Source organism: Antechinus flavipes, chromosome 1 (assembly GCF_016432865.1).
Source record: "Antechinus flavipes isolate AdamAnt ecotype Samford, QLD, Australia chromosome 1, AdamAnt_v2, whole genome shotgun sequence".
Lineage (NCBI taxonomy): Eukaryota > Metazoa > Chordata > Mammalia > Dasyuromorphia > Dasyuridae > Antechinus > Antechinus flavipes.
In genome coordinates this window covers 436,138,440-436,210,528 of record NC_067398.1, presented here as the reverse complement: position 1 = coordinate 436,210,528, position 72,089 = coordinate 436,138,440, and the positions used below count along the sequence as shown (strand labels likewise).

The 72,089-nt window shown below is 33.1% G+C and overlaps 1 long non-coding RNA gene across 2 annotated transcripts; it reads left to right on the top strand.

Annotated features, from left to right (window-relative positions):
• The first annotated feature begins 40,851 nt into the window (after window positions 1-40,851).
• On the top strand, window positions 40,852-62,300 carry LOC127543717 (uncharacterized). Of its 2 annotated transcripts, none has more exons than XR_007949287.1 (4): window positions 40,852-41,116; window positions 50,052-50,188; window positions 52,388-52,492; window positions 62,113-62,300. It is a non-coding gene; the product is annotated as an uncharacterized LOC127543717 (long non-coding RNA). The 2 variants fall into 2 exon arrangements; XR_007949286.1 differs by lacking the exon at window positions 62,113-62,300 and adding an exon at window positions 56,027-56,413.
• Window positions 62,301-72,089: the final 9,789 nt, after the last annotated feature.

Sequence of the window (72,089 nt, the reverse complement as noted above, 5' to 3'; positions counted from 1 at the left end):
AGTTAATTCCACACAACTTGATTAGAGAAATGCAAATTAAAACAAATCTGAGGTACTGTAATGCCGGAGAAATTGACGCAAGATAGTGATTAGAGAGCATTTAATATTTTATTTGAAAGGAAGAGATTTACTGGGACCAAATGGATCCATGGTTTGGTTACCAGTAGATCCCAGGCCATGTCACAATTGATAATTCTTTGTGTCCAGATTGACTCAGATTGAATGTAAATAACAATTGTATCTACTTTGGCCAGAAACCCTGAGGGTCATCCTTTTCCAGAGATATATATATATATATATATATATATATATATATATATATATATATATATATATATATATACACACACAATTTATTTATTTATTTTGTGACTAGGTTAAAGAGGAAATTCTTTGTCTCAGTTACTATGCAGTCTAAATCACTGAATGGGTATGCCTCAATCAGAGTGAAACTTGTTGAAGACCTTAGCTTAAGGGCCATCTCTAGTGCTCTGATTTATATCTGGCCTATGGATCCAAATGGCTTTAGAGGAGAAAGTGAGGCAGTTTTCCCTGTACAGACCTCTCTTATTTACATGCAATTCACTTGCTTATTATGGCATCACCTCCCTGAAGCCATGATCTTTGAAAATGAAGGACAAACAACAACCTATGATGTGTGTGTGTGTGTGTGTGTGTGTGTGTGTGAATGTATATATATACACACAATATACACATTTATGTATGTATATGTACAAACACATGCATATTCACATACATATATACATTCTCATACACATATATTTATACAAAGAATGTGAGAGAGAGAAAGAGAGACTGAGGGTTGAAGAGAGATACAAGACCAGAGAGACAGAAAGTTAATTTGGTGTGATCTTTTTCTAGATGTAACTCTGTGGCTTTTAGAGAACACTGCTTTCTACTTTTACTTCCTAGAAAATATCCTTTAGTAATATTTAGAATTTAAACTCAAGTTATAGGTCTAATATTGATAGATATACCTTCTATTTTTGGAAATACGAAGCTAGATAAAATCAAAACGCTGTATTCCTATCTTGACTATCTTCCTCATTAAGAAGGAGCCCACTGAGAGAAAGAGCTTCTCAGTGAAAATAAACCCATTTTTGCCAAAAGTTGCTTGGAGACTGGGATTGAGAATTCTTTAGCAAAACCTGGGACATTGGCCTGGGTTCCCCTATCACCGTTAGGGTGTCTCACCCCTCAACAAAAGGATGTGCTATCTCTGACACACAAAGTGTGGTTTGAGAGAGAGAGACACACACAAGCAAGGTAGCAGTCCTTTTTTATTCCTAAAAAGAGAAATGGGAGCTTAGCTTCCTGCTGGATCCTTTCCCTTTAACTGGGATTTCTAAAGTGCAACTTTTTTTTTTAGTTTGTTTGTTTGTTTGTTTTTTAATTTAGTAAGTAAGCCTGAGGCTATTAAATGCTTAACAGAATAGGGTGTTTCCTACTCAATCCAGTTCCTAAGAAGCTCCTAGAGAGGTTCCATTCTAGAAAAAGAAGATAATAGTGCAAAGCTAGGAGCAAAGAGCAAAAAACTTTTCAAATCTCAGGCCACCAATCCTGATTACAAAACCCAATCTCTGCCCCTAAGGAGCTTCCACTCTTACCTTCTTTTGGGAGAGATAACCCCCAAATTAAAAAAAAAAAAAAAACCTCCAATTCAAGTCCCATTTCTCCAATTCAACTTTCACAACTGGAAACAAAAGTCCATCCATTTCTCACCTTTCTCTCCACTGAAATAAAATCAAAGTAGAATAGTTAGGGGCAAATGGGTGGTGCAGTAATAAAGCACCAGCCCCAGAGCCAGAAGGATCTGAGTTTAAATCAGGCCTCACCCATTTGACACTTACTAGCTCTAGCGTCACCAAAAAAAAAAAAAAAAAATAATAGTTATGTGATCCAGGGCAAGTCAGTTAACCCTAATTGCCTTGCTAAATAATAATAATAATGATAATAATAATAATAAAAGGTCAGTAATTGGTCTCCTCCCATTTTCCATTATTATCATGAAAAAATGACCATTACACATATAATTTTCCTCTTACTCCTAACATAGCTCCAAAGACACCTTTTGTGGTCTTTGGAATTTATTACACAATTCTGAATTTTAAATTTTTGGCATTAGTTTTTGTAGCAATGATGAGGGATAGATATGGGGTACCCAATGAAATTAGGGTTTAATTGAGGTCTAGTGGCAGGTTCAGGGTACAGGGGGTCAAATAGAGCTCCCCTGCAACCCCAAAGGATTCGGCACAAGGATACAGTATTAAATGAAATCTAGTGGTGGCATGAGTCCCCAATAAAAGTATTTATTGGCCCGAAAAGCTAGATTGATAAAAGAGGTTTATTATGGGGTTTGGAAGTAAGGAAATAGGTGAAGGTAGCGATAAGAAGGGCACCAGACAGAGGGTCCAGTGGACAGAGGATCCTGATATGGCTAGCATGTTTGGGACCTCTGCTAAGAGGGGGTCCCACCTTCTGCCCCTTTTATAATGGGAGATTTAGCTAGAGGGGCCCCTGGGTATAGCCCCAAAGTTGGCTAAGATCCTGGTGGGGGTGGGACACGTCCAGATCTTCTATTGGAATTCAATGGGACCAGGATTTGTGAATCAAAAGGTAATTACATTAACTAGGAGGCCTTAGGAATCAAAAAGAAAGGAATCTTAAAGGGACCACATCCACATCAGCATCATGAAATATTTTCTATGTGAATATATATATATATATACACACACACACACACACACACACACACACACACACACATATATATATATGCATTCCATCTGCAAAATCTAGGAAAGATGTTATAGTGTCTTTCCTTCACTATCACAAACTCTATTGTGAACTCACCACATTTCTCAAGGTTTTTATTATTCAAATTAAATAATTAATTCGTCCTTATTATTTAAAATCAGTTCCAGAAAATCAAGTCTCTTCATTCTTTCTTATATCTTCTGAAGAATGAAATTCATATTAAAGCAAGGTAAAAAAAAAAAAAATTATGCATTTCCTTGAGAGAAATTGACAGACACAGATAGAATATATGGAAAGCATGCCTGCAGATATGCAGATAGTGTAAAACACCTGCTACTACAGATCATGCCTCCATGCTGGGTTTGTAATCTATTTTCTCAATCTCATTACTCGTTTCTTCCTTCTGGGATGGTGGTTTATAATATATTACTATTTTTATTTCATTCATCAGATACCTCCTACCAAATCTTAATAATATCTATGAGATCAAACTAATCTTGCATCTTGATTCCTAGTTCACTTTGCATATCACCCATATGCTGTCCATTTTATCCAGAAGGTATGTCTTCTTGGATGTTGTCTCCTATGAATTATTAGACTTCTAAAATGATATTTTAAAATCTCATTGTTTATTTTGTTAAACATTTTCCAATTATATTTATATTTTAGCATTCATTTGTGTTCTATTTTATTTATTTATTTTTAATATACATTGCTTTATGAATCATTTTGGGAGAGAAAAATCAGAGCAAAAGGAAAAAAAAAGGAGAGATTAAAAAAAAAAAAAAACAGAAAAAAAGAAGTGAACATAACATATATTGATTTATACTCAGTCTCTTTAGTTCTTTTTCTGGATACAGATGGCATTTTCTGTCCAAAGTCTATTGGAACTACTTTGGATCATTGAACCACTGAGAAGAACCAAGTCTTTCATAGTTGATCATTGCATATTCTTGCTGTTGTGTACAATGTATTCCTGGTTTTGCTTGTTTCATTCAGTATTAGCGCTTGTAAATTTTACCAGGCCTTAATAAAATCAGCTTGTTCATCATTTTTATGGAACAATAATATTCCATTACCTTCATATATCACAACTTGTTCAGCTCTTCTCCAATAGGTGGACATTTACTCATTTTCCATTCTTTGCTACCCAAAAAGAATTACTACAAATATTTTTGCAAAGGTAGGTCCTTTTCTCTCCTATATGATTTCCTTGTCTACAACAAGTTGGGACAAGGCAGCTATTTCTCTCATAGTGATGACAAGATTCTTTCTAGAAAATTCTTAATAGGCTAATTCTTTGCTGTCAAGAGGCTCATTTACCCAGTTTCAGAAGGACCGATGAATGCTCAATATTGTGTTTGCAGCTCAACAACTGGAAGAGAAATACCAGGAATAAAATAGTTGTGTACATAACATTAATTTGACCAAAGCCTTTGAAATTATGAGTCATGAGTGTTTGTGGAAGATCACAGCAAAATTTTGTTGCATGGAGAAGATGATTTGTATTATTTCAGTTCGTTGATGGTGTGCTTGCTTGGGTTCTGGATAACAAATAATATTTTTGCATTTTCCCAGTAAGCAACAAAGTGAAGCAAGGTAGTGTGCTTGCTCCCAAGCAAAATGTTTTCAGAAATGTTATCAGATGCCTTCACCAAGGAAGAAAATGGCATCAAAGTCAGGCATTGCACTGACTTTAATATATTTAACTTGAAAAATTAGCTACAAGCTAAGACTAAAATGGAGGTAGTAAGACTAAAATACCTTCAGTGCAGCTTCTAATGCTGAGAAGTAATAAAGTATGAATCTCTTTGGTCTGATAATTAACACCAAGAATACAGAAGTTCTCCACCAGCCAGAACCTCACCATTCATACAAAAAACCATTGATTAAAATGAAGTAATGTGATTTGTGGTTTCCCTGACCTTGGGGAGCTTCTGTTCTAATAGGTCAGTGGTCCTGGGTCTTCTAACTTTAGAATCTGCCTCAAGAAACTTGCAATCTATCTTATTCTAACCACTCCTTAACCAGATAGCTTCTGGCCTCAGGAAATTCACATGGATCAAACTCCTGAAACAATAGCAGTAAGACTATTTCTTACTTCATTGCTTACTCATGATCTGGTCAGTGACAATAAAATTTTGGCTACCATCCTCAATTTATCTGGATATTACTCTCTAACCTATATCTATGATTAAAAGCTATATACACATATCTCCGTATAGTTTCTTTACTGAATCCCCTTACAATTCAGTCCACTCATCAATGACAGCACATTACTTTCAATAAAACTTTGCCCCTTGATTAGGAGATAGGTTCAAGCCTGCAAATTCTTTTGAGACACTGATCTGGGACTTTTGAGGTCCCCTCTTCCCAACCTCAACAATAACAAATGGAGACATTTTGAATTCAGTAGATAAGTTCACTTACCTTGGCAGTATGCTTTCCAGAGGTGATCATCAGTCAGTGGTTCTCAGACTTTTGTTCTCATGTTGTTAAAAAAAACTATTGAGGATCTGTTCAAAGAGTTTTTGTTCACATGGGTTATATTTATAGCTATTTACTATATTAGAAATAAAAAATAATTTTGAATTTGTAGACCCTCTGAAAGAGTTTCAGAGACCCCAACAATTCTTTGGACTACACTTTGAGGACCACTGTTAATGAGGTAGAAGCAAGCATTGCCAGAGCTGGATCAGTGTTTGAGAGACTCCAATGGAAAGTGTGGCAGACAAAAGGTATCGAGTTGTCTATCACACTGAAGCGCATAACTAAGCTGTGCCATTGACCTCGTTACCTCATGACTAGGAAACATGGACAGTATACCAGTGCCATGGCGGAATCATTTCCATTTGAATTGTCTTAGAAAGATTCTTAAGATAACCTGGCAAGATGCTAGTATTTTTCCTTCAAAATAGTTGAATTAGTTTACAACTCTTCCAGCATTGTAGTAGTGTCTTTTTTTTTTTTTTTAATACTCTCTTCTGCATATGCCATTTCACATTTCTGTTATATTATCCAATTTGAAAGATATAAGGTAGTGTTTCAGAATTTTTTAATATTTACATTTCTTTTATCAGCAGTAACTTAAAGCGTTTTAAAATGTGACTTGATATCTTTGTTTTCTTCTTGAAAACTTCTTTCTCATATCCTTTAAATAGTTATCGATTTAGGAATAGCTCTTATTAAAAAAAAAACACATTTGGCTTAATCCCTATGTGTTTTAGAAATAAAGCTTTTATCAGAGAAATCCTTCTAATTTTGGCTATATTAATTTTGTACAAAACCTTTTAAATTTCATGTAATAAATATTTTCCATTTTATTTCTGTGATTTTCTCTCTCTCTGTCTGTCTTTGTCTCTCTGTCTCTCTCTTTTGATCATACACTTTCCCCCTTTTCCTAATACACAGATCTGACAGGTATTCTCCTGTATTTTCCCATTGTATACCTCTGCTTCATTTTTCTAAATCTCCTAATTCATTTATCTAAATCATTTATCCATTTTGAACTTTTCTTACTGTATCGTGAGATCTGCTAGGCATTTAAAAAATGATTAATTCCCTTGAAATTCTTGACTTTTTGTTCTTACAGATGCATTTTCTTATCTTTTTTTTCCTAGTTCTATAAAAATAATTTTTTTTGTGGCTTCATTGGTATGGCACTGAATAAACAAATTAACAAGTAGAATTGTGTAATGTCTGGCCTAGCTTTCTGAATAAAGTCTAAAGTTTTTATTGTCTCCTCAAGTCTCCCAGTCTGAACCAATCTGCTCCACAGTTTCTTCCAGCAGTCTGCCAGTCTCCCAGTCTCCCCCATAGTGCAGGAGGCAGGAGAGCCACCAAGAGGATAGTCAAAGACAAAATATCTGTGGCTGACTTTGCCCTCACTTTAAATACCCTATTACAATTACATCAGTTGTAGAACTATTATATTACCATGCTAAGAACTAAGTATATTTAAACTAGATAACTATTGTCTCATCAATTCCACTGAGTTAACACCTTGTTTCAAGTACACTTCTTTCAAGTATACTTCTCCAAAGTTCCATGTTTTACAGAATTGTCATTTTTATTATGTTGACTTATCTTACCAATGACCAATTAATGTTTCTCTAAGTGTTTAGAACTGTCTTTGCGTAAATGTTTTATAATTGGATTGGTCTTAGTTGGTAGATTCCTAAGCATCTTATATTATGTGCAGTTATTTTAAATGAACTTTCTCTTTTTATCCCTTACTTCTGGTTTTTGTTGATAGAATAAACAAATTCTGTTGATTTATGTGCATTTGTTTTGTATCTTACAACTTTGCTGATTTGTTAATTATTTCAAATAGTTTTTAGTTGATTCTCTATGTAGTTTTGTTTCCTTATTGCCTATTTTCATTTCTTAATATTTTTCCTTGTCTGATTGCTATACTTTATATTTTGAGTACAATATTAAATAACAGTATTGATAACAGACGTTCTTGCTCCATCCCTGATCTTAATGAAAAAGCTTCAAACTTATCACTATTTCAAATAAAGCTAGCTCTTTGTTTTAGATAGATATTACTTATCTTTTTAGGGAAGGTTCTACTGATATCTAAAGTTTCTAGTGTTTTTAGTGGGAATGGTTATTGTGTTTTGTCAGACATTTTTCTGCATCTTTTAATATAATTATATTTTTTCTTGTTTTTATTATTGATATGGTCATTTATGCTGACAGTTTCCCTAATATTGAACCAACCCTGCATTCCTGGTATAAATCTAGCCTGATTACAGTGTGTGATCTTAGTGATATATTACTGTAATCTTCTTGCTAATATTTAATTTATTTTTTGTTTTTTGCATTAGCATCCAATAAGTAAATTGGTCTATAGTTTTTCTCCCTCTGTTTTTGCTCTCCCTGATTTAATTATCAAGATTCATTCTTTATTCATTTTTTTCAAATAATTTATATAATCTTATGATTACTTATCCCTTAAAAGTTTGGAAGAATTCACTTATAAATCCATCTGGTACTGAGAATTTCATTTTAGAGATTCATTAATGTTTTTTATTTCTATTTCTTAGAAAGTTATTTAAATATTTCATTTCTTCTTTTTAAATGTGAGCAGTTCATATTTTTTGCAAATATTTATATATTTCATTTAAATTATCAGTTTTATTGACAAATAATTGGGCAAAATAACTCCTGATGATTGCCTTAATTTTTTCTTCACTGTTAATGAATTTCCCATTTTCATTTTGGTTACTAACAATTTGCTTTTCTTCTTTATTTTTCATCAAATTAAGCAATCATTAATCCATTTTTTGTTTCCTCTCTCATAAAACTAGTTCCTAATTTTACATATGCTTTCCATGATTTTTTTAAACTTTCAATTTTATTAATCTCTCCTTTGATTTTAATTTTAATGTGTGATTGGAGATTTTAAATTTGTTCTTATTCTAGTTATTTTGATTGCACGCTCAGTTCATGAACCAATCTTTTTCTCTTTTATTGATGTAGTTGACACTGATCCTCAGTGCCCCCAGTATTCTGTTGCCAATGGAGTTGTTACTGGTCCTCAGAAACCCCAATCCATTGTGACTAGAAATGATATTATTTCTTAACGTCTTTGATCCCTTGAGATTAAAAAGCATTGCTCTGCCTCCCCCTTGACTGGAAATGCTCTTCTGTGTCCTTGAACTATGACATGGAAGTAGAACAATATCTGGTCCTATGGTCAGTGATTGCATAGAGGTCTCCTATAATCCTTATTTACCATATCTCTTTAACATCTCTTGCTGAAGAGCTGCTGTGGCTGTTGGTACTTCTGTTGCTACTACTTGCTTGCCACCCCTCCTGTTGTATCTGTGCAGGCTCCAGGCCATCCTATACCCCGATACAATAGTTTGTTCTTTCTGACTTTTTAAGTTATCTGATGCTGAACAAACTTTTCACTCAGTTTAACTTGGCTTCAGCAATTCAGAATTTGATCTGAGGCATTATTTTAAAGTTGTTTGGAGGGGAATATTGGGAGAGCTCAATTGAGTGTTTTCTCTATTCTGCCATCTTGACTGTACCCTCAGAAGTAATTTACTTTTTTCTTAATTTTACCTGCTATTTTGTGTTGTATCTTATGTGGCTGATATACACAAATATTTTTTTCTCTGTGTTCTTCTTTCTATCTCCATTTCTAGTTTAAAATCCTGGTTTTCAGATATGAAATTTTCTAGGTATTTTTTCCCTTATACTGCTCATTATATGTTCTCTATTCCTATCCAAAATTCCATCATTTCTAGATTTTAAATCATAGTCTAAATCTCAGTATCTTTTAAACATTCACTTCTTTCCAAAATATACCATTCCATTCTTAATCCTTTGCCTTAAGTTGCCAGCAATGACAAAAACAATTATTCAGTCCAATATCTTTGAGATGTTCATCTTCTTCATATCTCACAATCCCACTTCTTTTGATGGTATCTATTGTGTCCACATGAATTATTTCAAATGGTTGTCAGATCTGACAGAGCTCAGTATGATTTTCATTGTGTTCCCACTGCAATATTCTACAAAGAAAGCCTACTTCGCTATTATTTATGACAAGTTGATATGTCATACATCTAAAGATTTAGCATTAGGAAGAGATTTAACAACCATTTAGTCCAATTTGTACCCTAAAGGAATTGCCTCTATATTCCCTCTGGAAAAAAAAAAAAAATAAACATCAGGACCTGCCTCTTCTAATTTTGATTAATGTTGGATTCCACTTTTTCCTTACATAGTTGACCAGGGTGACAAAAATACCACCTGTACCTCAAAGCTCTTTAAGGCTTATCTAGATTCTCATAATACCAACAATGAATACATATGAGTAAGTACTTCATGAATCATCAAAACATTCAATGATGTCTTTTATCCTTTTTCTTCTCTATCTCACAGTTTTACATCTTCCAGTTCATCAATTTAGGCCTAGCATTATGTTCTGTCCCTATATCAATGATTCTTAAATTTCTTTCTCTCACTCTCTCTGTACCTCTTATCCTCTTTCTCTTTTCCCCCTCTCTCTTCCTACTCCCTTCCTCCTCTCTCCTTTCTTTCTTCCCCCCATTCTATTCTTTCTTCCTTTCTCTCTGTAATGGAACCTTTTGAAATTCTGGTAAAGCCTGTACCCTCTCAGAATAAAGTATTTTAAATAATTAGAAGAAATGTTAAATTTCTGTTAAAGATTAGTGAAAAGTAAAGATGTACTTTTCCCCATCCATGTTTATGAACTTCTTAAATCTAATCTTATATCTTTCAGGTTTACAAGGCCCAAGGTTAAGAATCTCTCCTCTGTATCTTATCTCTTTGTATTTCTCCTTTGAAGTGACAGTCAGGATTTAAGCTGAGTCTTTGGACTCTAAATCCAGCATCACATCCATCATACCATAACTCTGTCTTTAGATTTTGACATGATCTTAACTTTTCCTTAGAAAATAGTAATACTATTTATTGATCATATCTTATGATTTGCATATGATATTTTGTAATTTATATATTTATCTAGCTTAAAAACAACTCTCTTCCCAGAAATTCTAATAAATTAATCATTTATGCATCACAGAGAGCTATATACTGATATCATTTCACTTTGAAATTCTCACCATAGTAAAGTTGACTGTATTATTGAATAGTGTCTTAATTTAAAAGAAATTCATTTAAAATAAAGTAGAACTATTTAAAATGGTATTTGTATCATTTTCCCACACAATGAAAATAATATTTTCAACCATGTAAAGTATTATGGTGTCTGGATTTTTTTTTCTAAAAGTCATAATAGGTGTTACTTAAACAAGGGGTATGAGCCACTAGATAAAGAAAGTACCTCTTTTTATTGTCTAGCAACAAATCTGTTACTTGAGAGAGTTTAACACCCTATTCCTTTGAATTCATAAAAGTATGTGATATTATTTGGAAAGCATTGCTAATTATATGTGTATAAAACTATTTCCCAGGAGTCTTTGCAAGTTAGTCTATTTTGGACAGATCCAGGTCACAATTTGGGCTCAAAGCCCAACTTAGAGAAAAGGCCAGAAGCTTGAAAGCAACCACCAAATGCTGCCAAACTCTGATTTATCCTCACTGCTCCTTCTGGCCCATGCCAATACAATACATCTTTCCAAACCAAGTACGCAGTGAAAGGCTTGTTAAGGGATTAACTGTGAGCTTTGTTAAAAAGTAAATTCTCAAGGTGAATTGCTTATGCACATTTTAATTTTCCAATGTATCTGCAATCTATTTATTAACAGCAATCACAATTTAAGTAGTCCTATTATTAACCAATCAAAAAGATTCATCAATCATTTATTATTTGATAATGTTAGATGTTAATGATATAACATGAAGCAGTTGTTCTCAAGGAACTTATGTTCTAGAAGGTGATATAATGTATATGATAAAATATTTTAAGGGAAGGGACAATTTTTCTAGGAAATCACAGAGATTGTGTGAGGAGTCATTGGGAATAAATTGTTACACTATTCCAATTGACAATGAGATATTGATGTGAATTGTTTTCTTAGACCAAGGAAAAGAAAATTGGGGCAGATAGGGGTCATAACACCTCATGGAAAAGTTGTCTCATCAGGTTAAGATTTGCACTCTTGGTGGATGATTATATTAGAGAAAAGACAATCTGGAAATCTGGTGTCCTAGGGTTGCCATATTCTATCATTGCTATACAAAGTCCCTGAATATACTCAGACTTAAAAAGGATCATAAGGCAAAAGGTAAACTTATAGTACCCTGTAACAAACTCTTTTTATAGTATTTATGAATTTTGTTCTAAGTTCATCTTTCTTTTTGGTTTCAAGTGGCAATATTTAAGTAACAAATATCTTTCAAGTGTCATTAACTGTCACTTGGGTTAATTTGCCCTGAGTGTATTTATCAGCTCTCGGTTATCAGATGATAGTAGTAAATGAGAAAAAGGGAGAGAGATTGACCACTGCCATTTTTCTTATTACCCAAATTTTCCACTATCAAGTATTCTCTTCATTTCTCTTCTTTCCAACTATAATTCCAAACTTCTGGGTCATATGAGCAGTAATATGAAGAACTTGACTTTTTTTTTTCCAAGCCTCAAAATCTCTTAAATCTCTAAAAATAGTATTTTTACACAAGAGAAAGAACAATTCCGGCTGCCTCTTTTATCTAGGATACTAAGAACATATATGAGTTAATATGATAGATAAACACTAGAGAAAGCTAATCTCTAACCCCTAACTTACTCACTTAGCATCTCTTCTTTCAACACCCACTACATTTCCACATTGCTGCATAAACTGAATTACTAGCCTGCAACAAAACCCAACTCTAATTTTATCTTTATTCTTCTAGCACAATAGAAAGCAAAAGGTAGAAGAAGCTTGTCCTGCATGATATAACAACATGGCATTACTATATCAAAATAAAGCTAGAACACTGAAGACAGAGGAACATGAGGTACAACACTTGTGGGCAGCTGTATGGCATTCTTCATACAGAGAGTACAGGATATGGTGGTGTTCAGACTTATGCCCCTAGAAATTAAGGCAGATACTAAAGTCAATGAAATGTCAATTGCTCAGTATGGGAGGAGCCTGAAATGACTTAGAAGTCTGATTCCTAGGATAAACCCTATCAAGAAAGAGAAAATTAGTTTGAAAATGAGCAATAGGATAATAAAAGTGAAAGAAAATTTCTGAAATTTTCAAAATTCATCATAAGGTAAAAAACTCAATTAAAATTTTTGATTCAACATAAGCAGATAAAGGAGAAGAAATATGTCCAGGTTATCCAATACATTTTAGATGTCTATGAATAAATATTGTAAAGTAAAAGAAAATGAAGCAAACTCTGATGAGGTAGATGAATGCCCAAAAACATTCAATAAGAACTAGATGTTTAAAAATGGTTCAAAAAGATTTATAAGAACTGTGAGACCACAACTTCTAAAACAATTGGCAAAATATGAAAACAAATTTAAGTGGGCTCACTAAAAGAAAAAAAAAAGGATGATTTATTGAGAATGAAAAAACAGAAATGAAGGACAATTTAGAAGAGGAAATGAAATAGCAATAACACTAAAAGAAAATAATCTCCATACAGGAAAAAAAAAAAACAACAACATAGATATAGAAAATTGATGGAGCAGAGACTTCAACATTAATGTTCTCCCCAAAGAATAAAACAAATTAAAAAAAAAAAGTACATAAAATGCAAAAAAAAGTATACAAGAAAACTGAACAGAACTTCTGAAAGATAGAAAACAAAGTGACAACTGAAAGTATTCTTGATGAATTCCATTACCTATCCTTAAGAATCCTAGATAAGCAGCAGTTAAATTCCAGTGACAAACAACAAATTCAGCAAGTTAACAGGAGAAAAGGAAAGTCCAAAAACTTAAATTATTTTGTACTCATCAGAAGTCAAACAAGGAATGGAATAATGTATTTCTTTTTTTAAATGTTTTTTATGTTCAAAATAAATGCATAGATAGTTTTAAATATTACTCTTGCAAAACATTGAATTCCAATTTTTTTTCTCCTTTTCCTTTACTCACTCCCCTAGATGGTAATTAATCCAATATATGTTAAGACTGCAATTCTTTTAAACATAGTTGCATAATTATCAGGCTGCACAAGAAAAAATCAGATCAAAAAGAAAAAAAAATGAGAAAGAAAACAAAATGCAAGTAAACAACATAAAAAAGTGAAAATACTATATTGTGTTCCACATTCAATCCCCACAGTCTTCACTCTGGGAGGAGATGGCTCTCTCCATCACAAGACCATTGAAATTGCCTGAATCATCTTGCTGCTGAAGAGACTCATACATCAGAATTGATCATAGTATAATTTTCTTGTTGCTGTGTATAGTGTTCTCTTGGTTTCACTCACTTCACTTAGTATCATATCAGTTCATGTGAGTCTTTCCAGGCCTTACTGAAATCATTTTGGTGATTGGTTCTTAAAGAACAATAATATGGAATAATGTATTTCAAAGAGCAAAGTAGCTCAAGATACAAGACAAGATAAAATTCTCTACAAATGTAAGTGTAACCGTTAATGAACATTCCCAAAAGAAACATTTTAAGCATACCTACAAAGAAAACCAGATCTGAATAAATTACTTGCTATTCAAATGCACCAGAAAACAAGAATACAAGAAAGCTAAATAAATACAATGAACAAGAAAAACAGCAAGGAAATAATAACAGAAATAGAATTGAGAAATTTCTTTCCAAAAGACAAAAAAAAAAAAAAAAAAAAAAAAAAAAACCAGAAGGCAAACAGAAGTTGTGGTGAAAAACAAATCTGAAACATCATGGAGAAAACTTCACATTGTATATAAATGAATCGATTTTTTGTTCAATCAAATATTTATTTCATTATTTCAAATATTTCAAATATTTATGATCAATAGGAATGATCATAAAAGGAAAGAATAGAAGATGATATAGAGGATGCACACTAATCAAGTCAAAGGTTAACAATGAAGGAAAAATGATTCCTGTTGTCTTTTAGCTATGTATATGTATATGTTTACATAGTCAAGCCTCAACTTTCATGTTCTTAGAAAATGACATAGAAGTCAAAATATACAAATGTTGATACATTGAGTCTATTGGGAATAGGGATTTATGCCACCAAAAACAAAACAAAACAAAACAAACAAAAACACAAAACAGTTATTTTTTGCAAGAGATTGCTAAAAATGCAACTTTCTGCTTGAAAGTCTATATAACAAAACATTAATTCTGATAATAGGCACTTTTTTGAAGCTTAGAAAACATGCAAGAAAATTCAGAAGAGAGCAGAGATAATGACTAATGGACGAGGAGGGTTGGAGCAGTGATGTCTGAAACATCCAAGGTTAAAAAAAGAAGAAAAGTAAAGAGGAACCTTCCATCTCTAATTTCCTTTTTAGCTTTGTATTTGAATTGTTCCCCTATGAAAAGCACATGCCTTGCAATGAGTCCCTGGCTCTGAGCCCAAGCTTGGAATTCCTGCCCAGGTGAGCAGGGTAGATCATGCTGCTATGGGCCTCTCTGAATAACACTAACACTTCTCACTTGTTTTCCCTTCTTGCACATAACTGTGAATAAGCACAGTTTCTAACATGGAAGTACAAATGAGACTGCTAATAAAAGTACACGAATGCTTGGAATGCTAAGGATTGACTATATACACAAATATTTATGTATGTATATATGTATGTATATGATGTATAAACACATATACATATATACATATTCCTACACACATAGACACATATATGTGTATAATTAGAAATATTCCTTCTTACCCTACTTTTCCTCTTCCCTCCTGAACAGGAAAAAAACAAAACAAAACCTATTACAAAATATATAATCAAACAAACATATTTCTACATTGGTCATGTTAAAAATTTTTTCATTCTTTTCAATGAGTACTTTTTATTAAAATATGAATAGAATATTATATCATTAATGATCTCCTCTTCTACCTCCTCCTCTTCCTGTACTCCTTTTCCTCTTCAAGTTTCCCAAGCAATTTATTAAAACTCTAAATTGCAGAGCAGCTTCTAATTTGAATTATTGAAACATTTCTCAATCTCTCAAAATTTTCTTATGTTGATTAAAACTACAAGTCATGTAACAAACATGTAAACATATATATACCTGCATATGTATAAATATGCATATACATGTATAACTGATTACACTCATATCTAGGTAATTGGATACCCTTTATTGTTCTAATTTGCCATTAAAAAAAAAAAAAAACTCCTGAGCTATCATGCAGTAAATTAACTCTTTTTCTCAGGTTTGTGCCATCTACAAATATGGTTGTCTGACATTTTTACATTCATTGAATTGATTTATATAAATGTTACAAAGTCCAGGTTAAGATTCTTCTAAACTATTTCATTTAGTTCTGGAATGCACATTTCTGGAAGAACATTGACTAGCCAGGATAGTAAGGAAACACAACACTATGTCATAAAAGGACATAGTATTCTGAAGGAACTCAGAATGTTTGGGTAGGAAAGCAGTCATAAAGAGTCTATCCTACATGATGACTAGATTTATGTCTTACCAGATTGGCATCAAGGACTGACAAATGAACTAGCTTTGTTTTGTTTGTTACTTTGAATGTTATTGAGTATGTTTATTTTATTTTGAGGATACCACAGGGAAGAATTAGAAGCAATCAGTAAAGTCAGATTTCAATGTAAGTAAAAAATTGTTAAAATAGGAACTGTACAAAAAAGGAATGATAATGTTGCCTATTCTTGTGGCATAGATAGTAAGAGATGAAATGAACTTATTTTTGCCTCCAGTTAAACATGCTTATGGTAGTAAAAAGGAATATGGTACAATGGATAGAGAATTGGTCATAGTATCAAGAAACTGTACAAAGAGACCTGGTATTATTTACACATTACTTGTATGATTATGGCCAAGTAACTTAGTTTCTCAGAGACTCAGTTTCCTATTCTACAAAATAAGGAAAATAATACTTGTATTCCTAATCAAACTAGATTATAAGTAATAAATCATTTTTTCAGATTCAGAGTCCTGTGTTAATGTGGGTTGTTATCATTATGGCTAAACAAAAAAAATCTATATGTTAATAAAAGAGTCATAATGTGAAATTGGAGTGTAGGATGTGTTCAAGGAAGGCAAGTACTTCTGGTATGAGGGCTGCTTTGTCATTTTCAGGACTGCTTTCTCCTGATGGTGTCTATTTAATTCACTTAATTTCCCTGTGACTTCAAGAAGTTGTAATACACAAAACAGACAAACTAGTTCAGTAGACAGACTAAACCAGGTTGAGGATGAGTGAATTAGAGGGATGTCTATCCAAAGCCTGTGAAAGCTTGTGATTCCTCCTATGGAATAGGTGGATGAAAATGATTTGTTCCAATGTCCATGAAGGCAGCTGAATGAATCAGGTTCTATGGAATGCTTACAGCTTGGTAATACATTGAAGACACCGAGGTCATCTACTGTATCACAAACCATTGCCAGTTGTTTTGACTCTGTCCTGCCACTGAATTGTGATGATTTTAGAAGATGACTTTCTTCCAGAGAGAGTAAAATCAATAACTTATTGTGACATTTCCTCACTTAAATAACATTTATGCAAGCCTCAAAAGACTTTACCCATGCAGTTTTATTATTTTTATATATCTATAAGTTCTGTGGTGACAGCAAGAGATGAAAAAACAGAAGCAGATACACTGGAAGCTGTAGTTATGATCCTGCACACAGCCCAGGCCAAAGGATCATCTTTTCACTGGAAGCAGCACTGGGATTTGGCAGCCTCCTGGGTGTCTGAGCAATTTTTTAAGGATCCACTTTTCACTTCATGAGGTGAGGAAGGGCTACAAAATTACTCCAAAATTGTCTGCTTTAGAATTAGGTCTTCTCAGCAATGCAATTATCTAAGCCAATTCCAAAAAATTCATTATGGAAAATGATATGGAAAAGAAAGAACAATGGATTCTGAATGCAGATTGAAGTGCAATATTTTCACTTTTTCCCTCACTTTCTTTCCTTTCTTTTTCTTTCTCATAGTTTTTCCCTTTTGTTTCAATTCTTTCACAATATGATTACTGTGGAAATATGTTTAGTAGGTTTGTACACACATAACATAAAAAAGAAAGTGTCTGCTTAGCTAATCCTGATCTGAATACCATGACAGGTGGGGATCCCACCCTGTGTTGAAACATGAAAACACAAACAAGAATTTCTGCAAAGATGATTCCACTTCCCATCTGTACATGGAATGTGTGTGCACCTTACAGACAACAAAAAATCCGATAGAACTGAAAGACAAATAGCAAAGAGAGCTTAGCAGGTATCCCATTCAAATAGCAGCATTGACTGAAACAGGACTGGCAAATGAAGATCAGCTTACTGAACTTGGACCTGGATACATGTTTTTCTGGAATGGCTGCAGTGAAGTTAGGCAATCAAAAATAATCTAGTTAACAAGCTTGCATGCCTACCAAAAGGAGTGAATGGCATATTTGTGATAATGCAATAGCCACTTACAGGAAAATGCCATGCTTATGCTCCCAGCATGATGAATCAAGATAAGATCAAAGAATAATTTCATGAAGATATGGAGACACTGATCCTCAATGTGCAAGAAGAAGATGTGCTTATAATTTTAGCTAACTTTAATGGTAAAGTAGACTCAGAATACCAGACATGGCTAGGAGACCTTGGGAGGAATGGAGTTGGAAACAGCAACAGCAATAGTCACTTTAACTGAAAACTTGTTCATCAAATGACCTTCTCATTATCAATACTGTCTTCCACTTAACCTAAATGCAATAAGACTTCATAGATACCCCCTCACAGAAAACATTGGCATTTAATAGACTATGAGATTGTAAGGAAGAGATGTAAGGAAGAGATGAGAGTGACAAAGACAATGTGTGGGGCAGAGTACTGGATTAACCTATATACTCCAAACTACAGGTTCCATTCAACAAAAGTGGTGCCCCAATGCATAATGACAACAAAAAGAATCGATTTCAACAGATCAGAATGCTCTGGGAACCATTTGTTGCTAACTTAGAGAAAATGTTGTATAAATACCTAGTTGGCAGCAGTGTAGCAAAAAAAGAGTTGAGCAACTTTCGGAGACTTTCAGTAGAGCACTGCATTTGCTCATCTGAGTCAGAACATTTACCGACATCAAAACTGGCTTGACAAAAATGATGAGGAAATTCAGAAGCTGCTAAATGAAAAATGATAACTCCATAGGGTGGACCAGTAGGATAGTTCATCCTTCTCTAATAAGGTAACATTCATTTACATCAAAAGTAAAGTATAGGTGAACCTTAAAGAGATAGAAGATGCTTGGCTCGGGAAGAAGGCATATGAAACTCAATTTTATATTGATGGTAACAATCCAAAGTACTTTTATAAAGCTCTAAAAGATGCTCCTAGAGAGATGGGCTGAATACTTCCATAATATTCTCAACAGACCATCATCAAAGTTAAAACGCAATGATTATTTATCTCAGGTTGACATCAGACTCTCCCTTGCTAAATTTCCAACTGAAGAATACATTTTGGATGCCATTAGGTTCCTTTCATGTGACAAAGCACTTGGTGCTGACTCTATTCCAGTTGATATTTAACATGGTGTGGGATCCACTGTTCATACAAAAGATGACTAAAATTTTCTGGGTTTTATGGCAAGAAGTTCAAGAATATCTTCATTGTTTATCTCTATAAAGGTAAAGGAACCCTGGGATTTGGGGGAGGTTTTCTCTCTTAGTGCTAGAAAGATTCTTGCCAAAGTCCTCCTTAATAGGCTGATCCTTCACCTGGAAGATTGTCATCTACCTGAGAGCCAGTGTGGCTTCAGAAAGGACTGATCAATGATCAATAAGATGTTCCCTGCATGGCAATTATAGGAAGAATGCTAGAAGCAGAACACAATGTCTGTACACAATGTTTTTTGATCTGACAAAGGTATTTGATTTGATCAGTCAGAAGGATGTATGGAAAATTATGACAAAATTTGCTTACCTGGAGAAGTTCATCAGGATCATACATCAATTTCATAACAACATGATTATCCAGCTTCTGGATAACAGTCAGTGCTCTCTTGCATTTCCATTCCCCAATAGAATGAAACAAGACTCTGCTTGTGCCCATACTTTTCAGCATCATGTTTTCAGGCATGTTGTTAAATGCCTTCAATGAGGAAGGACATGACATTAAGGTCAGCTATTGCACTTATTAAACTGACTATCAAAATGAGGGTTTAAAGAGCTGGAGTGCTGACCTTATTGCTTCATGCCTGTGAAACTTATACAGTCTATCAGTACCATGTCAGGAAATAGAGTCATTTTCATTTGAATTGTTTTAGGAAGATTCAGAAGATTATCTGGCAGAATAAGATACTAAGATCCTCTCTCAGAGTGGACTGCCAAGTATTTAAACTCAACTGCAGAGAGTGCAACTCCATTGGGCTGGTCACATTTCTTGAATGCCAAATGTGCACTTGCCAACAAAGACAATTTTATGGAAAACTCACACAGAGCAGGCACTTATATGGTGGTGGAGAAAGTGATACAAGGACAGTCTCAAGATATCTCTTAAGAACTTTGGCACTCATTGTGTGATATGAGAAACACTGGCACAGGACTGACCAGCATGACATGACTTCATCAGAGAAAGTGCTGGGCCCCTTGAGCAAATTGGAATTGAAATAACCCAAAAGGAACACAAGATGAATAAATTTTGAGAATCCACATCAAATGTTTACAAGGACTATTTGTTTTCAACTTGTGGCAGAGCATTCCAAGCTCATATCGTGTTGATCAGCCACAGACACACAGACACACTAATAAATGTTATTTTTGTCTTCTACAAGAATGAAGGACGAGAACCAACTGTAATGTGAACTTATTCCCAGATTATCAGTCTCCTGCTACTTTCAGGTTTTTATAATTTTAGTTTAGAAGGAGACAGTACAGTCTAGATAGACCAAATCCCTTCATTTTTTCATATGAAGAACTGTGCCTCAGAAATATAAATTGACTTGCCCAACTTCACAAAACTGCTTTACGTCAGAGGCAAGGAGAAAACTAAAGATCTGTATCCCCATCCCATTTTAATTCCCACTATACCGTATCATATCATATACCAAGCCTTGGCTTGCCATTTTTTGTGTCTGGCAGTATGTCACATGCTGAGCCACAAGAAACTATTTCATTTGTAAAATTCAGGACAAAAGATGGTTCTTAAAATGCTTTAAATAATTATGAGATGTCCCAAGAGATCCAAAACGTCATATTGTGAGTAGAGTTGGCCCTATAAATTCACTTATAATTTCTGAATTCCCGGGGATAGTGAAAGCTGGTACTTGATTATTTGGTAAAAAGAGCTGAGTACAGATAAGACTGCTAAATCATAAGCTAAAACATGTCATCTCCGTGGAAGGGCATTCTTGTGTTATCTCACAAGTTTATTCTTTCCAAGGTTATGCCAACTGCTGCAAAGGAGAGAAAATCCAAGCTCATTAAAAAAAAAAAAAAAAAGCATCATAGAAATACAACCTCAGATGAAAGATTTCATGTTAGGGGAAAAAAATTCTGATAAATATGAATGTACTTAGTGAAGTATGGGAGGAATTTTCAGCTTGTTAATGTTGAGAATACCCCTTCAAAGCATGTCTGTCTCACCTCAGGCCATAAAATTGTGTTGCCACTATACTTTCCCCTGACCACCAACTAAGTAGTCAGGATACACAGGCAAACAACTGATGGTGTACAGCTGGCAAATGCAAAGCTGACCCTGATTGCAGGCTCATGGAGCAGAACAAAGTGCTTTACTGGTTATGCTGCTACAATAAGAATAGAGCTCTGAGATTCAGCTGCACTACTTTAAATTATTGTTAGTGAATACATGGGGTTCAGTGCTAGGCTTGGGTTATAGCAGGGCCCCTTGATCAATCTTTTTTATATTTGTTCTCTTACCTCCTACAGGAAGTAAGCTTTTGGAAAGAAAATTGCCTTAGGGAAATATGTGGAGCCACTATTCTATTTCAGGTCAATATACATAGGCAAATCTAATTCAATGAGCTGGGCTGGCCTCATTGACTTTACAAGACACAAAGTGGTGTATGTTGCTCAAACATGTCCAGTCTTACCAGCTGTTTACTTCTCCCCTTCCATTATATTATGTCTTTGAGAAAACCAAGCTCAGTTACTCATAATTAAAAATCCAAAAATTAAACTTGATAATATCAATCCCTTTCAGCTTTGATAATTTTTAGTGCTTTTTTCTTTTTTAAAAATTATTTATTTTAAAACTAACAAAAAGTAAGAAAAAAGAAACACAGAAAAAGAAAAAAAATCATGTGTCCAACAGAACATCAGAAAAGATTCAAAATATGTTAGAATAAATTTCTATTTGAAAAAAAAAAAAGGCTATGGACTAATAGAAGAGATTAAAATCATGATTGTTTCTCTTTTTGTATATATGTATATATATATATATATAAAATATATAATATAAGAAATATAAATATAAATCTCTATCTGAATAGATCTATCTATCTATATCTGGTTGTTGTCCTTCATTCTCAAAGGGGACCAAAATGATATCACTATGTTAAAGTCAAGTTACAGTATGTCTGACTGGCTGATTAGAATAACATGAGCCTGGAATGCTTTGCCAGAATTTGGACACAAATAGTCCTTTTTCTGAGCTAATTAAACTCCAATTTGCTGGTAGAGCACAGTACCTTCTTAATGAGGGTATGTCATGCTAGGCAGTCCTGTGCCAGTGTCTCTCATATCACACATGCTATTCCAAAGTTCTTGAGAGAGACTTTGAGAGTATCTTTGTATCATTTTTCTGACCAGGTGAGCACTTGCCTGATGTGAGTTTTCCATAAAACAGAGTTTTTGGCAAACATATATTTGGCATTCAAACAATGTGACTAGCCCGGTGGAGTTGTACTCTCTGCAGTAGAGCTTGAATGCTTGGCAATCCACTTCAAGAAAGGGCCTCAGTATCTGATATGTTATCCTGCCAGGTAATCTTCAGGACCTTCCTAAGACAATTCAAATGGAAATGATTCAGTTTCCTGGAATGATGCTGGTATACTGTACAGGTTTCACAAGCATATAGCAATGAGGTTAACACAATGTCTCTGTAGACCTTCAGTTTGATAGCCTCTTTTACACTCCCCCCCTTTCCCATACTTTCCTGCAGAACTTCCCAAACACTGAGGTAACTGTGGCAACCAGTGTCAACCTCCTTATCAATGTGAATACCCCCGGTAAGTATGCTGCCAAGGTAAGTGAGCATATCCATAGCATTCAAAATTTCTCCATTTGCTGTAACTGATATTTCTGCATATGAATAGTGTGGTGCTGGCTGATAGAGCACATTTGTTTTCTTAGCATTGTTAAGCCAACATTAGCACAAGCAGTAGAGAATTGATCCACACGTTGTTACATCTCAACTTCAGAGGCTGCATTGAGTGCACAATCCATTTGGAGACAGAAAATAAATACATATACCCACATACATACCAACCTACATATTTTTATTTATGCAGACAAAAATACACCTATGTGCATAAATACACACATATATGCATATGCATTTACACATAAAGTAGATGTACATCTAAAACTATATTTTTATGGCTGGTATATAAGATAGATTATTTTTGATTGAATCTTTAAGTTTGACTTTGTCTGGGATCAATGCTCATTATCCTTGCCTTTTTTCTAATAAATTGTTACTGTGTTGTATATGTCTCTTTTTTCCTATCCCTGATAACTCTTCTACTTTATTAGTAAGATAAGTTAAAGAAATAGAACTACTTACTCTTCATCCATGGATCCCTCCATTACCCCCCAGCTTTTCTCCTTTTTTATCTCTTTCCCATTAATCTCTACAACTTCTCTCATTACCATAAATTTACACACTCTTCTATATCCCATCTTTTCTTTTTCCATCCCTTTAATTTCTGTGTAGATTTTGGAAGTTACTAAATTCTTCATAGTATATATCTATATGTATGTGTTTATTTCAGTTCTTTTCTATTTAGCCCTTTCCTGATGTGACTAGGATTTCAGAACTACTAACTCTCCTCCCGCACTTAATGCCTCTGTATTGGTTCTTTCTCTGTATTTCATTTTTATAGTATAATTACTATTTTTATCTTTTCCTAAACAGTTTTGCTTTTTAGTGTCAAATCCTTTACAACCCCAATCTTTCTTTTGTGTTACCTACTTACCGATGTCATTCTTCCATATAAGATTTACATTTCCACATATAAAACATAAACAGTTCATTCTTGTTTGATGCCTTGAAATTAGTCTTTGATGTTGGCTCTTATATGTTAAATTTTCTATTGAATTAAGGTTTGGTTGAGACAAAATCCTGAAAATCTGGGAGTTTATTGAATGTTCATTTTTTTTTTTTTGGTTTAATATTATGCTTAATTTTACAGTCTTTAATTGTAGCTCCTGATAACTATACAATTCTAATCGCAACTTCAGCATATTTGAATTTTTTTTGTTTGTTTCTTATACATTTTTTCCTGAAATCTAGCAATAATGTTCCTATGCATTTTCCTTATAGACTATATCTAATCTGGTGCTAGGTAGATTTTTTTTTTTTTTCCTATTTCTACTTTCCTTTTTTGTTCTATTACTTCAGGACAATTTTCTTTGGTTATTTCTTGTATTATAGTGTCAAGATTCTATTTTTTTTTTTTTGGCCAAAGCTTTCAGATAGTACAATTTATTCTTATGTTTTCTCTATTTGATCTGTTCTCCAAGTATATTGGTTTTCTTATAAGATTTTTCATATAATCTTTTCTTGTTTTCCAATTTTTTTTTTGTCTTGTTATTTCTTGGTCTTTTATAGGTTCATTGGCTTTCTCTTGCCCAATTCTAATTTTCAAAAAGTTATTATTTTTTTCTTTAAGATTCTGGATCTCCTTTTCCAGTTGATTGATTTTCTTTTTCATAATTTTGTTTTTCTTGGATTGTTCTAATTGTTTAGTTGAGTTTAATTTTTCTTTAGACTCTCTTATTTGATTTGACCTTCTAATAAATGTTTGTATTGAAATTCTCTACAGTTGAAAACAAATGTGATTATATAAGGCCTTTATATCATAATTGAGGTGACCTTTCAGGCATATTTGTCATATATATAATGTTAAAACTTTCTTTGTGTTTCTTCTTTTTTTTACTGAATCTTTGGTCACAACCTATTAGATTAGTTAACCACAATACTTTATTGATATCTTATTAGCTTTATTCTCATTAAGATTTTCATTATTATTGACATACTTGGGAAAAAATAATTCCTAATAATTACTTTTTAAAATCTTCCTTGGTTGTGAATGAACCTTTTTTGATATTAGTAATTTGGTTTTCTTTTTTAAAAAAATCAAAACAGTAATTTATTCATGTATTACATTATTTTATTTTTAATAAAACTGTTGTGAGCTTTAGTAATTAAATTGTTATTTAAAATTTTATTAATCTTTCATTTGATTTTTATTTTGGGATTTATTTAGTAAGTGATTAATGCATTTCTAGCTTTTTAGTTGCCTGCCAAGTTTCTGATGTGATATTTCACTCTTTTATTAATGTATTTAAAGATATAAGTTTCTTCTTAAGTACTACTTTGGTTACATTCCACAAATTTATGTTATACTCTCATTGTGGTAATTTTTTCTAATGAAAATATTATTATATATTCTACTATTTATGTTTTGACCCATCACTTGTTTAAGATTAGATTACTTAATTTCCAATTAATTTTGGAAAATAACAAATAGAATGCATTGCCCTAGGTAATGTGGACTTTTTACTAGAAATGTTCAATTAACAGTTATCTATTGACTTCCAAGGGTGGAGACAAACAGTAAGGCTATATAAACATTCCTCTCCAAACAACTTTAAGATAACACCTTAAATCAAATTCTATGGTGAGACAACAAAAGGTTGTCAGACACATTTTTCCCCCTTGGCCAAAAACAAATTTGGAGGTGGGAAGAAGATGTCTATATCACAGGGTTGGGAGCTGGTACAGGTAATACATGATAACATTGGTTATGGGCCTTGAAGATGGCAAGAACAACAGCAGAAACTTCAAAAGCTCATAATTCGTACAGCACTGGAGGCAGGATAGGGAGCTGTTTGGCACCTCCATTGGTCTATATTTACTTACAGGTCACAGTTCCAGGGCAGAGAAGAATATTTACTATTCCAATGGAACAGAGGTCCTGAGAAGCAGTTTTGTTTCTGTACCATGAGATTAGGATCCTCGAGAAGCAGCATATCTTTCAGTCACAAGGGAGTGAGACTATCTTTTTCTCTAGAACACATCACTGTGGCAGTGCTTGAACAGGCCAAAACTCCGGGAATTAATTCTGAAAGTAGTCAAAAAATCCTGAAGTTATGGACAGTACTCCTCTTTCTCCTTCTTGTTCCACCCAGGGGAACGAACCTAACTTCAACATGGTCAATGTCATGAAATAGGCTTGAAAAATACAAAAAGAAGAACAAGACCACTCAATCATAAAAAAAAAGTTATTATAGTGACAAGGAATACTCAGTGATAGGGATATTCAGAAGAAGACAACAATGTCAAAAAATCTATAAGGGAAGCTCCAAAGGGAGAAAAATACAAATTTGATATAAATCCAATAAAAATGTGTGAAAAGGTTTAAGAAAATTATTTAAAAAAACAAATAAGAGTGGAAGAGAAAAAATTGAGATAAGAAATTGGAGTGAGTCAAAAAATATAAAAAGATTAGTAATAGCTTGCTTTTTAAACACAAAAATACTGAAGAAAATAACACCTTAAAATAGATTTAGCCAAAAAAAGAAAAAAATACATGGAACTTCACTAATGAATATATCACCTTAAAAAGCAGTTCCCTAAATCAAATATGAGGTACTGAAACTCATTATGAAAATAATTGCTTGAAAATTAAAATTGGGGATCTTGAAGCTAATGATTGCATGAGACAACAAGAAAACAAACTCAAAATAATGAAAAAATAAATGAAAACAATGAAAATTTTAATTGGAAAAATAAGGAAGCTGGAAAAAAAGAATTAACTTGATTTATTGAATTATCTGAAAGTCATGTTCAAACAAAAAAGTCTAGATATCATAATTCAAGAGCTTATCAAAGAACAATGTTCCTTTTTCTTAGAACAGGAGGGAAAAATATAAATTCAAAGCATCCATTGATGACCTCTTGTAAAATATCTCAAAATAAAAACTCACAGGAATATTATACTGTAATTCCAGAGCTCCCAGGTCCAAGAAAAATACTGCAAATAGTGAGAAAGAAACCATTCAGACATCATGGAGGTAAAGTCAGCATCACACAAGATTCAGTAACTACTATGTTAAAGAAGTGAAAGACTTGGAATATAACAACAATGAATGATTTACCAAGCAAAACTGAGCAGAATCATTCAAAGACAAAAAAAAAAGGCATTTAATTAAAAGAAAAGGATGCCCACTATTCCTGATGAAAAGACCAGAGCTGAACATAAAACCATACTTTCAAATACAAAAGAAACATTAAAAGATAAATATGAAAAAGAAATCATGAAGGACACAATAAAATTAAAGTTTTCACATTTCATATGAAGGGAGAATAAATATAATTACCCAAAAGTTGATTACTAACATGATAGTTATAAGGATTTTATACATAGAAATGGGATTGGAGTTGAGATTGTGTTGAGATAATCTCAGTGTTCTTTTAAATTATAGCTCTACTCATGATTTAGAGTATTTATTTCTATGAGTGCAGATGGCTTTGATCTTTTTCTTTAAAAAACATCCTGTTTATATCTTTTAACTCTTTATAAATTGGTGAATTATTTATATTCTTATACATTTGATTCATTTTATGAATTTGAGAAATGAGGACTTTATCACAGAAACTTGCTGCAAAAAATTTCCCCAATATCCTGCTTCTCTTCTATTCTTCTTCCCATTGGTTTTGTTTATGCAAAAAACTTTTAAAATTTGATTTGTGGAATTTAGCCAATATATTCTTGAGAGTTTTCAATTTGAAATCTCTTTTAGATAGTGATTAATGAATTATTTGCTTTTTATGAAATTTTACTCTCTGGTTCTAGGCAATTTCTTGAAGTATGACATCCTTTTTTATTGTTTTGTATTGTTTGTTATGTTTAGTTCATGATTTTCAAGTAGGTAAAGAATTTTAAAATTATCTTTCCTTGATCTAACTTCAAAGTCAATTATTTTCCATTGACATATTTCATATTTTCTTCTTTTGATTTTGCTTTGTTTTGTCTTTGTATTTTATATATTCATTTGCTTCCATAAGCTCAGTTGTACTTTTTAAACAATTATTTCCTTCAGTGAGTTTTTATATCTACTTTTTTCATTTGGCAAATTCTGATTTTTTAAAATATTCTTTTCTTTAATGAATTATTGTTTCTCTTTTGCCATTTGGCAAATTCTGTGTTTTAAGATATTCTCTTGAGTATGTTTTTGTTCCTCTTTTACCAAGCTGTTGACTCTTTTTCATAATTTTCTTTGATCACTTCCATTTCTTTCCCCTCTTTTTCTCTACCTCTCTTATTTTACTTTTAAAATCCTTTTTTGAGTATTTCAAGTAATTCTTTTGGGGACCTGTGATCAATTCACATTTTCCTTTGAGATTTTTCTTGTAGTTGTTTTGACACAATTGTCGTCTTCTGGGTTTGTGCCTTGATCTTCCTTGTCACTATAGTAAATTTATATGGTCAAGTTTTTTTGCTGTTGTTTACTCATTTTTGAACTTTTTTTTTTAAAAAATTAATCTTTTCTTAAAGCTTGCCTCTGCAATCAGATTTGAGGGAGCACTGTCCTAAAGTTAGCCCTTTCAGGATGTTTTTTTCAAAGTTAGATCTTTGGTTGGGTAGGTAATCTGTGTTTAAAAGGTTATAAGAAGAAATGTTGTCATTATTCTTCTGATCTATGACCTGTTCTACTCAAGATGAGATATCTTTTCCCTCTTACCACCAGGGCTAGTAACTTCCCCAGGCCCCGTAACTGTGACCAGGTCATCCTGCTGCAGTTACAATTTTTAGTGCTCACTTCCATCTTGAAACTGACATAAGGATCTCTACACTCATATAAATAATCACAATCACTTTTCTCCATCCTAGAATTATAACCAGAGACACTACTCCCCTACCTAGAAAGTGCTCTTTCCTTTTTTCCCTGAGACTGTGGCATGTTTAAGCAGAATTGCATATAGGTAATATAACAGCGTAATGATCCCACATCCTACAAAAGATTTCTTCAATTGCACTTCTGACTAATTTTTCAACCTCTTCCCCCACCTATCCATGAACTGAAAGCTCCAAAAGTTGCTGCTGCTGCTAATGTAAGTTTCAAAGCTTGTGTTGTACTCTTGAGACCTACTACTACATGGGTGAGACAGATGTTTCCTGCTGAATTCCAAAGTTGTATGGGAATGGGCAATTATTTTACCAGACCTTTTGTTCTAGACTTTAATTTGAGGTATTATTTTAGGGCTGTTGGGAGGGGAATTTGGAATAGTTTGACAATGCCTATGGTGAAAAATATTATCTACTTTCAGAGAGAGAAATGATGAACTCTGAATGCATATTGAAGCATATTCCCACTTACCCCCATTCTTTATTTCTTGCTTTATATTGTTTCTTTTTTATAACATGGCTAATATAAAACTATTTTTTGAAATTGTACAATTGAAATTATATTACTTGTGTCCTAAATGAGTGGGGGGAAAGCAGCAGGTTAGAGACAGAGAAACTGAAACACAAAATGTAAATATAATAAGTATTAAATATTTATACATACATTTAAGTTAAATGTGTGTGTGTAAATTTGATGAATGTCCAAGTATTAGCGATATTGCGGACAAAACAATTTTTCTGTTTAAGAACACACTACATAGCCTCTGTGGTACTTTCCAATTTATAAATTTAATTACTGTATGACTTTTTGAGCCAAATTACTGATTCAACTAGGGCAGCTAATGGAAATAGTCCTGGGATCAAGAAGAATTTTATCTTCCTGGGTTCAAATCTTGTCTTAGACATATACCAGTAGTTGGCACTGGGCAAGTCATTTAACTTTGTTTGCTTCATTTTTCTCATCTGTAAAATTAACTGGAGGACTACATGCTAAGCAACTCCAGCATTTTTGCCAAGAAAACAACTAAGTAGGATCATGAAGAGTCAGGTATAAATGAAAATAACTGAACCACAACAAAACTAATTTGATTTTTTTTTTTTTAATTCTCTGTTTCCCCCACTCTGGTTTCTGTCCCACGAAGTAACTTCTACTAAAGTAAAGATAGATGAAGAATACTTTTAGTAAATTTCTGTCATCTTTACAATTTTTCAAAATTACTCCTATACTATGGATAAGAATTTAAGAGTTTAAGACCACAAAGGTTAATATTCTTTTCTGCCAACTTACTTTTTATTGTTTGTTTAAGAATAAGAAATGAAGTATCCCTAACATCTGCTATATGAAAAAAACAAAAAGAAAAAAAAGAATTCCTTACTAAACAGAAATGGTTTGAAAAGACCAGTAACCAAGAACAAAACAGAATACTAATTACCAGTTACAATGCTTCAAACATGTTCTATTGTTCATTTACATATTTGAAAAATAAAAGAATTAAAGAAGCATGTGAGCTATTAAATTCCAACATTTCTTGTCCTTTCTTTCTTTTTTTGTGGTAGCAAGATAGATGATGAATGCAAAAGAGGTTTTTTTTTTTTTTCATTATATGAAAGAATTTAGAAGTTAGTTTCTTGGAACTCAAATGACATTTCATTGTAATGTGTCAAAGTAAAACCTGTAACTTTTATTTTTAGTAGTTTTTGTTTTTTCGCACATTAAAACTTATCATCATCATCATCTTTATATGGTTTTCCTACAGGGTAATTAGCTTTCTGAGGGAGATTATTATTATGCAGTAACAAAGCATATGAGAAGAAATGTGAGCTACTTTCATTAATAATGTAGCTTTTGAATAAGTAAAAATGTCCTCATTTTATTTTTGGCAGGTGCTATTAGAATAAAGATTAAAAATGTCAGTGGAAAAGAGATCTTAAATGAGGGAATGGGACACACATGTGCAAAAATGTTTGTGGCAGCCCTTTTTGTAGTGGCAAGAAACTGGAAACTGAGTAGATGCCCATCAGTTGGAGAATTCTGAATAAGTTATGGTATGTGAATGTTATGGAATATTATTCTTTTATAATTAATGATAAGCAGGATGATTTCAGAAAGGACTAGAGTGACTTGCATGAACTGATGCTGAGTGAAATGAGCAGAACCAGGAGATCATTGTACACACTAATAGCAATATTATACTATGATCATTTCTAATAGATGTGGCTCTCATCAACAATGAGATGATTCAGACCAGTTCCAATGGTCTTGTGATCAAAAGAGCCATCTATACCCAAAGATAGGACTGTGGGAATTGAGCGTGGTTCACAATATAGCATTCTCACTCTTTTTGTTGTTGTTTGCTTGCATTTTGTTTTCTTCATCCTTTTCTTTTCTGGTTTGATTTGATTTTTCTTGTGCAGCATGATAATTGTATAAATATGTATGCATATATTGAATTTAACATATATTTCTACCATGTTTAACATATATTGGATGATTTGCCATCTAGGGGAGGGGAGTGGGCGAAAAGGGGGGAACTGGAACACAAGGTTATGCAAGGGCTAATGTTGCAGAATTATCTATGCATATATTGTGAAAAATAAAAAAAAAAAGCTTTAATAAAAAAATAAAAAAAAAATGTTGGTAGAAGTGGCTTCCAACTTTAGAATTTAAATTTTTCAAAGCCAATGTGATGGATAGGACAACAAAATACAATGAAATTTCTCCAAAAAAAATCTAGACTATCCATTGGCCTAGATTTTGATAAAGATACCCAAGTAATAAAATCCAGTGTATTATATTTCTAAGTTAGATCTGCATCAGAAGTATAAAAACATTTATGGGACCTGGAAATAAAATTTAGTTAGAGGGGTGAGTATATGAGTATTTAAAGCTAAAAAAGAAGACTTAGATGATGCACCAAAGGAAGATGAGATCCCAGACTGATGAAAATTAAAGCTAATCTTGTTTGTAATGCAGGATATGCTAAGATGCTGTATGTTTTCATAAGAAGCACTGGGCTACAGATTCAGTATACACTGAGTGTGTTGTTGCCAGGTGAGAGGTATCCTGAGACCTAGATTGTGTGTTAAGCAAAGAATTGGTTCAAAAGTAAATAATACCTGAATGACTTTGGCCCCAGGAGCTGATCAAACTATTAGATAGAGCTTCTAACCTAGTCAAAAGCCTGAAGCAGAATGATGGTGGCAATAATCCTAAATAAAATGAGTCAATAGTTTAGTTATTCTTTATTGGCAGATAGTGACAGAATCCCTGGGCAATCTACTAGATTATCAATCAAAGGTAAGCAATTAACAAAATCTCAGCCCCTATTCATAGGAGTGCTCAGAACCTGGCCTTACCATAAAGTCTTAAGTCCAGAAGTTGACAGGAAATGTAGCAAACAAAAGAATAAACCAAAAATAAGGATATTTTATATTGATAAGGATATTGAAGACACAAACCCAGAAGATAGAACTAATGATGCAAAGATTGTTCAGACACTAGGAATACAAAAAAGAATTATTTCTCACACACACGTGCATGCATTTATATATGTATGTATCTATATCTATATATCTATATGTAAAACACATGACAATCTAAGTAGAAGAAATGAAATTAGCTACCTGGGTAGGTGGTTGCTTTCAACTGGTCATGCCATTGAAAGTCTTCAGAAAATGATTGAATGACCATTTCAAGAATGGTTGAGAGTAAAATCTTACCCATTTTCAGGTTAGACTTCATTGTTTTGAATATTCAACAGGAAAAGAAAATTCCAATAATAGCAAAGAGGATAAGGAAAGATATATATTAAGGGGACAAAACCCAATCCTATTTGACTGAGATAAGATATATGGATGATTATATAGATATAGATTTAGATGGATATTTAGATGCTGTAGAGATTCTTGAATGCCATGGTGGAAAATAATGACTTTAGGAAATAATTTACTTTAAAAATTCCTGGAGAAGATGAGTGATATGGCTCGATAAATGGAAATGGCTTATTAATCTGATAGCAATGTAAAGTACATGTTAGAAGCAAGGTCTCTTCCTTATCTCAATATGTAGACCTGAAATGGTGTATTCATAGTTTAAAACAATATTCCAGAAGAACCTTAATTTATTGAAAACTATCAACAAATTATTTATGTTTGTATACTAATGTATGTACTGGCGAGCAAATATAGTAATCTGCTATGCAATTGGCTTTTATTTTTTGATTTTCACCTTAATTTAATCACTAAATAAAGCCTGATTTCTCAAAGAAAGTGATAATTATCACAATAAGAAAATGATAATTTTCACAATAATGAAAATGCAAATTAGTAACATTTCTCATAAATTTTAACTGAGCTTTTAAAAAAGTTTTTATAGTGATTAAAGCTATAAAGTTTATTTTTTAACCAAGAAGTTGAAAAAAGCTTTTTTCATTATGCAAAAGTACTCATTAATTATACAAAGGAACCTAATAATTGTGAGCCTTTTATACTCTTATATCTATCTGTCTATCTATGTATCTATCTATGTGTCTGTCTGCCTATCTATTTGTCCATCTATTAGTATCACTACCCATCTATCTATCTATCTATTTATCTACCATCTATCTATCTATACCTTTAGAGAAGAATTCCTCTAGCGTTAAAAAAAAAAAAAAGCAAATTAAAACAAAATTTAAAAGATAGCTATTTGGCACAATAAATAGAATGCTATCTCTGAAGTTCAGAAAAATCTGAGTTCAAATTTGGCTTTAGATGCTGACTAACTGCGAACTTGGTCATTCCTGTTTGCCTCAGTTTTCTCATAGGAAAATGAGCATCAAATGAGATAATTATTGCAAAGCACTTATCACAGTGCCTGGCACATATTAATTGTTATTATTATTATTATTAAAGTTTTTTTTTCATACTAACCCTACATACAACATGTTCTTTACAGAAAATAAAAGAAAGAAAGGCATTTACCAGGAGCTTTAAGTAATATGACTGTATTTGAATTTATAGATAATACTGGTGATGATCAAAATTCCTGCGTCTTGGATGAAAACTTCTGTAAATTAATAAGGATTGACTGTGAAAATACCCCAATGAGAAATCATAGAAATAGCTTCAAAAGGAAAATATAATACATTAGAAGTAATAACAATAAAATATATATATATAATTTTTTGTCTTATATAAATATTTCCTATCACTTTAAATTAAAAAAAAGAAAAAATAAGTTTGTAGATCTAGCAAATAAATCATGGCTGATATTCATCATATAAATAATACTATGAATATTTGTGACAGTGTATCTGGGACATGAATTGCTCCAGAATTGAAAAAGAGGAGTAACATGAGTTACTTTTGGGAATTGAAGAAGTACTTTAATAATACTAAATACCTTATAAAAGAATTTAATTTCTAATATCAGCATTCTAGCTAGATATGGAATATAAAAATCTATAATGAATCAAAAATGATGATCACATATAAGGGGGAAGAAGAGGAAGAAAATAAAGAAGTGGGATACAGAGAGTGGACAGGGAGAAAAGAGAAAAAAGGAAAGCAGGGAGGGGAGTAACAGGGAGAGGAGAAGAACAAGAAAAGAATGAAGAACAAGAACATGAAAGAAGAGTAAGAGGTAAAAGAAAAGAAGAGGATCAGGAGGAAGGTAATTTCCACTTATGCCAAAATTTCATTTGCATATACACATGCATAAGCATACATCTATGTATGTGGGTATATGTATGTAAAAGAGACTAAATGATTTGATTTTAATATAATATTTCCTTGGTGAAAAATAATTTGACTAAAGATGTTCTCAAAGTACATATTAATATAAATTGAAAATTCTCCAGAAATACCTTTGAAATAGATACTTTATTGAGCAGAAAGACATTCACTAAAATAGCATACCTATGGAATAACTGAGGTCAAAGAATGGAATCATAAACACTTCTTTTGATTGCAAAACCTTGAACTGTGCCACTGAACTAAATCATGCAGATTTATTTATAGAAATAGGAATTGTTGCACCAAGAATGCTTACAGTAAGCTTACAAAAGATGAATTGTCAACACAGTATTTTTATTCATATAAAAAGAAGTAATTTTATCCATCTGTGTGATATTCTGCACAATAGTAAAAGATCAAGGTATTCCAAGACAATTTGTATCTGAATTTCAATAAAAAATATGAGAGAAACAACAATTATAATGACAATAACAGTAATAGCAATGATGACAATGATAAATGTGTCAAAAAAAAAAAGATACTAATGTGTTTGATCCTGAAGCAAGAATCAAATATTAACAATAGAATAAAATTGATATATATCTATATATTAACTTTTTTCTGGGCAAAGCATTCTGAATAAAATTATCAAGTTACCCCATATAGTAATGGTTGGACATATCAAGAAAATTGTTGTTCGTCCTTTGTTCTTGAAAAGGACCAATGGCATCAGGAGGCTGTCTTGAATTGCAAGTGAATTGGACTTAAATGAGGCAGGACTGTGCAAAATTATCAGTCTTATCTTCTTCAGTAGAGGATGAATGGTAATGGCCCCAGTCAAGAAATCTATTGGTTTTCTGAAATAGAAATTCAATGGGGAAAAAAATATTCTCAGAGAACCTAATACCTCTATAATAACTATCTTCAAGACAATCTTTGAATAATAAAAGGTCATCAGTTTACAAAGTGGCAATAAAAATGTAGACTGTATTAAGAAAACCTGGGGCACAACATCACAATGAAGCTATAACAAGGCAAACTCATTTCTCATTAAAAAGAAGAAAGATGATATTTACTCTCAGATTTTATGGCAAACATTAAAAATTCAGAAAAATTTCCATAACAGGCACTTCATTTAACAAGAGAAAAGGCCAATAATAGATAGACACATAGATATGCACATGATAAACTTATTAAATTAATTGATATTGATTACTAAAAGAGGAAGTCTTTGAAACTATTAATATTCAGTAATGGAAGAGATCCTCCATGATCATTTAATGTTTACTAGAAAGTATAAAATTTTTCATTCTTGAGGAACCTTGATTTGTGGACTGATAGAGATGGTGAGAAATGTGGAAAAAACCCAAATGAAAACAAAAAAACTCTGTGACATATCACTATAGGTTACAAAAAATTAGTCACTACTTTATTCTGACATACCTAGAAAGGCATGATTAAGTGACCAGAATTATAAAACAGGAGCAACCTACCTCTCATAAACTAATAGAGGATAAATCTACACATAATAAATAATTCTTCAAAAGTTGTCAATAATGCAATATATAATATTTAGGAAATAGAAAACTGTTACAGTTAGAAGAATGGTTCATATGCACAATTGAGGTATAACTAAGACTATTTTAATAGACATTATCATACCAAATACTCACAATTTCCAAAATACATGAATAGAAAATCTTCCAAAATCAATAGTTAGAGAAATATGTATTCCTTTCATCCTATGCACCACTGGAATTCTTCTAAAAATGTTTTCACTGAGTCTAGAAGATAAGCTTCTACTTCAATACTTTGATTTAGTTAAAAAAAAAATTATTTACCTGCAAAATGATTTACTGAACATTAATGCACATGCAAATAATAGCAGAACAGGGATCCTGCTCTCTTTTGTTTTAGAACATAGGTGGTCATGCCCTCCCTGACTGCTCAGGGAGGTGAGAACCCCAAAAAGGAGGTGATCATGCCCTTTCTGAAGTCTCAGGAAGGGAAATGAAAACACCAAAGGAAATGGGAAATCAAATCAGATTGACGGGTTTCTGAGGGTCTCACTTGAAACAGGTATACATAAATCCATCAACATGGGAGTTATTACATAAGTACATAGTGATATAGCACAAGCTAGTAGTGATTTAACAACATGAATCAACATGAGGAATTATATATGTCCATAAATCCTAGAAATAGTCCAATCTACCATTACTTCATGTGTCAGAGAATCCAATGATTCCTGTAAGTTTTGAAGTCCTTCAATAATCTCATTTTGCAGTAGTGAATCCAATGATTTCTGCAGATTTTGAAGTCATGCATCAGTCTTATCAATAATTTTTCATCTTAGGGAATCCAATGATTCCTGCTGGTTTTAAAGTCCTGCAACAGTCTCATTATCAGTCATGCTCTTTCAGTGTCAGATGTTTCTTAGGTCTTCTCCTTTGTTTTGAGGTTTTTCTCTTTTTCTGTCTCTCTCAAGGTGCTTGTTAGCACCCATCTGATTCCTTCATCTGTAGAAGTACAAGCAAACCCTTTCCCTCAAGCAGTTCACCTACCTAGTCCCTTCTTATTCACCACTTTCTGGATTTCTCCACATCACCTGACAATTACAATGGACATGTTCGCACTGGATATTGTTCTTCTGCTGGGTTAAAAAGCCTGTTGTTTTCCCCAAGTGTAATCCCTTTCTCCCTATCTGATTGCTTTTTGGATGCCTGATCTCCCATCTGATTGCTTCTCTGCTAATTCATCATATCAGAGTCCTGAACTTCTAAAGAGACTCTGGGTGTATGTAACCTTGGTTGCCATCATATCCCACCTGTTTTTTGTTTGAGGTTTTGGAGCTGGGCTCCACCTCTCATTTCCATGGGTCAATCTACATTCTAAGGCCTAGTGGAAGCCCTTATTGCATTTCCAACATAGGGTTTTGGGTTTTAGTCTCTCATCCTGTCTTCTCATTCAATCTCTACTCCAACACTGAGCTTTCAAATGCCCTACTTTACCACATTGAAAGCATTGAAGAGTCTCTCTGGAAATCCCTTGTCAAGAGGGACCCTGTCTTCCCATATTCTGCATCACAGCCTGGTTATAAAAGACATTTGTGCCCACTGTGGTACAGCATCTTATGATCTTCTCTAAAGGAGCATCTTTGTGGAGTCCCCATTAATTCTTCTACAAACCTCATTAGCATTTTCTTTAGTGAGTTGTCTTATTATTCCTGTAGCTGCATTTTCTCCAATCGTTTGTATGACAGCTGTTTGCAGACATCCCGCAAAATCAGCAAAAGATTCATTTAGACCTTGCTCTATTTTTGTGAAGGCTTCCTTCTATCTTGTTTTCCTGGGAGGGAGCCCCTTGCTTTTATATCAGCAGCAGCAATTTGTTCAAATGCTATCAAAGGGTAATTAATCTGTACTGAAATGTCTGCATACTAATCTTTACCTGCTAGTTGGTCAGAGGTGATTTGTATATTAACTCCTAGTTAGCCTATTTTGTTGGGCTTATATCCTACATAGTTCTCTATACTCCGAAAGCCACAAGTTTTATCCACGTTCTAAACATGTCCTTGCTATAGATTTCCAATCACTAGGGGTTAAAATTCATAAGCCAAATTCTCTAATACCATTTTAACATAAGATGATGTAGCCGAATAAAGAGTGCAACCCTTTTTCAAATCCTTGATTTTTTTCCAAATCACAAGGAGTGTATCTTTTCCTTTGTTGACCTGAAGAGTCAAACTCTTCAAAAACAGGGTATGCATTTATCAAATAAGATATAGCCTGTCCTTCTTTGTTTAGCTTTAACTAGTGCCTTTTGTAATATTGTCATAGGGGGTGGACAGAGCTCCTTCATGGGTGGTGCTGATGGTGTAACTGCCTCTCCCCCTCCTCCTTCTCCCTCCACTCATGAAGAGGTAATTGAAGGGGGTAGGTCAGGGGTTGGGGAATGCTCCTTGCTGTGAAGCATCACATTCCTTAATTTCATCAGAATTGTACTTACCTCCATTCTTGTCTAATTCTTTATCCTTTTCAACTGGTTTGTCAGTATCCTCCCCTTCCTGCATTTTCTTCTTTTTCCTTATTCTAATACTTACATAATTCCTTAAAGCCATTTAAGTTATATGTAAAAAATGTTTCTTTAGAAATTGAATCAGGACCATTATCATTGTAATATTCACATAGTTGTTCTCCTACTAATTTCTACTTGTCTAGATCTAATTCTTTTCCCTTAGAGAACCAAGGAGATGTATATTTTAATATTTCAAAGAGTTCAATGATCTGCATCCAAGTTACAATCAAACCTTGGTTTTTTATCAATCTAACCATATTTTTGACACATTTTCCTTGCGGTGGAGAAGTCTCCTTTCTAAACATTTGTCCCATTTCAGCTGAAATGCTAGTTTAACCCTTTACAAAGTTTTCTTCTTGTCTATTTTCGCACTTACCCTAATTTCTGGGTCACAGATGTAGGTTCTTAGTCCCATGGTCAGGTGCCAAAATGAATGTTTTTATTGGTTTTCTGGAGATCCCTGAGGCAGCCTTCATTTCAATTGAGTAATTACCATGAAAATAGCCAGGTATTAAAGTCCAAACCCTTTATTATCTCCTTCACAATCTAGTTTCCTTGCTTAAGGCCCTGGCCAACTTTTTTAGAGGCCTCCTGGAATCTTGGTTTCAGTGGAGAAATGCAGGAGGCCAGGCCAGCCACCATGAGGCTGATGAAGATGGAAATGAATCTCTCTCCTTGGCTCTGAGAGCTTGATTTCCTGCCTCCAGTCCTCTTGTTTTTTCTGGCTCTGTCTCCAAGCCTCTTGGTCCACCAGGAGAACCACTAAGAGCCTGACCAAAGATGGAATGAATCTCGTCCAGTCCTAGCTGACTGTTGAACAGTTTAAATGACTTTCAAAAATTAATGGGAGATATCCAATGGATGCGTCCAGTGTTAGGCTTAACTGTCAATCAATTGCAACCTTTATGTGCCATTTTAAGGAGACACAGATTCATTCCATCATCCACCTGTGTGGTGGCTGGAGACTGAAGTCAAGCCCTGGGAAGCAAAGACAGATTCATTCACTTCATCTCACATCACCGTGGTGTCTGCCCTCTTGCACTTCCCCCACTGAGACCAAGGCCAGTCTGAAAGGCTCTCCAGAAAGCTGCCCAGGCCCCAGGACTTGAGTTCCCACTTCCAGTCCACTTGTCTTCTCTGGCTCTGACTCTGGCTGAGTTTGTCCAAGCTTATATGCTCTATTATTATTACATTATCATAGGTGTGAATCTTGGAGAGCCATATTAAGTACTAAGTACATGTACTGAACTAGAGAACTATTAATCACCATGCTAAACTAGATAACCATTGTATTTATCAATTCCACTGACTTAACACCTTATAAGAATCCTTGTTTCAAGTTCAGAGTTCTGGCCCATAACACAGGAACTTGTTCTAGTACCCGTATCACATTCAAATAGGATCATATTCTTTGTAAAGCACTTACTTCATATCAGAGGTATCAGCTAGTATGATTAACTTAGTATGGAAGACCTGGGAGTGAATTATGACCTTACTCTGCTACTATTGATAAACTAATGATACAGTGGATAACGAGCTACACGTGAAGTCTGGAAGACTTGACAGCATCATTTTCCAACTCTTATGCTCAGTTTTTGCAAAATGGGAATAATCATAGTATCTACTTCAAAGGGTCATTTTATAAGAATCAAATTGGATAGCATATTTAAAACATTTTATAACCCTTTAAATGTTACATAAATGTGAGTTGTTGCTTTTATTGTTGTTGTTACCTCTCTAAAATTTAGTCAGATTCTCCCAAATTTGTTTTAAAATGAGGGGCTCCCATACCAATAATTTTGCAGATTTTTGATCGTAGTCTGCAGAGCAACCTGTACAAACTTTATTAGTCACATTTCAAGTATGAGGAAATGAGATTTATACATGTTCTGCTTTTTCCATAGTCACCCTATCAGTATGTGTTGAAGTCTGGGCTCTTGCCTTCTGCTGTTCCTAATTGTGTTGTCTTGAGAATGATCTAATGTCAGATTTGAAAGGACCATCAGAGACCATTTTTTAAAACCAGATCATTTTAAAGATAAAGAAACTGAGGTCCAGGGAGATAAAAGTGATACCTCAAACTTGGTTTTGGCAGCACTAAGAATAGAATCCATATAGTCTGACTCATGATTTAATGTTATTTCTATCTTTGAAGATGCCTCTCTTTAATGTTGATCCTTGACAGAATATATACCCAAAATAATAACATTCCCTTTGACTATAAAAGACAAGATGTACATGTTATAAGAGAAACTAGAAAGTAAGATGATTTCAGTTTTATGATCTCCCTCAGGAGACTGAAACTAACAAATTTCCTTTTGCCAAGGATAAGCTGATACATATTTGTCCTAAAGGCCAAGGGCAAAGTGTTTCAGGGAAAATTCTATAGAGCTAAAATTCCTTGCTCATTTATGGTTTGATAAAGTATGATCTTTTGTTCTCCAAGCAGCTATTTAAGACATTTACTTGGCTTTTGTATGATTGTACTCATATGCACTACTTTTTGTACATAAATTATTTTATAATAAAATTTTAATCCAGAATACCTTATATGTATCTGCTGCACTTTGAAGAAATGGAAGAAATTTTAAGTATTTATATTTGTCAGAAAGATGTGAATTTAAATTATTGAAAGCCTGAGGACTAAAAATACAAAAAAGAGAACATCATGACCAGAAGTTCATTGACGCTTATGTACTTGAACCTTTGGCGAGTTGAAAGATTACGACAAGACACTCACCCATCTTCACCCAACTCTCTCCTCAAGGAATGGGGCAACAGCAGGAAGTATAAGGGGCATGTTACCAAAAGTCTGAGCCACATCTGGGAGCAGAAGCCAGTCAGCAAGAAAGGTAATCATATTCTGGTTGCAGAACTTTCTATGGTGGGTGACTCAAACAGGTGATTACATGCTTCATTTCTTTTCTCCTTTTCCAAAAATGTCCTACCTATTCTAAAGCTTTTCTCTGTTTCTTTAAAGGCTGCTTTGTATTTCTGTTTACCTACACTCTAAATTCTAGTATTGAGGTAAAACCATGCTTATCAATTACATTATTAAGTATGTATGTGATATAATTGTTCAAATGCATTTGAGTAGGAGGTTATATACATTTATGCAGAAGGGGAGTCTTTTAATTTCTAGGATTAGAACTAGATGCTCTAGTTAATAAGAATAAATAGTGATAGAGAAATTGATATAAATATTTATATATATCACATGACTATATATATATGTACATATATATATATATGTATATATATATATATGATTATGTGTATAAAAACTTGTGTATTTATACCTAGGTATATGTGTGATTATACATATATAAATGTGCATATATAGAGAGAATAACATGGTAGTTATGTGATGCATTATATTTATACCATGTATATTATTATATTTGATATACCATACCTATATGTAAGTTTCTGGTATTTTATCATCCTCACCATCATCATCATCATCATCATCATCATCAATATCTTCCTCATTATTATTATAGAACAAGGGAAGTATGATTAAAATGCAAAATGAGCCAAGTAGTTTAGTGAAGTGTGCAACTGGGATTCCAGGTGCTCCTCAGACATTTTCACCTTTCATATTGTTCCATTTTGCAGCACTTTTAAATTAGTGAAGCACATCCTTCCTCACAAGGGGGTATGGTTCAATTCATTTACTAAGATGGCATTTAAATTGAACTTTGAAGTAACTATGTATTATTTGAAACAGAAGTGAAAAGGGAGCCCATCCTAGGGAGGAGATACAGACTGTACAAAGACATCAATATGGGAGATAATTGAGTAGAAATGGTGTTACTTTGGCAAAAGAAATTAGAATGCATGAGTAATAAATAGTTGGGCACTTGCCTTTGCAAATAATATTTATGGATACCCATTCCCACTTCCTACTGCCTATCATGTCTACCATTAACATATTGACACTTTTTTTCCTTAGGCATGTACTTAAGATGTGCTAGAGAGGCATTGTCAGTTCCTTTCATGAAGAAGCAGAATTGCTCAATGGAAAAAGCATTGAATTTGAGGTCAAGCAACCTAGATTTAAATCTTGATTCTGTCACTTATTACCTATATGCACTTGAATAAATCATTGACCTCCTTGGCTTAAGTTTCTACATAAGTTAAATAAGGGAATTGGATGACAGTCTTAATGCCCTTTTACTTCATAAATGAGTATCCTTTTTTTCTGTTTCTATCTATGCTCTCTATCCATGTATTGTGCTGTGTTTCTAGGGGCGAGTTATTCATTTTTCTATAATTCAATATAGCTTACTGCTCCTTGCAAGGAAGGGAAAAGTGGTCCCAGTTAATGCTATTACTATTAATCTTCATAGAACAAATTTTTGCAAAATATCTGTAATGTTCTTCTCTAAAATATAATGTTCTCTGGGAGCAGCTTTCTTGAGGGGCTTCTGGAGGCAGCCTTTGTTTCAGTTCATAGTGATCACCCCAAATGCAGCCGGGAGTTAAAGTCCAAATCCTTTATTTTCTCTTTCAAGTACTGTCTCCTTCCTTGGGCCCAATTAGCTTTCTCAGAGGCCTATCTCTCTCCTCAGTTCCAAGAGCTCTTGCTGCTAGTCCTTTTCCTCTGCCAGCTTCTGCCTCTAGCTCCCTCCAAATATCTCCAGCCAGCACAAAGATGGAAGAAAGAACGACTTCTGAATGTCCTGGACTGAAACCTGGTTGAGACTCCTAGCTTATATATGCTCTCTTAAAGGTGTGAATCTTGTAGAACTCTAATAAGTCCTAAGTACATTAGTGAACTAGAGAACCATTAAGTACCATGCTAAATTAGATAACTGATTTAGCACCTTGTAAGAATCTTAACAAATATCTTAGTAACCTTCCCCATATCACTTTGAAAATTTGGAAATTCTATTTTGTCATCTTCAAGAGAACTTAAATAATTTCTTTAGTAGCCTCACAAAATACTTTGATGAAATTAATAAGTATTTATTAAGTGCCTAATATGTGCCAGGTATTTATTTAAGGTCTCTCTCTCTCTCTCTTTCTCTCTCTCTCTCTTTGTTTCTCTCTCCCCCTCTCTCTCTCTCTCTCTCTCTATTTCTCTCTCCCTTCTCTCTCTCTCTCTCTCTGTTTCTCTCTCTCTCTCTCTCTCTCTCTCTCTCTCTGTCTCACTATCTCTCAACATCACATTAAATGAACTGCTAAAAATTAAACAAGGTTCTCACTACTTAAAAACTTTATTTGAGAATTTCTCTGCTTCCTTTCCTGAATCCCAATTTTAAAAGCATGTAATCAATCAACTCCCTACTACTACCATCCCTATTCTGTTTCTACTTTAATAACTATTTATTGTTTTATCTGCACATGTAAAGATATAAAGAAGTTGCTTCTGGGAATCTCAGTTATTTTTAAAATTTATTTTTATATCAACACTGATTTCTTGCCTAGTTGTCTTATAAATTCAATGAATAATTCAAAGACATAACCTATAATGCCAAGAAAGAATGTGGTTAAGACTCTGTTTTAAGAACTGCTACATACAAGTTATATAAAGGTCCATTGGGATCCCTGGTTCAAAAACTCTCTCTCTTTTTTTGTCTCTGTCTCTGTCTGTCTGCCTGCATCTGTCTGTGTCTCTCTTGTCTGTCCATCTGTTTGTCTTTCTCTGTTTGTCTTTTACTCTCTCTCTCTCTTTCTCTGCCTACTTGAAAATGCTAGTTAAGGGGGAAAATACCTATGAGTGGTTCTTTCTTTAATTATTGAAAACTATTATTAATGGAAGCCTGAGGAAACATCTAGGGAAGGCTTTAAATACTTTCAAGAATTAGAAAAAATACCCGTTTGGCTTTTTAAGAGTTTTTTTTTTTTTTTTTTCTTTTCCATAATGCAAATAGGAAGCCTCAGGGCAAGAAGAATATTTTATTAATATTTAAAGATGATGTTTGGGCTATTGTGGATTTTGGTGTAGGTTTTTATCCTGTCATTAAAGAGACAGAAGAGAAAAATCTATAAAAGAAAGAGTGGAAAGAGTAAGGGGAACTAGGCTTCTTTTGGTCCTTATATTTCTAGAAAAAATCCTTCAACATGAAATTCTTGCCCTGAAAGAAAAGTTTTTTTTTAGGAAATGTAGGTAGGAAAAATATATTTCTCAAACAGTAAAAAAGTATAACCTATAGAAGAATCTCAATTTGAGTAAAATAATAAAAGATATGTAAAATTGATAAGCACAACTATATTTTGTTATTGTTCCCCAGATCAGGGAACAAGTCTCACCAACAATGGAGAAAACTCACCATTCACTTTGGGCAACAAAAAATTTCTCTCTGTGTGTTGAGAAGTAAATGTTGGTATTTTATATGTGAGCCTAGATAAGATAGATAGATGTTTCAAGGTAAGGGATGTATACTGAAGACTCAATCCTTAAAGCATTTAAATTTTTTCTTGGAGATTTAGTGAGCCTCCTTCTAAACATGCATGATGGTATAATTCTTTTCTTCCCTACCTATTCTTTGACTATCTCTTATCAGATAATTAGCTGCATGGTGATAAAGTCTTTTAAATATCCTCTGACTCAGAACTAAGATTTACAAAGAACCCCAATTAAGAAAATCTGCCTTTGATGAAGGGAAAGGCAAGAATGATTATCTTACTTTAGGTTGCAAATAAATTGACATATTCAGAAATGACAGAATACATTTTGTGACAACAACTAAGCTTATTATCCTCCTAGTTTGGGCAATTATTTTGCATCAGTTATTGGTATAACTTCACAAATAATTCATTCATAAAAGCTAACTGATATGAGTTGGTTAAAATAAATTAGACTGATCTTAATTTTGGAGATATTAAAGAAAGACAATGGATAGGAATCTCGAAATAATAACACTTAAAAAATATATCATTTTACAACCCTTCACTTCTTCCCATCACAGTTCCGATAGCTATAAAAGATTGCTTTTAGAACATTTGGAGGAAGAGTAACTGGCTTTTTTTGTCTGGTAACTTGGCCTGTTGGTTATCCTGGGGATTGGAAGAATTAATTTAGAACTCACATACTTCATATTTATTCTAGATTATCAATATCTAAAATAACAGAGTTTCTTGTGCTCATATGCAATGATTTCTTGTTAGGATAGAAAATTATATTAGTCATACACTGAAATGGAGGAGAGAAAATGTTAGCCTGAACTGTGCATTGTAAGTATTTGTGAAGAACTGAACCAAAAGTCCAGATACATGTGTTTGTTTTAGAACAAGTTCTGCTTTGTGACCATGAGGAAATTACTTTATTACCATCATTCTCTTTCCTTTGTATAAATGTGAAAGTTAAATTAAATGGCTTACATGATTCATTATGACTTTGACATTATATGATCTTATTATTATATTACTTATCTGCTTCCTTCGTCTTAAGTAATTAGGGTCTTATTGGAGGAATAACCGCAGGGTAGATTGTTAGTCAGGGTGATGACAGCTCAGACCTAAATAACATTACCATATGAATGCTGCTTACCAGGGCTGGAAGGATGTCATACCAACTGTACTAAAATTTTCCATTTTTGTCCAGAGAGAAAGATAATTCAGTATGTTCAGTTGGAGATCAACAAAGAATCAATTGAGGGGGAGGGGGAAAGGGAAGCAACTCCAAGATATAAAACTGAATCACAAAATCAATTTCTTTGGCACATGCTGATATTGCCTACACACATATGGAGAGATATTTCCATTAGAAAAAACTGGGTAGGTGAGAATAAAAATAGCAAAACTAAATAATAGTAATTTTCTCCTATTTTGAAGCATATGAAAACAACAGCACCTTTGAATTGAATTATCAAAATAATTCCTTTACTTGTTAGCTTTGTTTCCATAAACTAAGTTCTATCAGGCAAATGCTCAATAAATGTTTCTGATGATTGTATTGTAAAGACATTTTTAAAGGCTCTTGGTTAATTCATGAGTCACTTATTGAAATCAGTTGAATAATTAGTAAAGTGTAGATTTTATAAAATTGGTAAGACTTGATGAAGATCTTAATTAGCACATTCTGTCATATGTGGTTTATCTTGGTTCTGTGTACTTAAAACATGCTTATGTAGTTATAGAAAATTTTAAAAATGCAGTAAGCATTTAAAAATCACATTTATGTGATAATTCAGATAGTTAATTTGGCATGATTTTGCTCTTATTCATTAAAACTGCAGTTTCTCTAATCAAGCAGTCAAATATCTTTGAAAAATATTTTAATTTAAAGCAGACATAAGAAAAAAATAAAACATGCTAGTTTTAGAAATTGAGTTTAAAAGTGCATATAGAAACATTATAAAATCATGTAACTGCTTAAATTAACATTTCTCTCCCAAATTATGCAGAAAACTTGAAACATTTTCTTTTACTATTCAAAGTTACTGATGAATGTAATTTGGACCTTTGAAAATGAATCCAGGAAATGTAGTTGTTACTTGAAACATTCTTTAAAAATAGTTTTGAAATCAATTAAGAATGATGGTATCTGGATTTTAGTTTTCCTTAGCATGATCTTACAGATCAAATAAATATTTTTTTTTGGGTTTAGGACAATCTATAGCATCAAAAATAATCTACAAATTAATTTCAAACTATGACCTTAGACTATAAGTCTAAGATCATCTCTACTTGAAGACTTTTATTCAAGTAGGTGGTGCATTGGATAAAGTGCTAGGTCTAGAGTCAGGAAGACTTTTTGTTTTTGTTTTTTTTTTTTTTTTTTTTTTTTTTAGAGAGATAAAATCTGACCTTAAGACACTTACTAGCTGTGTGACTCTGGCCAAGTCACTTACTCTATTTGACCTAGTTTTCCACTCCAGTATCTTTGCCAAGAAAGCACCAAAAGGGATTATGAAGTATAGGAGTTGACTGAAAAATGACTAAACAAAAACTCAAGGACTTTATGGTCATTGCTTTCTGCAATCCCATATCCTTATATATTTAGTTCCAGTGCCCATCATGTGGTCTCAAGGTATCATGAAAATGAAAAATATCTTTTCCTCCTAATAAAATCTAGGATCTAGTGAAAAAGGCTACAGCAAGAGTCTGAAGCCATATTCTCTAGCAATGGATAATAAAAATAAATTTTCTTTTAGTGTTTTTTTTTTAAGTTTTCTATAAATTTTTTTATTATTAAGTTTTATGGACAATTCTAAAAAAATATTTAAAAAAAACACTATTTTGGTTAAGGAACAGTTTTCTTAGTATATTTTTCCTATTTTCTCATGGTAGGATATAATTTCTAATATCTATTTATCCATTCATTCTTCCTTTTGTCCCTTTAATTCCATTTAAATTATATAATTGCTTACTTATGAAGCATTGCATACAACTGAAAAACAAATAAACAAACTAACCTCCCTCACCTAATTATCAGATAGAAAAAAAAAAGCTTAAATGATGATGTCCAAAATGAATTTTCCTAAGTAGGTTTTTATTTTCCTTTCCTTTTCCCCCCTGAGAATAGCTAGAAGATTTGATTAAATATCAATTCATAGAAGCAAAGAATGAAAGTTTCTTTGTGTAAGTACTTAGGATCCTCAAGAGATTTTAGTTTTGTTTGATGATTACAAAGCCAAAAGAATCTGACACTTCAGCAGAAGAGTTAAATTAATTAAGATTGCTTAGGTGAAATACTTTGAAAATTTTAAAATGTATGAATTTTAACCTTTTAATCTTTTATCATAGTGTACTATAAAGATAGCTTCAAAGAAAACCTTTATTTTTCTAAAGACATTAGTTGGAATTGTAGCCAAAGATCCTGTGAAGTGATCACCTCCTGCCTAGACTATTGTAATAGTCTCCCAGTAGGTTTACCTGCCTAATATTCCCTTGCTACATCCCTCATTAATCCACTACACAGCTACCAAAGGGATCATCTTAAAGTGCATGTCTGACATTGGTATTTGCATGTTCAATAAACAAGAGAATCCATACTATTTCTAAAACTGATATTAAATCCTGTTTGCCATTTAAAGGTAACGTTTCAAAACTTAAGTGAAATCTTTCCAGTCTTATTATATATCACTATACTCATACTCTATAGTTAAATGAAACTAACTATAACTTTTCCTCACATATGATTCTCTAATTTATATCCTTGCATCTTCACAGACTCTCCCCCTTTTTCTGAAATGCAGTCTTAGAAGTTCTGCCTCTTAGATATTCAAGTTTTCTTCAATACTCAAATCAAAGAGCATTTTTATGAAGCCTCCCTTGTACCTCCAGCTGCTAGTGCCCTCCCAATTAAAAATGTTTTGTATTTATTTTGTATATATTTTGTTACTGTATTTATTGATACTTGCTGTATTACATAACACCCTTTTTTGTTCTCTCTACTCCTCACCTTTTATGTAAGTTTTTTGGTTGCAGGGATTGCTTGATTTTGTATTTCTGTTCACAGGATCTAGCAGAATCCCTGAAAAATATTAAATTCTTAACAAATGAGGTCTGATAAATTGATAAATATGAAGTTTTATTAATCAATTATGTGGGACTACTCAAGGAAAAGCATATTACTAGTCAGCAAAGAACTTAAACTGAAACATTTACATACAAGTAGACATATATATGTGTATAACATAATACAAGAAACATATTTGTGCCAATTATTTTTATAATCGAAGTATAAGCCAATTTCAGCCACTGTTATAAATGTAGATGTTTACTTCCATTAAAACATTTTGAAAGAATTATATTACTCCTAAATATAAGATAAAAAGGCCTCTTGTGGGTTGCTAACAGTATTTATTCACATAAAAGCTAGTAAAGTGAATCAGACTTGATAGAATCTGTCTGTGTGTGTGTGTGTGTGTGTGTAGCTAGATAGATGAAAAGAACAAGAGTGAAACAATTCACTCTGAAAATTACAAAACTACAGTGAAAATTCTTGTGCCCCAAATAAAAATATAAGAAAACTTCCCCTGCTTCTTTGCAAATGTGAGGCCTTGGGTGTAGAACACTGCATATGACATAAGATTTCTTTGATATATTAGTTTTGCTGACTGTAATGGAAGCATTTGATAGAGGGATATAGTGGGAAATGTAAGTGAAGTAAAACCAAAATATATTAATGCAAATTTATTTTAAAACTTTAAAAAAGTTTTTTTATTGGCTTGTATGAATCTGCTTCTATCTTCACCTTAGGCATTTACTTTACTTTAACAGTCTAAAAAGAGACAGTTAATTTTTGATTAATGAAGAAGTTATGATCTTTTTGTCCTATTAGACTACTTATGAAACAAACACATGTATGATGTAGTAGATGCATTTTTTTCTGATTAAGCTAAGAACTTTTTTTTCTTTTTTGCTACCACTATGGCTAAAGTCCTTTTTGATTATTAATAAAGAAATTCAATTTTTCTTTCATTATAAATGGTTTTTAATAGTGGTGTTCTAGAGATCAACTTTCACTTCAAATTTATCTATTTAGACAATAGATCAGAGGTAGATGAAAGGCTATTATTATTTTTCTTTCTGGAATTCTTAGTCAGTATAGTTATTTTGTTGGTTTTATTGATTTGCAAGAAATATATGAGATAGACATCGACCATTATGTTTTGTACATTATTTGTTCTCACCATTTTAAATTTTCATGATTAAGGCAAATGTCAAAATTCTGAAATACATAATTCACTTCTCTGTGGGGAAGAATCTCATTAAAACATGGAATAAAAAGATACTATTCAGATCATTACCTTACAAAGGATAAAGACTAAATTTGTGAAAGTTTAAAAAATGAAATTACACAACTGATTTATTATTTCTAATTTTCTGCAGGAGCAAGTTCTGAAGCCTTGATCCATAACAGTAGAAGCTTTAATACCCAGGGATCTTTGATGAAAGTGGGTCACCCTGAGGCCATGACTCAATGATCTAAGAAGTTGAGAGAGAGAGAGAGTGGAGGGATCCAACAAGTAAGATAGATAAGTAAGGCAAGACAAAGAAGATGTTTAAAGGTCAAAAAGGAGAACTTTAATTCAGTTATATCCTACTTTGAAAAGTAGCTCCTGCTCATGCATAAATGCCAACATTTGCAAGTCATTAATAGAAACATCTGAGGTGGGGAAAGGGCAATAATTTACCCCTCAGAAAAAGACAGAACCTTTGGGCTAGAATGTAATAGTTTTTTCACATGTTAGAATTTGAAACCTTGATAGAGAAGGGTAAAGATGATGCTTCCATTTAACCACATATTAAATTCACTTCCATGCACAGCAGAAAAAGAGATACATTATTGATTGCCATAGAAATGATTACACTGAGAGAGGGTAGAGAAAAATATACATGGCTCAGCATTAAGTATGCTTTGGGGGGAGAATCTGTCACTTAGCTCCATGTCGACTAAGACTCTAGGTATCTTCATTGCCCATTCAATGTGAACACTCTCAAAATAACTAGGTATTACTTTGGACTAGTTAAATAAATTTGCCTTTCTATTTCAATTTTTCTCACATCAACATTTATAGAATTCCAGCTTGCCAGTGCTATTTAAATCCTAACTGTATTAGCCTAATAAAACATTTAAAGTTAAAAACTATTTAGGGTCTATTTGACCTAATTCTTTATCTATCATTGGGAAGAGAAGATCATATACATGCCTTGGGTATTCTTATCCTAATGTGGAGAAGGTGAATTTATATTGCTCAACTCGTACTTGGAAAAATTTCCTGAGAGTTAAGGATGGATAAGATTCAGATGAGATTTGTCCTGACTCTGTTCCTGGACAGATAAGGGGAATGGTATGATTGGAGACAGGACATGGTAAATAACCAGTGTAGTAATTGTTTTCCTTTTTTCCTGGCACAGGTGTTATAAATAAAAGAGACAAATATCCAATTGAAAGGCATAATTAGGCATAGGAGAAAATATAGGCAGGTTATAGGATACTTTTATCAAAATGACATTATTTCTGTATAATATTGTTTATAATGCAGATGCTAAGTATCTACACTGTATAAATCTCCACCTGAAGTTTGATAGAATTATAAAAATGAAAGAATGATAAGATTTCTTTCTCAAGGAACTAAAACATAATAGAAAAGGCAAAAGATTTATATTAATAATTATTCTAGATCAGGGATTTTTGACTTTTTGATCCCCTGTATCCCTTAGTTGGTCTGGCCTGGGGAAAATTTTTAAATGCCTAAGATAAAATACAAAAGACTAAAGAGGAATCCAATTATATATAAATAAAATTACCAAAGTAAAAAAATAAGTATTTAACACTGCAAGTTAAAAACTTTTGTACTATATAGAATCTGCTAAGTGTCATGAGCAGGACATTAGGAAAAAAATATTAAAGGAGCTCTTCCCTGCAAAATAGATCACAACCACATTGGAGCAAGGAACAAAGGAAAAAAAAGCTCATGAAAGTGTTGGTCCTTAAAGGATGAATCAATCAACCAATCCACTAATAAGCATTTATTAAATTAGATAACATATACTACAATCCACTATAATGGATATAGATCTTCTCAGCAATATATTGACCCAAGACAATTCCAAGAGACTTAGGATGGAAAAAGCCATCTGCCTTGAGATAGAGAGAACTATGGAGATTGAATGCACATTGAAACATGCTATTTTCAACTTTTTTGTTTGCTTTTTCTTTCTTCTGTTTTTTTTTTCTTTTGTTTTGATTTTTCCATCATAACATGGCTAATATAGAAATATGTTAAAAGATTAACATACATATATAACCAAAATCAGCTTGCTTTCTGTCTTGGGGTGGTGGGAGTGAGGAAAGGAAGGGAGAAAAGAAAATTTGGAACTTAAAATCTTACAAAAATGTTGAAAGCTATCTTTACATGTAATTGTATTAAAGGAAAATAAAAAAACTAAGTAATATGGTAGATTCTGAGGATACAAACATAAAAATACAATAATCCCTGCCCTCAAAAATCAAGAGATTCTATTGAAGAGACAAAGATATTTGTAAAGAATATATACAAAATAAAGAGTATTTTGGATTGGAAGTTCTAATACTTGGGAAGAGGGAAGTAATCAGGAAAGACCTACTAGACTATGTACTACTTAATGAGAGATTTGAAGCACAATTTAAGCATTTCAAAGCTGACGCATCATTTATTATACTTATTTATACTTGATCCTAGATGTAATAGGGAACCACTGGAGTTTATCCACCAAGGCATGACAGAATCAGAGATGTGCTTTACGAATATCACTTTAATACCTATGCAAAGGATACAAGGAGAAAGGTGAGTTGGAATACAAGGAAACTTACTGGGAATTGGAGTAACTGATATCTAGGGGATATTTTTCTACATTCCTCATTTTAAAAAATTCAGTTTTCTTGAAAGACATTACTGATAATGAGATGCAGTAATTCTCCTAGATCTTGATCAGAGCCCACCAATATTGTAAGGAATTTAAGATGTGGACACTATGTTCTATTGCAGCTTGGCTAGAGACAGACAGATAGATCCTTTCCTTGAGAAGAATGTATATATTGTGAGCCCAACTACCATGACTGTCTTTGGTCAAAGAGATTTGGCCAAATAACCATCCTTTTATTAATAACTTGCTGACCTTATTAATAAAATGAATAAATTACCCAGAAACTGTCTCTCAAACCTTTTCAATTATCACAGTATGCAATTTTAATAGTCTTGCTGAGAGATGATGAGGACTCAAAACATTTGTTATGATAATACAATGACGATATTGAAGGTGGATATAGATGTTATGAAAATGGGATCAAGAAGATTTGACATCTAATTGGAGAATTATAATGATGGAGATTGAGGTTTTCAGGATGATTCTGTGGTTGTTAACCTGAGTGATTGGGAGGACAGTGGTACCTTTGACAAAAGTAAGTCAATTTAGAAGAGAAGTAGATTTTAGGGAAAATAATATTTTTGTATACATTGAATTTGATGTGTTTATAGTAAATTCAATTCAAGTATGATAAATATTTTCAAAAAGTGGGGCAATGTGTAGGTGAGGTTAGATTTGGTTGGTTGTAATGAATTACAAATGGAACCAATAATATAAGAAATCAGTTAATCAGGGGACACAAAAGAGATGTAAAAACATGATCACACTTGGCTAGTTTTCATGGAATTAAATTTTGAATGAAATAATATGCATCATTTAATTTGCACCTCATATTATTATCCTTCCTTGGATTCCATTCCCTACTCCTCTTGTTTCTAAGCAAAATTTTATCTACTTTCTAAGGAACAACTCCTTTCCTCTACTACATTCTATTTCCTTTTAAAATTCACCTCACATTTATTTCTCTCTTGCTCATAGATTCAAAAAGGCATTTGACCTATGCTGCACAATTTAATATTTGGTTATATTTTTTCTCCTAATTTTTGACATGTGATAGTCTTTCTTGTCTTAGTAATAAACTGCGATTGACTTGAGGTCATTGAATTTTAGCTACATTAAACCTAATAAAATCTTTACTGATAAATCTATTTAGCATTGATTTAACTATGCCTTACATAACTTTGTAATCTCAAACATCACATAGAATGGTATTTCTAAAATAATGATAAAGTTTTCTTAATAAAAACCTTAAAATATCTACATCCAATGAGTGCAAAGTTAATGTCTGAGCTTATTGATGTATTCCATTGATATTATCACATTCAGAAGAATTCCATAATTCATTTTGAAATTGTTTCTCAAGAAAAGTAAGTAAAAAGAGACACATAAGAAACAGTCTCATTACTTCATAGTCAGACTTGTCTTGTAGCCTCAGATAATCTTATATATTTAATGATCTTTCTGTTTCATGATTGATTCTGAATGATTTGACTGTTTCCAATAAGTTAGATTGAGGATTATAGACTACCACTGTGAGATCATTTCATCCTTTTTACATAGCTTATCCGTGACTAGGTGATACAATAGATACAAATCTAGGCTTGAGTTTAGAATAGATCTGAGTTCAAATCTAGCCTCAGACACTTACCAGCAGTGTATGACACTGGGTGAATCACTTAATCTCTCTCTGTCTCATATTCCTCAATAATCAAAGGAAAGAAATAATAGCACCTACCTCATAGGTTTGCTGTGAGGATCAAATGAATTAATATTTATAAATTGCTCAGCATCAAATATGGCTACTTAAATTTAGATTCTACTTTATTGACCATTTATAGTTTCTGTTTAAGATGCATGTGCAAATGGAATAATCTGTGTTTTTTTTTTCTATTCAATTGAGTGTTATAATCCTTATAATAAATATCCTTTATCTTTTCTATGTGGCTATTCATGTCAAATTTTTTAGAATTACAGATTTTTTTATAAAGTTGTGAAATATTCCAGGTATATATTATTCTAATGCCCTTTGTAAACAGGATTATCATGCGTCCCCTTCCCATCCATTAAGAGTTATTCATTTGGTATATAGATTCCATTTGTTGGAATTTTTTATGGAATATGGCTTTTATTATATTCCCCTGCTCGGAATTGATAATATGTGTTTTTTGGTCTTATTTATGAGTTAAGTCAAGTGATAAGAATTTATTATATGCTTAACATGTATCAGGTATAGAACTAAGTACTGCGAACATAGATGCAAGCAAATAGAAAAAAGATGCCTGCAAAAAGCTTATGTTCTGGGGCGGGGGGTAGGGGGGAGGGAAGATTATACATAAAAGGTAGTTGAAAGAGTGGGAATACAGGGTGAAGGTGTCAGAGTGTGAGATGTAGGGCCTGGAAAGGAATGATGAGATGAATGACCTAAGTATTTTCTTTAAAATGGAGGTCCATGAACACTGAAATATTAGATACAAATTTATCATGAAGAGATGTTTTTCATTGTCTTTGGATTCTCAATAAAATCTTCTTTTTTATTTATCATTTCTAAGAGAATAAGCCATCATTTGGAATTTACCCCCAAATGAAAATAAGCTTTTGGATGTAAGGAAGGCCTATTTTTTTTTTTTTTTTTTTTTGCTGGGGAAATTGGGGTTAAATGACTTGTTCAGGGTCACACAGCTAGGAAGTGTTAAGTTTCTGAGGCCAGATTTGAACCCAGGTCCTCCTGACTTAAGGATTATTAATATATCCACTGTGCCACCTAGTTGCTCTGGAATTCTTTTTTTTTTTTTAACATCAGCACCTCATATAGTTTCTTGAACATAGTAGTCACCTAGCAAATTTAGTTGAATCCAATTGGTTTTCCCCTCTTTGTAATAACCTGAATATCAACCCCCATTGCCTGTAAAAGGATATAGCTTCTTCATAGTTTTGTTTTAATTTTTTCTTTTTGAATGAAAAAATAATCAAGTGTTCATTATATACCAAACAGTATCCTCTACTCTGGAGATATAAATAGAAGGAATAGATATCCTTGCTCTCCATCACTTATATTCTAAAAGGAGAAGGCAATGCACATATTTCTGTGTAGATACATAAACAACACCTATGCATCTATATGATTTGGCCCAAGTATTCTTCCCAAATTTATCTCTTTAAAGTAATTTTTTCTGTTTGCGTGTGAATAGCACTTATTTTAGATTTAGTAGAATTTACGTGTAGGAGTTTTATTGTCCTCAGTGATAAAAATGGATCATAGAAATGCTGAGAGTGTTGTTTCATATCACACTTGTCATCAACAAATAATTCTAGTTTCATAAACAAATATTGCAGTTACCCGATTTAGATAGAAGATATGTCAACATCTTTGCCAGCTCACTTTTCTATCTTCTTTTTCTTTTTTTTTTTTTAAATGATATTGTTCATAATATTCCACTCTCTCTCTCTCTCTACAGAAAATCCTTTTAGGCAGGTAAAAAGCAAAGTGGATAGAGTCCTGCACCTGGAGACAGGACCAACTAAGTTTAAATATGGCTTCAGATACTTACTAGCTATGTGTGCCTGGACAAGTCAAATAACCCTATTTGCCTCAGTTTTCTCTTCTGTAAAATAAGTTAAAAAAGGAAATGGCTAATCCCAGAAATTGCCAAGAAAACCTCAGCTGAAGTCATAAAGAACTGAACATTTCTGAAACAACTCAACAATAACAATATCCCATACTTTTAAAGAACTTTGTAAGTCTTAAACTATATATATATGCTGGGTAGGTATTTACTAATCCTAAGCTCTCCCTGGCTGCTTCATTTTGATTGACATGGAAATTAAATATTTGCAAGAAAAGACGTTTCCTGAGTAATTTCATCCTTTTTGCTGTGGCAATGTTTTGCATTAACTAAGCTTTTCTAAATAAATAAATAAATAAATAAATGAATAAAAGTTGGTATCTTTTTAAACTCATTCCTTTTCATTTTTTTATCTGACTGTTTATATATAGTTTGATTTGGAGTTATTGCCTTCATATATAATGTCTTCTAACCTTTATGTTTTCTTCACTTTGGCATTGATTTTGAATAACAGACAAAATAATAAAGGATTTGCCTGAAGAAAGATAAACCATTCTGCAGTGGGTCCCATGTTGCTGACTAATTATTTCTTCTCTTTTCATATATAGCAATCTGGTATGTGTGTGTGTGTGTGTGTGTGTGTGTGTGTGTGCTTATTTGTGATGTTCTTTTGTACTCTCCATGTCTAGTATCTTTCCACTATCTTCTAAAAAGAAGTATTACTGTTGAACAGTTGTAAGGTTTATGAATTGTCTCCATGCTTTTTGCTTCTTATATTTTTATTGGAAAATCATATTTTTCATCCTTTTCTTCTCTGCACCACTCTTTTCATTGTAGTCACCAGGTATCAGAACTTAACTATTTTGTGAAATCCTGAAAAATTTTTCAAAGAATTTCTCTACTTTTTTGAACAGATGTAGACCATAACCTACAATCATCTTGCTATTAGTCATTTTGCTTTTGTTCATCATATATAAATTAAAACATATTGCTTTTACATGCATAGTGAGGTAAATTCTATGAAATGGTCCTATGAAAAGTTCTTACTATTTTTTTATGAGTACCAGTATCATTTATGGGGGGAAATGTTTTTCCATTTGTATATTTACTCAATGACCATTGAATGAATGACACGTCTTAAACAGTTACCATGTCCTCTAAGCAATAGGAATATAAATACCACATACACCCATACACACACACACACACACACACACAGAGGATATTTTTTACAATCAAGGGTCTTATGCTATATATACCACACAAAAGTAACCAGTGGACAGGGAGGGGTTCTATAATTTAAAATTATTGATAGTGAATAGTTCTTTTTGGGAGTATTAACATGACCATATAAGGGATAATGACAGTTTTTTAAAATCATTGTTTATTGTATAAAATTGGAAAGTGAGTAGTGGGTGAGGTACAGGAAGCTGTGCAAAAGATGGCTAGAGAAGTTGCAGACAGTCCAATAATGTTTAGACTTTTATATTCACATTCATAGCACTTAGGTATCCATTTTTGCCATTTGAGTACTACAATTCTGGAAGCATAATGAAGCCACTAGGAATAACGGGAAGGGGGAGAGAAGACAATAAGCATTTGTATAATGCTTGCTGTGTTTCAGGCACTCTGCTAAGTACATTTTAGAATTTTTTTTTTTTTATCCTTATAACAAGTCTGCAAAGTAGGTACAATTATTTTCATCATTCGGGTAGTTAGATGTCACAGTAGATAAAGTGCCAAACCTAGAATCTGGAAGACTCATTGTACTGAATTAAAATCTGGCCTCAGACTCTTACTAGCTATGTGACCCTAGGCAAGGCATTTAATGCTGTTTGCCTCAGTTTCCTTATCTGCAAAAGCAGCTGAGAAAGGAACTGGAAAAACCACTGAAGTATCTTTGTCAAGAAAATCCAAAAGGACCAGGAAGAGTTGAATACAATTGAAATGACTGAACAATAACTCACAATTCAGGAAACTTAAGTTAAATGGAGGTTAGGTGACTTGTCCAAGATCACACAACCTGCACTTATATGAGATCAGATTTTGAACTCATGTCCTTCTGAATCTTGTCCCAGCCTTGTATCCACCGAGCCAACAATTATCATAGAATGAGGATTATTTTGCATTTTTATCTGTTGTATATGTCAAGATAGTAAATTGTGTCATCTAGTAATCAAACTTCTGATACTGAGCCTCTGCACACCTGGCAAGTTGGGTTTGCTTATGGTATACGTTATTTGTCATTGAGCATATACTCAGAGTTTGATTTCCTGAGCTTTCTATCTTCTAATCCAGCTTTTGAGAGCACAAGACCATTCTTCTATAGTGTCAGTGAATAGGATTATTATTACTATCTAGACATCTCTGTCCTGTTTTCATGATATGAGAAGCTCAAAAGAATATTGTTTTGCTAAATGAAAATCTTGAATCGTTATTTTCAAAGTTACAGAAGTGACTAAGTTTTAGTTATGTTAACTCTCATGATTTACTCAAAACATGTTTTTAGCCATCATTTTCTTTTTTTTTTTTTTTTAAGTTTTTTTATTTAATAATTACATTATATTGACACTCATTTCTGTTCCGATTTTTTTCCCCTCCCTCCCTCCACCCCCTCCCCTAGATGGCAAGCAGTCCTTTATATGTTGGATATGTTGCAGTATATCCTAGATACAATATATGTTTGCAGAACAGAACAGTTCTCTTGTTGCGTAGGGAGAATTGGATTCAGAAGGTATAAATAATCCGGGAAGAAAAACAAAAATGCAGATAGTTCACATTCGTTTCCCAGTGTTCTTTCTTTGGGTGTAGCTGCTTTTGTCCGTCATTTATCAATTGAAACTCAGGTCTCTTTGTCAAAGAAATCCACTTCCATCAAAATATGTCCTCATACAATATCGTTGTCGAAGTGTATAATGATCTCCTGGTTCTGCTCATTTCACTTAGCATCAGTTCATGAAGGTCTCTCCAAGCCTCTCTGTATTCATCCTGCTGGTCATTTCTTACAGAACAATAATATTCCATAACATTCATATACCACAATTTACCCAGCCATTCTCCAATTGATGGGCATCCATTCATTTTCCAGTTTCTAGCCACTACAAACAGGGCTGCCACAAACATTTTGGCACATACAGGTCCCTTTCCCTTCTTTAGTATTTCTTTGGGATATAAGCCCAATAGAAACACTGCTGGATCAAAGGATATGCACATTTTGATAATTTTTTGGGCATAATTCCAGATTGCTCTCCAGAATGGTTGGATTCGTTCACAACTCCACCAACAATGCATTAGTGTCCCAGTTTTCCCGCATCCCCTCCAACATTCATCATTATTTTTTTCCTGTCATCTTAGCCAATCTGACAGGTGTGTAGTGGTATCTCAGAGTTGTCTTAATTTGCATTTCTCTGATCAATAATGATTTGGAACACTCTTTCATATGAGTGGTAATAGTTTCAATCTCATCCTCTGAAAATTGTCTGTTCATATCCTTTGACCATTTATCAATTGGAGAATGGCTTGATTTCTTATAAATTTGAGTCAGTTCTCTATATATTTTGGAAATGAGCCTTTATCAGAACCTTTAACTGTGAAAATGTTTTCCCAGTTTGTTGCTTCCCTTCTAATCTTGTTTGCATTAGTTTTATTTGTACAAAGGCTTTTTAATTTGATGTAATCGAAATTTTCTATTCTGTGATCAGTAATGGTCTCTAGTTCATCTTTGGTCACAAATTTCTTTCTCCTCCACAAGTCTGAGAGATAAACTATTCTATGTTCCTCTAATTTATTTATAGTCTCGTTCTTTATGCCTAGGTCATAGACCCATTTTGATCTTATCTTGGTATATGGTGTTAAGTGTGGGTCCATGCCTAATTTCTGCCATACTAATTTCCAATTATCCCAGCAGTTTTTATCAAATATTGAATTCTTTTCCCAGAAGTTAGGGGCTTTGGGTTTGTCAAACACTAGATTTTTAGCCATCATTTTCTTGAAAAAAAAAAGACAAAAAAGATTACTTCATAGGATAAACATACAAATTGACCTTTTATATGTTCTTGAGATCCAAGGTGAGTATGCTGTCCTCTCATAAAAAAGAGTGATTCTTTTTGACAATGAATTGACAGGATTTTAAAAATTCACTTTTTCTGTATTGTCATGTATACTAGAATTGGCAAGAAAGCTATATCAAACAACTAATTTATGATCAAATCATTTATAACCACAAAGGTAAAATGTTTTTCATAATTAATCCTTTGTAAAAGTAATAAGATAGGATGATTGTTTATGAGACAGCTACAGTGTACTATGAGTCCTGAAAATAGGTATCACATATGTCAAATGCTGTATGGTTTATATCACTCAGCATAATATAAATTCTATCTTTTAAAGGATTTAGATTTAAATCTTGGCTTTGTAAACTACAACTGTGAGACATTAACAAATCCTAAATGTTTCCAATATATTTTCTCATTGGCAAAATGAAAGCATTGTGTAAAATGATTTCTATGATTACTTCTAGGTGAAAATTCTAAGACTATTTTTCCTCTAAAATGTATTTTAATCCCTTTTCATATTGATAAATTGTGTTCTATCAATATGCTAATTAATTAAATTAACAACTGATCTAAAATATGCTCTTTTGAAAACTGACAAAATTATAACATTTTCAGAAGTTGATTAAATGAAATTATATATTAGCATAGATATACATAGATTGAATGCAAGTACAATGTAAATCTGAAAATAAACCAATATTTTAAAAATATGTGCTGAATGACAGTGTGGGACAATAGGAATACAAATGGGGGAAAATGAAATTATCTTTGTTTTCAAGGAGCTTACACTCAATCTAATAAACTAGCACATATATGCATATATAAGTACATGTATACATATATGTGTGTGTTTATATACATACATACATATGTAATAACAAATAGATGATAAAAATATAAACAGAGATCATTGATTACAGGGTATTTTGGAGAGTAATGTATTAGATCAGAGAAGACTTCATTTAAAAGGTGGGGTTGGCTGTGTATTGAGCAAAGTTAAAGGTTCTATCAGGAAAAGATGAGGAATTTATTCTTTCTAGGAATGGGGAATGGTTAGGGCAAAAGCATTGACATTGGTGATAGTGTGTTAGGCATAAAAAATAAAGAAGACAGTTTGGCTAATTAATAGAGTGAGGTTAAGGAACAAATATGTAACAGGATTGAAATGATAGATTGACCAATTCATGGAGGATTTTAAGAGCCAGAAGAATTTATATTTTATCTAAGAAGTGATAGCAAATCACTGAAACATTTCTTCAGAGAAGAATGTAGTCAAACTCATGTTAAAGGAAATCATCTTGGTAAAAACACTAGGATGGATAAAAAGGAGAAAACTGGAGGCAGGGAAAAAAGAGGTTATTATTACCATTATAATAATAATAATAATAATAATAATACAACAATAGTTGCAATAATAGCCCAAGCAATAGTTCTTCAATGCCTGAACTAAGGTGATGACTGAATTGACTAAAGGATTCAGACACATTTTTGTGGTAAAGATCGTAAGATTTATAAATTGCTTGCCCTTATGCATGAGGGTGAGTGAGGAATAAAAATAACATGAAGAGAATTGAAGAATGTGAGAACCTCAACAAAAACAACAAAGTTTCTATGAATGTTTAGGGGAAAGGGCAATGATAATAATAACTGACAATGGCAACAGCAGCAAAAATAGCTAGTATTTATTAGAAATTACATAGCATTTTGAGGCTGGCAAAGTGCTTTACAGATATTTTGATTTCTTCTCCTTTTCTTGTGAGGTAAATTCTATTACTATCCCCATTACATATAAGAAAACTGAGTTAGACAGAGGCTAAATGATTTGATCAAGGTCACATAGCTAGTAAAGATTTGGGGAAAGATGTGGAATCAAGTGTACTTGAAACGAAGCTTAACACTCTATCCATTGTGTTTGACCTAAAGCAAAAAGAGGAATAGAAGAAGGGAAAAGAAGAATATGAGGAGAAGGACAAAGAGAAGAAGGAGCAAAAGGAGGAGGAGAAGAAAGATAAGTAGAAAGAAAGGAAGGAAGTAAAGAAGTAAGAAAAAAGGAAGAAAGAAAAGAAAAAGAAGGAGAAAAGAAAGAAAAAGTAAGGAAAAACAAATGAAGGAAAGAAGGAAGGAAGAATAGTTGTTTTTTGTTTTTTGTTTTTTGTTTTTTGTTTTTGTGTGTGTGTTTTTTTTTTTTTTTTTTTGGTGTGAAGGAGACGATCCAATGGTAATGTTTTCAGGGTATGCTTGAGCATCATTTCATACTGCATGCATATGTATACACATAACATACATATATGTGGTATATATATTTGAATATGATTTCACTTTAAGTTAGAGATTGGTTTTAGATTTGATTCATAGTCTATAACCTGATGAAATAAACAAGTACATTTGTACATATGAGAGCTATGAAAATATATAAAGAATATAGTTTTCAAATTTAGCCTTTATTTAATATAGTAGGTGGAAGTATCTAGGTAGTACAGTAGAAAGCATGCCTGGAGTTAGGAAGACTCTTTTTTGTGAATGCTAATCCGGCCTCAGACACTTAATAGCTGTGTGGACCTAGACAAATCATTTAAACCTATTTGCTTCGGCTTCTTCATTCCTAAAATGATTTAGAAAAGGAAATAGCAAACCACCCCAGTATCTTTGCCAAGAAAATCCAAAATGAGTCATAAGTTAGATACTGACTGAAATGATTGAACAACAATGTTGTAATATAGATATAGGGGATATACTTTTGATTTCATCAGTTAAAAGAACTATTGAAACAATTTCCTGTACTAATTGAAGTATTAATGAAAGTATCTTTTCAAACTATTGTCTTAGTCACTTGGCTCATTGAGAGGTTTTACCCCCTGAAGGTCACACATTAACTATATTTCGTTTTTTTAGCTTTTTATTTATAAGACATATGCATAGGTAATTTTTCAGCATTGACCCTACAAAACCTTTCGTTCCAATTTTTTCCACTCCTTCCCCCCACCCTCTCCCCTAGATGGCAGATAGACCAATACATGTTAAATATGTTAAATACAATATATGTATACATATTTATACAGTTATCTTGCTGCACAAGAAAAATTGGATTTAGAAATTAGGTAAAAATAACCTGAGAAGGAAAACAAAAATGCAACAGAAGGAGTGGAAATGCTATTTTGTAGTCCACACTCATTTCCCATAATATTAAATATAGTTCAAAGGCAAGACAAAAACACAAGGTTTTCATGGCTCTGTAGCAAGGATTCTGTTCACTATGGGCCATTACTCCTCAGTTTTCAATCAAGTTTTTTAATATGGTCTAATTAAAGATGAACTTTTAAAAATATGCTTGTGTGTATATGAATATTATATTTCAATATAATTGATTTCCTTTAGCACCCTTTCTCTTTTCATGCATTTAAATAATTATTCTAAGAAGGGATCCCTTAAAACAAAGAAAAAAAGTCAAAAATCTGGCTCTAGAGAAATTAAAAGTAATTTTCATTTAAGATAAATTAAAAACAAAAACATTATATTGAACCTTTTCTTAAACTTAAAGAAACTTATAACTGGAAGGAATCGAGACACTTTCTAGTATAAACTATATCTAACTAGGAATTTCCTCGACAAAATAACCATCACAGGCTCATCTAATTACTAGTGAAAGAACTTCAAAGGGGCAAAATCCAGCCTCTCTCATAGTAGCCCATTCCACTTTTGATTAGTGCCTATTGTTTTCAATATTTTTGTTTTTATTTTTCCATATTTATTCATCCAAATCTGCTCACTTTATTTTTAAGCCATTGTTTTTAAGGTTGCTCCTATAGCAAAGGATAACAAGTCTAATTCAGAAACAAAATTTGAAGATTAGAAAAGACCTTGGCAACCAATGAGTCCATCTCACATATAAAAGGAATAGCTATTATAATATAGCTGACAAGTGATTTTTCTTCTACATGAAAGCCTTTCAAATACTCCAAGATAGCAATCATGCTCTTATCTGCTTCCACTCTGCTCATTTTCTCTTTGCCATTTTAAACATCTCAATTCCTTTAATAGATTTTTGAATGGAAAATTTTATAGAGAACCTTAACCTCCCATTTATTCCTTTGCTTTAAAAAAAAAACACCACTCTCCTTACAGGTGATAAAAACATGTTTTTAACATGCACAAGATTACATCTAAATCACAAATCTTCCCTTCTCACACACACACACACACACACACACACTCATTTATGTCAAGAGGGAGATTGCCACAAAAACATAAGAAGACACATCTTTTACTTTATATTCTGGAGTCTATTAAATATACCCTCTCACCCACTAAATAAGGAGAAAATCCAAAATGCTCTTTCTTCACATCAGTGTAGAATTTGCTCACTATATTTCACTTTATGAATAATTAAATGGTCTTTATATAAATTATTTTAAGGAAAAAAAAGCATTTAATAAGCACCTTCTATTTGTCATTCACTATACTAACCATTTATGCATATTGTATAATTTAATATTCATAATAACCTAGTGAAGTAGGTATTCTTATTATCCCTACTTAAATATTTAAGCAGATAGAGGTTAAGTAACTTGCCCAATGTTATATAGCTAAGGAAATGATCCAAGACCTAGTGTACTATACAATGCACTACATAGCTGCCTCTGGATCAGGTTTGTAATAGTATCTTTAGTTTATAAATGAGTATTCTAAAGTTCAGAGAGGACAAGTAATTTTCCAGGAGTCCCAAGTTCACATAACTTCTAAGTCCAGAAAACTTCCTCCTACAATGCAATGCCTTCCTATTGCTTATGAAATCAGTAAAATTGGTCTACTCAAGTATTCCACATCACATTTCAAGTTCTGCCTATAAATCCCTCCAGCTCATTAAGGACACCTTAATAATATACCACGATGTATACTTACGTAAGTTACCTTTAAGGCATTTTTCTCTGGGAATATAGAAGATACAAAAAATGAGAAAATCAGAAACTTTTGTTTTGTATGCCCTTCCTATTATACCTAATCTATCCCATTTAATTCTTTTTATAAAAACATGCTTTCATATTTGTCATATTGTGCAAGAAAAATATGACCAAAAGAATGAACAAACAGTTGAAAATGCTATGTTTTGATGGGCATTCAGTTAACCATAGTTTTTTCTCTGCATGTGATTGACATTTTCCATCCCAAGTCTATTGGAATGGCCTTGAATCACCACATTGCTGAGATGAGCCAAGTCCATCACAGTTTTCACGACATATTCTTGTTGTTACTGTGTACAATGTTCTCCTAGTTCTGCTCACTTCACTCAGCATTAATTCATGTAGCTGTTCAGGTTTTTCTGCTCATCTTTCTTACTTGCTCATCATTACTTTTTTAAAAATTGAATTGAATTGATTTATTTTTATTAAAGATTTTTATTTTCAAAAACATATGCATGGATAATTTTTCAACATTAACCCTTGCAAAACCTCGTGTTCCAAATTTCCTCCCCTTCCTCTTATCCCTTCCCCTAGATGACTAGTTGTTAGAGTTCAAATGTTGGAGTTAGTTCTTCTCAAAGGCACAGCCGGTTTAGAGGCTTCGAGCCCTTCGGATGTCTCCAAATCCAAAGGTTCTGTCCTTCAGCCTCTGCCTCTGCTTTCTTCAATGTTAGAGTTCAAATGTTGGAGTTAGTTCTTCTCAAAGGCACAGCCGGTTTAGAGGCTTCGAGCCCTTCGGATGTCTCCAAATCCAAAGGTTCTGTCCTTCAGCCTCTGCCTCTGCTTTCTTCTGCCTCCAACCAAGACAGAAATGGAAGGTCTCTCTTATCTCCTTCTGGGGAGCCCAGCCACCAACTTGCCGCGGAGAGAGGGCTTCTGGTGTAGCTCCACTGAAATCCGTTAAAGTGTTCTCTGCACAAGAGTCGTTCCTTTCGAGTCCAGCGCGATCAGCCAGCCAAGAGGAAAAAATGTATTCTGGAATGGCTGTCTCGCCTTATATGTGAAACTTCTGAGAGAATGGGATTATGGGTTTTCTCCCATAGTGCTCTCTGGCCCAAAGAGCTTTAAGGTGTGGTGTAGAAAGTGTACTTTTTGAAGCTAGCATACTTGTGGAGTCCAATGAGTAAAGGTGGGAACACAAGCCTTGTCTTGATTAGTTCTACTTAGTACCTTGTTTCAGGTTCTGGCCAAAACAACTTCTTGTAAGATTAGATCAACTCTAATTACTTAGCAGTTAGTAAGGATTCCAACAACTAGTAATCTAATGTATGTTGAATATGTTAAAATATATGTTAAATCCATATATGTATACCTATTAATACAATTATCTTTCTGCACAAGAAAAATTATATCAAAAAGGAAAAAATGAGAAAGAAAACAAAATGCAAGCAAACAACAATAAAAAAGTAAAAATGCTATGTTATGATCCATACTCAGTTCCCACAGTCTTTTCTTTGGGTGTAGATGACTCTCTTCATCATAAGATCAGTGGAACTGGCCTGAATCATCTCATTATTGAAAAGAGCCATGTCCATCAGAATTGATCATTGTATAATCTTGTTGCCACGTACAATGTTCTCCTAGTTCTGCTCACTTCACTCAGCATTAATTCATGTAGCTGTTCAGGTTTTTCTGCTCATCTTTCTTACTTGCTCATCATTACTTTTTTAAAAATTGAATTGAATTGATTTATTTTTATTAAAGATTTTTATTTTCAAAAACATATGCATGGATAATTTTTCAACATTAACCCTTGCAAAACCTCGTGTTCCAAATTTCCTCCCCTTCCTCTTATCCCTTCCCCTAGATGACTAGTTGTTAGAGTTCAAATGTTGGAGTTAGTTCTTCTCAAAGGCACAGCCGGTTTAGAGGCTTGGAGCCCTTCCGATGTCTCCAAATCCAAAGGTTCTGTCCTTCAGCCTCTGCCTCTGCTTTCTTCAATGTTAGAGTTCAAATGTTGGAGTTAGTTCTTCTCAAAGGCACAGCCGTTTAGAGGCTTCGAGCCCTTCGGATGTCTCCAAATCCAAAGGTTCTGTCCTTCAGCCTCTGCCTCTGCTTTCTTCTGCCTCCAACCAAGACAGAAATGGAAGGTCTCTCTTATCTCCTTCTGGGGAGCCCAGCCACCAACTTGCCGCGGAGAGAGGGCTTCTGGTGTAGCTCCACTGAAATCCGTTAAAGTGTTCTCTGCACAAGAGTCGTTCCTTTCGAGTCCAGCGCGATCAGCCAGCCAAGAGGAAAAAATGTATTCTGGAATGGCTGTCTCGCCTTATATGTGAAACTTCTGAGAGAATGGGATTATGGGTTTTCTCCCATAGTGCTCTCTGGCCCAAAGAGCTTTAAGGTGTGGTGTAGAAAGTGTACTTTTTGAAGCTAGCATACTTGTGGAGTCCAATGAGTAAAGGTGGGAACACAAGCCTTGTCTTGATTAGTTCTACTTAGTACCTTGTTTCAGGTTCTGGCCAAAACAACTTCTTGTAAGATTAGATCAACTCTAATTACTTAGCAGTTAGTAAGGATTCCAACAACTAGTAATCTAATGTATGTTGAATATGTTAAAATATATGTTAAATCCATATATGTATACCTATTAATACAATTATCTTTCTGCACAAGAAAAATTATATCAAAAAGGAAAAAATGAGAAAGAAAACAAAATGCAAGCAAACAACAATAAAAAAGTAAAAATGCTATGTTATGATCCATACTCAGTTCCCACAGTCTTTTCTTTGGGTGTAGATGACTCTCTTCATCATAAGATCAGTGGAACTGGCCTGAATCATCTCATTATTGAAAAGAGCCATGTCCATCAGAATTGATCATTGTATAATCTTGTTGCCACGTACAATGATCTCCTGGTTCTGCTCATTTTACTTAACATCAGTTCGTGTAAGTCTCTCCAGATGTCTCTGAAATCATTCTGCTGATATTTTCTTACAGAACAATAATATTCCATAACATTCATATACTATGATTTATTCAGCCATTCTCTAACTGATGAGCATCCACTGCATTTCTAGTTTCTTGCCATTACAAAAAGGGCTGCCACAAACATTTTTGCCCATGTGCATCCCTTTTCCTCCTTTATGATTTCTTTGGGATATAAACCCAGTAGAAACACTACTGGATCAAAGGGTATGTATATTTTGATAGCCCTTTAGGCATAATTCCAAATTGCTCTCCAAAATGGCTGGATTTTTTTTTTTACAACTCCACCAAAAATGTATTTGTGTTCCAGTTTTCCCACATCCCCTCCAACATTCATTGTTATCTTTTCTTAACATCTTTTTTCCCATTCATTCATTCCCTTGATATTCATGACCTTTTGTTCTTCCAGATGAATTTTATTATTTTTTTCTAGTCTCACCTCTTAATTCACCTTGACAGCTGCAATCTAGAATAATTTTGTGTGAATTTCTGTTGCTTTGCCAGTTATCATTCATTGTTGTTCCCTTTTATGCTTTACAGGTTTTTCTTTCGATGGAGGCTGAATGGTGTATATGTGTTTGAGTGCAATACACCCAAACTTTCCACCCAAACTGAAAATTACTAAAAGATAATTACAAAAATCTCAAAGATAGAAAAGCATATAAATCATTAATGATAGGCAGTGAAATTTATGCATTTTCCTTGGTGCACATTTTTTTTAAAAGGTCAGGCTAAGTTTTAAACAAAGAAGGTCTTACGCCATTAGCAACAACAAAAAATTATTCTTTAAATGATTGCTAACTTGAATGACAGTTCTTTAACAATAGAAGTCTTCAAGCAAAACTTTGATGGGTATTTGGGAAACTTGTTTAGGTATTGGTTGGACTGGATGGCTTCTAAGATTCTGTGACCATGAGTATTAAATTATAAAATATGAAAAGTATTAATGAGTCAGTGATCCTAGAAATACCATGAAGAAAAATGAAACAATGAAAACTTTATGGTCAATTTTTTTTCAACACTCACCCCACTCTTTGCCACTCCTGCCACTTTGTTTCTTTCATGTTATATATTTTCTTTTGTTTATATGTCTCTATGATTCTCTGTATATTTTTGTCTGTCTCTCAATTGATGCCTCACAAACAGAAAGCTCATAATAAATCCTTCTTCTTCATTTCATACACACATGTCCATTCCTATACCCACAAACATAGTTTTATTTAATTTGAATTTTAGTCAGTCAAAAAATAATAATTATAATAATGACTATAAGCTGTTTTTATTATCAGTCCTGACAATTTGAGCATTATCTTCTAGAAAAGGAAATCACTTGTTCCTCCAAATCCCTTCCCTCATAAATATCTCTCATACTATGATTTCCAACATCACTAAGTTATGGATATACACCAGAAAAGTTCTGCTAGTAATAGCTATATCATTTCCTCTAAATATTATAGTTCCTTAATTTCTGATTACATGAATCTTTAACCTCTGAAATAGGGGCACCTGAGGTGCTAGTGAAGGGCTCAGAAAATATTGTTAAAAACATATTTGTCATTGCCTTCAAGGTATAGAGTCATCATTTCCCAAGCCACTGGTTATATTCACGAATGCACTTTAAACTATGGTCTAGTGGACAAGATTTCCCCTCAGGAAACACACATAAGGAAATGGAGAATACTAGTAAAGACATCCAAGTTACCCACTGCTAATCACATTTACCAAAATGCATTACTCAAAATCATCCCAAAGCACTCTAATTACCTCTTTGGACATGATGTTATCAAAACACAAAACTGTGGTAGCCCAATATAGAAGTCATTTTAAAGAATTCAAATCTAAATCATTTGTACTTTGAAAAAATCTGCTTAGAGGTAACCTCAATAAAAAAGAAAAACAAGTTAAGTTTTTTATAAGAATTATAATAGCACCTGTCTCCTTTTATAGTTCCATTGAACTGTTTTCTTAATTGTACTAACTAATAGTTATTCAGGAAAGCACCTGCCACATAAGGTCTTAGGGTGACTGAAACTTCTGATACCTTCATAAAATCAGGTGAAGATATAACAAAGATGACTTACAGATTTTCTTTTGCTTTCAGAGCTGAATTTGATCAGAGTATCACTGTATTTATTGGGTAGATGGAAATCATAAAGAACTTTTACTTTTGTCTTTTTTCATGACCCTATTTGGTATGATTATTTGATATACTTTAATGGTTTGCACATTATAGAGATGAGAAAACTGAAGCAAACAGGGTTAAATAGCTTGGCCAATGGTACACAGCTAGTACAGTTTTGAACTCAGATTTTCCTGATTCCAGATCTGGTGCTCTATGCACTGTGCCATCCAGTTACTTTAAGGTATACAGAACATATAAACAAAATTGTTTATCCTTAATTCTCAAAGAAGATCATAATATCATACAGGTGATACCATGATATGCAAGTGAATTGTATTTAAGTGAGGGAAGGCTGTGAAAGGTCACTTGCCTCACTTTCCCCTCCAGAGACATCTGAGTCCACTGGCCAGATTTAGATCAGAAAGAGTGGAGATGGCCCTGGAAGCAATGGAAGACCTTGATCTTTTTAGCTATGTCACACCCATACACACACACACACACACACACACACACACAAATACACACAAACACACACACACACACACACCACACACACGCACACTACACGTGTGAATAAAAGCAATTCCAAATTTAGAGAAAAGATACACTTGGGGAACAAAAATGTCTCAGTAGGTTATGGAAGTAAGATATCCTTTTAAAACCATCTATTCTTTTTCCAAATATTTTATATGTTTTCTCTCTGTGTCTCTCTTTGTATTTTTCTCTTTCCATTTATATACATATACTTAGAGAGATGTGTATATTTGAGTGTGTACCTATGTTTATAAACATGAATATGCATATATGTATGGGTGTATTTGTATATGTGTGAATTTATCTATCAATATCTATATCAATATCCATAGATATGTTATTTACTTCTCTTTTATCATCCTTAGATTTTCCTGACCAGTAAAGATTTTGAGATTTAATTTTCAAGTTTATATTTATACTTGAAGGTTATTTGGAGTAATATTATTGTTGATTCTTGTCTTACAACATGCTGACATATATAATACCCTCTGTTTTGAGAAACATGAGCAGGTGTTTTGAAATATAGACTGAGCACAGTATCCTTTGAGCCATTTCGAGTGCTTTGAGAAACATTTCAGCTGAACCATGAAGTGGCACAAATGAATGCACATTTTGTATTCTTTTTGGTATATTCAAAGATGCTTGAATATCAGGGTTGTGTATTCAAGGCAGAATTTTGGACCCATGTGCTGAGATATTGTAGTCCCTTTCAAAGATGATGAACAAATTTCATTTAAAAAAATTCAACTTACTTTCACAAACTGGAATCATACACACTGAAGTATGAAATGGAAGCTTGGTAAAACAACAGAATATAGAAGTAAACAAATCAATATTTAAATTTCTTTTTCAATTATACATATATATTAACTTTTTAAATACACATTTATTTATAAATCATGTTGGGAGAGAAAAATCAGAACAAAAGAGAAAAACCACAAGAGAAAATAAAAACAGAAAAAAAGTGAATATAACATGTATTGAGTTACATTCAATATCCATAATTCTCCTTTCTCTTTGGAATTTTTTATCCAAAGTTTATTGGGGTTGCCTGGGGTTAATGAAGTACTAAGAAGAAAAAAGACTTTAATAGCCAATGATCACACAATTTTGCTGTCACTGTGTACAATGTATTCTTGTTTCTGCTTCTTTCTGACAGCAACAGTTCATGTAAAATTTTCCAGGCCTTTCTAGAATAAACTGGTGAATCATTTTTATAGAACAATAAGAATTCAAATCTTCATATACCACAACTTATTCAAACATTCCCCAGTTGATGGACATCTGCTCATTTTCCAGTTCTTTTCTCCCACCAAAAGAGCTGCTACATTTTTGCAGAGCTGCTACATTTTTGCACGTGA